At 30.0% G+C, this 72,089-nt stretch overlaps 1 protein-coding gene and 1 long non-coding RNA gene across 3 annotated transcripts; one reads left to right on the top strand and one right to left on the bottom strand.

Annotated features, from left to right (window-relative positions):
• The first annotated feature begins 34,900 nt into the window (after window positions 1-34,900).
• On the top strand, window positions 34,901-37,542 carry LOC111295015 (uncharacterized). Of its 2 annotated transcripts, none has more exons than XM_089742903.1 (7): window positions 34,901-35,130; window positions 35,246-35,624; window positions 35,911-36,492; window positions 36,611-36,667; window positions 36,789-36,938; window positions 37,060-37,186; window positions 37,296-37,542. In XM_089742903.1, the coding sequence occupies exons 1-7, from the start codon at window positions 35,064-35,066 to the stop codon at window positions 37,335-37,337; spliced, it is 1,404 nt and encodes a 467-aa protein (XP_089599029.1). In that variant the 5' UTR covers window positions 34,901-35,063; the 3' UTR covers window positions 37,338-37,542. The 2 variants fall into 2 exon arrangements, with proteins under 2 accessions (XP_089599029.1, XP_022744091.1); XM_022888356.2 differs by having other exon boundaries at window positions 34,919-35,130; window positions 37,053-37,186.
• A 2,004-nt stretch (window positions 37,543-39,546) lies between these two features.
• On the bottom strand, window positions 39,547-40,179 carry LOC111295256 (uncharacterized). The gene is made up of 2 exons (XR_016327244.1): window positions 39,932-40,179; window positions 39,547-39,814 (listed from the first exon to the last, which is right to left on the bottom strand). It is a non-coding gene; the product is annotated as an uncharacterized LOC111295256 (long non-coding RNA).
• Between the last annotated feature and the right edge of the window lie 31,910 nt (window positions 40,180-72,089).

Raw genomic sequence — 72,089 nt, 5'->3', positions numbered from 1 at the left:
TGGCAAATCACACCTAGTTAAAAAAGATTGGTGGTGACTCTATTTGTTAGGTCTAGATATAGATTTATATATCTATATCTTATAACAGAGGGTAAAGCGGGTTTGGGTTGTGTGGAACAAAGGGATGATGTGGGGAATTTCCATACGAGACTGTATGCATCTCATGCTCTTTCTTCTTCATATTTGCTTTCTTCTTTTCAGGCACTTCAATTTTGCCACTCTTGATGGCATTCTCTATCATTTCGCCTAAAATCACTATATCAAAAAAATTTTTTATTGCATTTTCAACCAACTTGTCATAGTAAGTGCTTTTAATGTGTTGATAAGTAGCACCATGATTTCATTTTCAGTTAATGGCAGCTGGACCTGAGCTGCCGTATCCCTTCATTAATGCGCATATTCTTTAATCATTTCCATTATCTTTTTCTCCATGTTTTGTACTGACAACCTGTCGAGGGCTATATCAAGAACATGTTTATACTGGGCAATAAAGGTTTTGGCTAAGTCTTTCCATGAATTGATTCGACTCCAATCTAGTTGTACATACCATTTTACCGTCGATCTAGTCAGACTATCTTGAAAATAATGGATCAAAAGCTTGTCATTCTGAGTATGGCCAGTCATTTTCTGGCAGAATATAGTAAGGTGAGTAGAAGGACATTTTGTTTCATCATATTTCTCAAAGTCTAGGGTTTTAAATTTAGTTGGAATAACTAAATTAGGCACCAAATTAAGCTCATTAGCTTCGATAATCCCATAGACATCATTACCCTCTATTGCTCTGAGCTTTTCTTCAAGCTGATCATACTTGTTTCATATTTTTAAGTTCATAACCAATTTTGACATTTCCTATAACTTTTCTTGTTCAATTGGATCATCAAAATTTGGTACCAGAGTGAGGTCAATAGGAATTGGTCTTGTGTTAGCATTCACATGGATCTGTAGTTAATGGCAGAAGGATAAGGGTGAGATTAGGCATTTGGTGGCTGTACATATATGCCTCGAGGAGCTTGAACATGGGATGGGGTAAATCCTGGAAGATATAATGGTTCTCTTATACCAAATTCTTTTCCTGGTCTCAAAGTGTTAGCAATTCCTTTATCTTTTATTGAACTAGATAGCAGTTGCCTTAATTCAGTCATTTGTGCTTCAATACTTTGTTGTATCTCCATTAACCTTTTTCTTATCTCTTTTTGTGCTTTTTTTAACTTTTTCAATCCTAGTGGCATTTTTCCTTTTCATAATTCGAGTTTGAGAATGGGTGTTATATCTACGTAAGATTGATTGACTTGTGCTCTTTGGTTTCACTATCCTTGAACCTTTGAATTTTATTAACGATGAATTAGGGCATATAATATAGCATTATTATTTTTTTTTCTTAAATTAAAATGCATGCATGAAATGAATGTAATGCAAATTAGGGCATTATTTTGTATCAATTTGAGCAAAAGAAACTTTCATTGACCATAAAAGTCTTTCTACATCACCCAATCATCTTTGCATTAAAACTATAAAAATATTTGACTTGAGCGTATTGCTCCCTAGTCTCACACTAAAAGTTCAATAGTCTCTAACTACAGCCCTGAGTTGATATGATCTCTTGTTCAAATGCTTTTGCTTTTTCTATCATCTTGCCAGCCTTTTGGACTGCCTTGTAAATTTAAGAAGTTAGATGCTCTATGTACTGCTACCTTTCTAAACTCTCTGCTCTCTACATTTTCTCGAGCATCTACTTCCATGTTACAAGTGTGAGCCTAATAATCTTTCCTTTCTTGCCATTTAGTCAAAATTTTGTCTACGCAATTTTGATTATTGACCAACTGAAGTTCCAAGCTCATTAGTTTTTACTCCAAATTTTTTTTCTCATTTTGCAGATCAGAGTTCTTGTTCTGGTCTTTCTTTAATTCGGCCTTCAACTTCTCATTCTCTCTTTGACACTTGGCTACCTTTTCAGAGACTCCCAAAAACTTTTCTTTCCATGTGTGCTACTCCTTGGTGAGTGTAACGATCATTTCCTTATTTTTTTTTTTAGCTTTATTCATCCAATACTCCAACATCTCTTTTGATTCTTTTATATTTATCTTGGGTTCATTTGTGGGTCTACTGTCTAATCTTAATTTTTTATTTTATTGATGAAGGTTTTGCAAATCTTTTTATAATACATTTCGCTCCTTAGTCAGCTTTTGTACTGCATTATCCCTTATCACAAAATCATATCATCTATTATTGTCATCTTCTCTTTCTCTAACTCCTTTCTTTCAATCTCAAACTTTCGTTAGGCGATCTCTAAAGTTGACAATACCGATTTTGAAATAGAAGTGGCCAACTTACTTGAAACATTGACTAGTAAAGGCTTAACTTCATTTACCCTTTTCATTCTCCATGCAAGTTACCCTTCTATAATATTATCTACGTATCTAGCCGGATTCATTCGGTTCACTTGCTTTCATGCCTTGATGACTTCATGTATTTTTTTCATATAACAAGATGCCTTATAATCAAATTTAAGTGAATTGAGTCCATGAGTCATAGGGATGAACTGACGCGAGTCATATTGTCTTTGAACCATTAAAGGTGCATAACTCGTTGCCCTTTATATTCCCAATAAGGGTACCATGACTGATCTCCATAACTATATAAAATGGTCATGGGAAGCATCCATGGTGCCCTTCCATGTTACATCCTCACTAGTAAGTTCTAGAAAGAATGACATCCATTGACCTTTCATCCAATCTCTCTACCACTCCTTAGCGATGAACTCTGTGATGGGAATGAAATGAAGGGAAAATGGTTAGCACGCTATCTTTTCTTTTGCCCAAAAGTGACTTTTAAGCCATATAAAAAGCAGCTAAGCATATCCTATGAATCGTCCTTCACCCTTCCTTCGACAAAAATTAAACGACCTGATAGTTTCTGCTAAAATAGCCAGTGAAGGGTTTATACTTTTATCTAATTACTCAAAAAAATTGATTACTGAGACTTCTATATGTCTTAATACCTTGGGGAATATCATCAACCCATACATAACCAAAGCAAATATATTCAATGCCTGATCGATATCATAATGCTTCTTTATATGCTCAATCAAAAAATTGATAGAATGGCCTTAATTCCATTCTTTTCTTTATTGTGCTTATCTATTTCTTTGACCCCAATTTGTATAATCTTGCCTAACTTCTTCCTATATTCGATAGTCTTCTGTTCTTTCCAATAGATCTTGTCTTGATTAGCAGATTCTATTTGGAGTAGAGAGGAATATTCTTCAATTATATGAGTCAAGTCCTATTGGTTAAATGTGAAACACCGATATGACATATCCCAAAACTATATTGTAGCCTTAACTAGTGCCTTATCAATCCTTACTAGTACGAACAATGCAATATCCCCATATTTCTTTGAAAAAGAGTCTTTTTTTATTCCTTATTGTTGCCATATAGATTTCAACTCGGCTACATCATTTTGACTCAAATCCATGTGTACCAACTGTGGAAGTGTAGACACGTAACTGACTCTTAAGCAATCCCCTTCTTTTTCTTAGGTACTTTTATATTGACTTTTGACTTTTAAATAATTTTTGCTGGGAGCTGATGCTATTGATGGCTTTATGATTGCCTCTTTTACTGTTGATTGATCCAAAACAAATACCCTTCTAGGAAATATGATACCTATATAATACATGCAGCAAAATTAAGAGCAATAAAAGGAAAAAAAAAAGTCAATAAGGATAATAAATAAACAAACAAATAACTAAATAAATAGATAAACAGATAACCAAGCATAACACATAACAAAGTAGATTAATATCCTAGCTTTAGGTGATTTTCTTAAGAAGGAAGGCATGGCTCTATCCTAGGCAAGCTTCCTATGGCTTACAATATGCAGGGTTATGATTTATGCATCTAAATGTTCCCAGACTATTTCTTACATCATTGTCCATCATGGACTAGTGAAGCTCCCCGATCCTCACCCATTACAGGCTACTAATGGAAAGGCTTCAATTTAAGTGAAAGTATTTCGCTAGCAAATGCAGATGTTATCACCTTACGATAGTATAACTACTTTACTTCCTCCTAAAAAGAATAGAGCCTGGGTCTAGAGCTTATGCATAAAAGTGCATATGCAAAAGTGTGCAGAATGACATATTAATCAAAATATCACAAACAAATCATATCATAAATAAATCATAAGCACAAATCATAACAAAATAATAACATATAATTTATTTTCTCAAAATAAAGTAATAACCAACATGCAATTTCTTTTGTCAAAATAAAGTACTAACTAATATGCAAATTATTTTATCAATTAACTTATGTATATATATTTTTTGAAAAATTAAAATAAAGGGAATTAAATTAAATACTAAATAAACCCAATTAAATCCAACAATTATTAATAGCACATAATTAAAATTTTAGCCTAACTTTCAAAAATTTCCTAATAGAGTCGCCAAGCTATCGTAACGTATCGGTTCAGAGACTCGATTGCTAGACGTATGAATTTATATGTTGTGAAAAACACAAAGAATTGCTAGCAATCTTTTTTAGGATGTAATTGGCCATCCAAAACTTCATCTTTTTAATAAACTATAAACGGGTTTAAAACTTTACTAAAAAGACAGTTTTGGTCTATGAAAACAAGATTGGATTCGGGAGTTAGTTTCATGTAGGGAAGGATTAGCACCCCTCACAATGCCCACAAAATTAGTACCAATTAATTATGTACTATTTATAACTTTGGACAAAAAATTGTTTTCTATATGAACTTTAATTATAATTCCCTTTTGTTTATTTGAAAAAAAATCAATTCTAAAAAATGTTATATAGGAATATTATGAAAATCTTTAAATTAAAAAAATACTTTCAAAGTCCTCGACATAAAGGCGGAATTCGAAGGTAATCTTTCCATTTAGGATTTATCATAACATTCTTTTTTAAAAAAACAAAATAACATTCTTTGTAAATGATAATTATTGATAACTCTCCAACATCTAGACAAAGTATCAACAATTACATATATCTTTTTAAAATGTTATTTTAATTTTATTTATTCAAAACTAAAAAATTTTAAGAAAAACTTTTTATGTAGTAAAAAAACAAAATATAATATAATTAATATTTCACATCCATAGCCAAAGCTAAACATACATATGTGCATTATAAATGAAGATATTAATAAATGAAATATGACAATCGAATATCAATATAAGCATCGGGTTTTCAAATATAAAGAAACCACTCGGACTCTTCAATATCTAGCAGAGTTTTGGGTGGGAATTTTATATTTAAAACCCCGTCCTTCGTGTAAAAGAATGAAATATAATATAATTGATATATGACAATCATGATTAAAGCGTACATATAAATACGCATTGTAAATAAGTACATTAATGAATGAAACATATGCAAAAATGACAATCAATTATCTACAATTGAGATTTTAATAGAACTAAAAAATTTTTCTTTTTCTTTTTTTTCTCTCTCCTTTTTAGGACCATGAAAATACGTGAAAGTCTTTAATGAAATAAAATCTCCTGAATACCCCAACGTTTAGGTGGCATTCGAGAGCAGATTACTTCATAAGAATTTTCATGTAAATCCTTATAGATTTTAAATGAATTAGACAATTTAACCAAATTTGAATTTAAATCTTAAGAACTCATGAACCTCTCTAAAAGTCTCCAATATCTAGGCAAACTTTCGGAGCAAGTTTGTTGTATAGTTTCGAAGGAATGAATTTTATATTCTTATATATTACAATCATATATTTCTCATTTTTGTAAAATTATTGTTATCATTATAGCTATTGTTATTAGTATAAGTAAAACATGTTAATTATATATTTAAGTACGAGAAGTTAAATTAAGACCATGAGAATCTAAATAAACAAGAAATCAACAATACATAAATCAAGCTTGCAATCAAATTTAAATAATCACAAATAAATTTCATGGGAATCAATTTTATTGAATATAAATTTCATATATTTATTATATTTTTTATTTACCCTGATTTTCTAATTCAAAGGATTTTCTACACTGATATTCTATTTCTTTCACTATTCATGCCAAGATTAAGAAAATGAATTCCAATATGTTCATCCATGGCCCACACGTTTGGCTTCATGAAAGGCAACACAAAACAATCTAGCACACATAAAAGGCAATCACAAATCAAGAAAAACATGAGTGAATAAAAACAACAAGTCCCACATTTTGACTTCTTCATTCTTGGCATAGTTAGCATACAATAGTGAGCCAAACAAAGCCATATACAGAAGAACAACACCAGCAGAAAATAAAACAAAACTTAAACTTGAACTTGTATATGGCAGCCCTTAAAGGCAACAAACCACTAAAGAAAAATGGACCCTTTTTTCACATTGAATAGCAAGGAGATATGAGCCTACCATTGATGCTTTATGAAGCTCCAACAAACCAAAAATGAAAGCCACCAGCTTCAAACTTTTGGCTATCACATTTTTATGCTTCTTAAGATAGAATAATGGTTCCTTAAGAGCATTTAGTCTTGACCCCTTTCCATCCTATCAGTACACTCAAGTTTCATGCAAGAGAGAAAAGTATAGGAGGTGCTGAAACTTCTTTAAGTGACAAAGGAAATAGTTTCTCAAAACTTAGTGGAAAAACAATAAAATCGTGACTGCCTACGGAACTAGGTAGCATGGTTTGGTCGTAGTTGCTTTCCAAACCTTGTTTTATTTTCCAGCTCCTACTAACTAGAAGCTGATCATGATAGGTGAAAGAACAAGGATTGTAAAAGCTTTATGGTGTAGGGCCGATTGCTATAATTCCCATTAGAGGAGGCAAGTGCATTTAGCTGAACCAGAAAACAAAACCAAAAATAGAGCTCCAACCGAAAACAATGAAATAGAACAAAAAGGCTCGAACAGCTACTACCAAGGTAAAAGGCGAAAGCTATTCAATAGTTCAAGTAAATGATGAAATTTCAACCAAGAAAAGGAAAGCAAAAACAAAGCAAGTAAAGCACCAAACTTTATCAGCCAACACTAAGCATAAGCACACAGAAAAACACATAAAAACATATTGTAAAAAAGATCCTGGCTACTAAAAAAATGGGGTAAAACAAGAATAAGAAAAAAGCCACCATTTGCCCCTTTTCTACATGGGCTGCTCACCTTTTTTGCTTCATTTTTTTTCTTTCCTTTTTTGTTTTTGCTCACCCCCTCTTTTTTTTTTTTTTTCGATTTTTTTACCTCCCCTTCCTCCTCTTTTTATTCGGTCAAAAATTTCTTTTCTCCATCTTCTCCAAGGAGCCACTTTTGATCTTTAGATCAAAAGTCAAGATCCATTCAACATTTCATATTAAAGACCGTAAAGGTTGAGTTTTTATCCCCCTTAAACTCAAGAAAAATACCATTTTGCCCTATAATACAAAGTTTTGGTATTTATGGTCATTTTTTAGAAATCAACGTTCCCATGGTCATTTTTAGGGTTGTAAAATACCAAAAATCATAAAATAATATAAGATTAAGATATAAAAATTTTTGTGAAATTTCGAGCTCGAGAAGGCCAAATTATAAAAATGCCCCTATAAGGGTATTTTGTAATTTCACACTCTCATGAGAACTGCTATAATTCCACATGCATCAAAAATCATAAACTATTACATAATTAAGAGCTAAAAGGTTTTAAAAATATCTAAGCTAGGGAAGGTAAGATTACGAAAATACCCCTTACAAGGGTATTTTGGTAATTTAATATTTTTCGGGGCATAATGGAATTTTCAATATTTTGAAAAATCCCAAATTCAATTTAAAAACACATTTATTTCAATGAGGTTTTGAAATTTTAGAATTGACCCGAGCTTTATTCATTTTGACTGGGTGTTATGTAGTTTGACTTTGTTTGACCAACTTTGACTCAAGTTGACTTTAAATTTTTGAATAGGCAAATTCATGAGGTCATTATAGGTCTTCAATAGTCCTCCTAAATAGCCTTGGCCCCTATTCATGAATAAGCCCAAGATCAATCATTATGAAAAATATTTCAGATAAAATTTATTATCTACAATACTTTACTCTATCCTAAGGGACAGAGCTTAAGTATAGAGCTCATGTTTACAGATGCAAGTGAATGAAATAATATAGAATAATTAGAAATAGATAAACCATTCAAAGAAAAATTCTTAATTGTGACTTATGCTTTGGATAACATAAGTTTACAACCAAACTATCATAATGTATAGATCCGTAGACCTATAGCTAGACCTAACTTAAAGAGTCGTCACTAATCTTTTTTGGTTTAGGTGCGATTAGCCACCTAATTGAATTTATCCCATTTTAAAGAAATACCATAAGCTTGACTTAGGTATCTTTAAAAAGTAGATTCATGTCTATAAAATTAGAACTAGATTCGAGAGTATGGTTATGTGTGAAGAAGGTTATAGTACCCATATCGCCCATCCAAATAATGATACCAGCTTAATTTCATGTTATCCAAAGCCCTAAAAATTTACCATGTAATTTAATATATAAAATTATCCCTAAATTACTCCAATATGTTGGTAATAATTCAAGATCCCTTCACCTCATGAGTATTTAAAGAGACTATTTGTCACGCTTTGAAAATGATCTATCATTGGATTTATTTAATTTTTGTAAAAAAATTTTTCTTGTGATAATTAAAATTTTTTATAAGAATCTTGATATTAAAAATCTTTTATAAATTCTCCAATATATTGGTAAAATTTAGAAAGGATTTCTCACATGAGAATTTACATAGATATTGCTATTTGCAACACTTTTAATGATTATATCATTGGAGATTCAAAATTTAATTTTATGAAAAAACTCTTCATTTCCAAACAAATTCTTCAATATATTGGTAAGATTTTCTGTTACAAATTATCCTCCAATATGTTGGTAGGATTTTGCGAAAATTATTTATTTTCTAAAAATTAATTTTTATATTTAAAAATCATAAGGTTTTTTAATATGTTGATAAAACCTTATTTTGAAAACCAAATTGTCTTCCAATATCTTGGTAAGGCTTTACTGAAAATTATTTTTTTCTCTTGAAATTTTTTTTATAAAAAATTAATAAGGTTCTCCAATATACTGGTTAAACCTTATTTTAAAAATCATATTGCCTTCAAATTTATTAGTAAGGCTTTTTGTTTTATCAAAACAATTTATTAAAAATTTCAGTCTTCCAATACATTGGTAAGATTTTTTTTATTTAAACATTTATTTTAAAAAAAAAATGAAAAAATGAACCCTCTAATATGTTGATAAGATTCTTTTAAAAAAATATTTTTTCCTCTTTTTTTCATTTTCTTAAAAATATTTATAAATAAAAAAAATACATAAATAATAAAATAAATGAAATAAACAAATAAACAAACAAATAAATAAATAAATAGACAATTATGATAAAATACAAAAATAACTATAACTTAAGAAAAAGATAAGTAAAAAGTAAATATCAAAGATTGAACCATAATTGATTCCAAAACACGTGGGCTTTGTAATTGTGCTTACCCACTTTAATTTGCTGGTTATTGGAACTAGTTATGATTTGAGCTTCTTATTGAATTGGACCCTTAAACTGGGCCAATCCCTTTTTACTTTTCCTACTTCTTCACCCCTTTGTCTGTTTTCTTATTTCTCTACAAAATAGCTTATATGTGAAATCCTCGAAAATTTTGTTACCAAAACTTTTTGATGAATGCTTCTTTTTTGTATTTCTTCTCAACTCTTTTTTCCAACATAGAACTCCCAAAAGAAAATCCTAATTATCTAAACCCAAAACACCATAAAAGATTATTAAAAAAACTCTTAATTTTTTTTGCTTTTTTTTTCTAACTCTTTCTCTCTTTGATTTTTTTTATTAATTTGTTTTTCTAATTGATCCTAATGGGGTCTTTTTATAGGCCACTAATCCCAATTACAATAGGAAAAAGAGTTTTATTGGTTTAAATCTCTTAATCAACTTCAACCTTGGATTTTTAATCTAAATCCATCTTTTAAACAAATTCTCCTTTATAATCCCTTTTTAATTAGAACACTTTTAATTCAAGAACCCAATTAAAATTAAACCCTTTTCAAGTTTTAGCAAAACAATTTTTTTTCCTTTTTGTATATTTTTAAATAATAATAACTTTAAACTAAATACAATACCAAAAATAAATAAATAAAATTCAAAGCCTAATCTTAAAATATAAATTAACCCTGAACTAAATGGTGTGTCTACACCAATAACCATATATTATGGCGAGAAGCCAACGTCAGTTATAGACAAACCTATCCTAAAGCCAATGACTTTTAAAGTCCCAAGTCCATTTCCCTATGAGAATAAGAAGGCTATACTGTGGAGGCATGGATGTGAAGTGACAATTCAAGGGCAAGAGGAAATTGTGCCTAAATCGAATGCCACCAACATCATCAGGGTAGGGGACATAACTATAAGTGAAAGATGTAACACTCCAGAGATGCTGGAAAGGGCAAGAAAGGAAAAGACGTTAGTGGTAGAAAAATAGGTTAAACTGAAGCTAACCCTAAAAAAGGATAACCCAAAGCATGTATCTAAAAAGAAGCTTGTGAGTTTCTAAAGTTGGTAAAACATAGTGAATATGTTATGGTGGAGCAATTAAACAAGATGTCAACTAAAATCTCTTTGTTGTAATTGCTATTGAATTTAGAATCACACTGTAAAACCTTATTAAAGGTGTTAAATCAAGCTTATGTGGCATATAATGTGTCTGTAGAGTATGTGAATCATCTAGCAAAAAATTTAGTGGTACTACACTATATAGCTTTTAGTGATGATGAGATCCCAACTGAAGGAAGAAAAAGTACAAAGGCTTTACACATTACTATCAAATGCAAGAGTCACATTATAGCTAAAGTGCTTATTGACAATGGTTCTGTTATAAATGTTATGCCCATGTCCATGTTAGCAAGGTTACCTATTAATATGTCTCATATAAAAAGTAGCCATATGGTTATCCGAACAATTGATAAGGCCAGGTGTGAAGTATTAAGAGATATTGAGATGCCGTTACAAATCAGGCCCTACACTTTTGATGTGAAGTTTTAGCTTATGGATATCTTTTCATGATATAGTTATTTGCTCGACAGGTCTTGGATTCACAAGGTAGGTGTTGTTCCCTTTTTCTTACATAAAAAAGTCAAGTTCAATGTAGAAGGGCAACTTGTGATCGTGGCTAGAAAAAAGGACCTATTAGTGACCCAACCAATAAATGTTCCGTATGTGAAAGCAGTAAAAGAATCATTGGAATGTTCTTATCAATCTTTTAAACCTATCAATATTGTGGGTGAAAGATTTAAGCTATACCGACCAAAGTTTAGTAGAATTGTGATTAGCTAGATCATCAATAAAGGTTGGTATCTAGTAGTTGGATTAGGAAAAAACCTACAAGGAATTAGGGAGCCTCAAACAATAATAGACAATAATGACAAATTAGGCCTAGGATATGAATTCGAAGAATGGGAATTGAAGAGGATATGAGACAATAAAGGTAAAATAATAGCAAGAAATATGCCAGTCGTCGTACCATATCTGTATGAGACTTTTAGGAAGGAGGCTATATGTATTCAGGGATAAAGAAATATGTCAGAAACAAGCTAAGCATGGAAGAAGCTTTTGCCAAGATGTCCATAGAGATGGTAGGAAAAGAATTCCAAAAGGAAATGGTGCTTGTTCATTCATGTCTACCAAACTTTGAACTTATAAATTAGAGCGTCATTAAGATCATGCTATCCTTGATACCCTTTTAATGTAATTACAATTTCTAATTGTTTATACCCAAAAGCATTAGGATCATCTTTTATGTATGGGCCTTTTATTAATTATTATCTAAATAAAAGCATAAAGTTATGCATTTCCATTCATTTCTCCAATTCATTGTTCATTTTTTTTTAGTCAAAGCATTTTGCCAATATTTCCCATTTCATTGCAAGTCCCTAAATGAATATAAGGATAATCATGATAACAATCAAAGATTTAATTTTGAAAATTCAATTAATGCTGATGAACTTAACACTGAAGAAGACTTTAAAAAATATATTTTGCCTTCGATCTAATGAGACTGATTGAATATTAGAATAAATCTATTGAGCCCCATTAAAAACTTCCAAGATGATCAATTTAAGGAATAATGAGAACGAAAAGAAAGTTAAAGTTGGTATGTTGCTTCCATATGTTGATAGACAAATGTTAGAGAATCTGTTTCAAGAATTTTTGGATGTGTTTGCCTAGTCTTTTTAGGATATGCCAAGACTTAACAATAAAATAGTAGAACATGGGCTACCCTTAAAGCCCAAATGTAGGCCTATTCAGCAAAAGTTGAGAATGATAAAGCTTAAAATGCTGTTGAAGATCAAAGAAGAAATAAAGAAATAGTTTAATGTAGGAATTTTGCAAATGGCCAAATATCCTAAGCGGGTGGCTAATATAGTACATGTTCCTAAAAAAGATGGAAAGGTACGAATATGTGTAGATTATCATGATTTGATAAGGACTAGCCTAAAGGATAATTTTCTCTACCTCATATTGATACATTGATGAGTAATACAACTCGACATTCTGTGTTTTCTTTTATGAATGAATTTTTAGGTTATAACCAAATAAAAATGGCACAAAATGACATGAAAAAAATCACTTTTGTAAATATATAGGGTACCTTTTGTTAGAAGGTCATGCCTTTTGGATTAAAAAATACTAAGACAACATATCAAAAGGCTATGGTGACACTTTTCCATGATATGATGCACAAGAAGATCGAGGTGTATACAGATAACATGATCATAAAGTCCCGTGAAAGAGAAGACCATATAGCTAACCTTAGAAAATTATTCGAGAGGTTGAAGAAATTTCAGCTCAAGTTAAATCCATCCAAATGTACATTTTGAGCCTAGTCAGAAAAGTTGCTAGGCTTCATGGTTAGTGAAAAAAGAATCGAAGTTGATCTAAACAAAATAAGGGCCATCCAGAACTTATCTCTTTTAAGTACACCAAAAGAAGTTTGAGGTTTTTTAGGCAGATTGAACTATATTTCTATATTCATTTCCCAACTAACCTCTAAATGTGATCCCATCTTAAAGCTCATTTGAAAAAAAACTCTGGTGAATGGAAGGGGAAAATGTCAAGAAGCTATTGATAGGGTTATGGTGAAATTTTTTCATGACATGATACACAAGGAGATCGAGATGTATGTGGATGACATGATCATAAAGTCTCGTGAAAGAGAAAACCATATAGCTAATCTTAGAAAATTATTCGAGAGGTTAAAGAAATTTCAGCTCAAGTTAAATCCATCCAAATGTACATTTGAAGCCTAGTCAAAAAAGTTGCTAGGCTTCATGGTTAGTGAAAAAAGAATCGAAGTTGACCTAAACAAAATAAGGGCCATTTAGAACTTATCTCTTTTAAGTATGCCAAAAGAAGTTTGAGGGTTTTTAAGTAGATTGAACTATATTTCTATATTCATTTCCCAACTAACCTCCAAATGTGATCCTATCTTTAAGCTCATTTGAAAAAACAACCTTGGTGAATGGACTGAAAAATGTCAAGAAGCTATTGATAAGGTTAAGCAATACCTATCAAACCTTCCAATGCTAGTACCACCTGTTCTAGAGAGACCATTAATTATGTATTTAATTATACATGAGAAGTCGATAAGGTATGTGTTAGGGCAATAAGATAACTCTGGTAGAAAAGAAAAAGCTATCTACTACTTAAGTAAAAAGTTCACAAAATATGAGTTGAAGTATTTATTATTAGAGAAAATATGTTGCACATTTGCTTGGACAGCTAAGAAGCTCAGGTAGTATATGCTTTACCATACCACTTGGCTTATCGCTAAACTGGACCCAATCAAGTACATTTTTGAGATAACATCATTATCAAGAAGGATTGTAAGGTGGCAAGTAATGCTTTCAGAGTATGACATTATGTACGTGAGTCAAAAGGTAATTAAAGGAAGTCCCATCATCGAATTCCTTGTAGAGCATGCCTTTGAAAGCTATGAGCCAATGAAATTCAATTTTTCAAATAAAGAGTTAATGACCGTTTCAAAATTAAAGGATAAAGATAATAAGAAGTCATGGAAAATGTACTTTATGGGGCTATTAATGCCTTGGGACAAAGAATTAGGGCAATTTTGATATCTTCATAGGGACATTATTATCTTATCATAGCAGGGTTAAACTTCAATTACACCAATAATGTGGCTAAATATGAGGCCTTTGTTATAGGTTTACAACCTACTTTGGATAGAAAATTAAAACATTAAAGCTGTTTAGGGATTCAGCATTATTTATCTATCAATTGAAGGGAGAATGAGAAACAAGAGATTCAAAGCTTATCCCATATCATAAATACATTTTGGAATTGCATAAGCAATTCAAAGTAGTCTAATTTAAGCATTTGGCTCATGAAAAAAATCAAATTACAGATGCCCTGGTCACTCTAGTTGCGATGATCTAGATTGATAACAATATTGAGGTTCAACCCATCAAGTTAAATGTCAAAAACATGTCAGTACATTACGCCAACATGAAAGAGGAAAAATATGGAAAGCTTTGGTATCATGATATCTTACAATACTTAAAAAGTCAGTAATATCCAGATCAGGCAACAAAAAATGATAAAAGAGTATTGAAGAGATTAGCTATGAGATTTTTCTTAGATGGAGAGGTTTTTTATAAAAGAAGCAGAGATCAAGTGTTATTGCGATGTATAAATATAGCTGAAGCAAAGAAGATTATCGAAGATGTAAATGATGGAGTGTGTAGAGCATATACAAACGGACACATAATGGCGAGACAGATTATGAGAGTCGGATATTACTAGTTAACAATAAAAGATGATTACATTGATTATGCTCAAAAGAATCATAAATGTCATATTTATGTTGACAAGATACATGCTCCACTAACTACTTTACATAATTTGGCACCATCTTGGCAATTCTCTATATAGGGTATACATGTCATTAGGCTTATTACTCCAAAAGCATCAAATAGGAATAGATTTATTTTTATAATGATTGATTATTTAACTAAATGGGTTGGGGCAACTACTTATGCAAATGTGATGCAATCAGTAGCTGCAAGTTTATCAAGAGAGAGATAATCTACAGATATGGACTCCCTGAGAGGATTATCTCAGATAATGCTAACAATTTAAATGGCAAGATGATACAAGAAATATATGCTCAATTCAAAATTAAACACCATATCAGCCAAAAATGAATGGAGCAATGGAAGTTACAAATAATAATATCAATAAGATTTTAAAGAAAATGACCGAGACGTATAAATATTGGTAAAAGAAATTGCTTTTTACTTTACATACTTATCGAACGACAGTACGCACTTCTAACGAGGTAACTCTATTTTCCTTAGTTTATGGGATAGAGGTTGTATTGTTAGTAGAAATAAAAATCTTGCCTTTGAAGGTCTTATGAGAAGTAAGGCTAGAAAAAGTAGAATGGGTTTAAGAATGTTATGAACAACTAAATTTCATTGAAAAAAAGAGATTGGTAGCCTTATGTCATAGTCAACTATATCAAAAAAAATGATAAATGCTTATGATAAGAAGGTTTGAACTCGTCAATTCCAAGAATAAGAGTTGGTTCTAAAAAGAATTCTTTCAAATTAACATGATAGTAGAAGAAAGTGAACACTAATTTAGGAAGGGTCGTATGTTGTAAAAAAGACTTTTTTAAGAGGAGCATTGATCTCAACGGAGATGAATGGGGATGATCTTTCCAATCCTATAAATTTTAATGTTTTGAAAAAGTACATTGCTTAAAAAGAAGTTCAAATCAAAAACCTGAAAAGGCTATTTGGACTAAATAGAGGTTTATCTGAGTTGAAAACTTGAAAAGATGACTTAAATAAGATGGGTACAGCATTGTTTGAGGATCACGAAGTCTAAAATGAAAACGAGTATGCTTCAAGGAATTCTAAAGTGACGAAGGCATGGTATGATTGAGTTTTTGGAAAGAATTTGAGATTTGTTATCATGATTATTTAAATGTTTATCTTAGAACATTGTTGTCCCAACCAGCAATCCTTGTTTACCTTTACTATACCCAATTGACAAAATTGTCCCAAATTGTCATCATTTGTAACCTACTTTCTTTTCCAAATAAAAATGTTCACTATTTCACTTTCAATTTATGCCTTTTCTTTTTAAATGTTTTACAATAAATAGAAATGATTGATTTGCATCTTATATATCATGAACTTGGGATAATGGTTGGTAATTGACTAATATCATGGAAGATTGTGTATTACTTTGGAAAAGGTGAAAGGTATGCAAGCAAGAGATGAAACTTCCAAAACCTGGTATGAACTTTGATTTTAGAAGACAAATGCCAATTTTGAGAATGGAGTTGATTTTATTCCTATTATTGGAGACTTGAAGGATTTAGACAAAAAAAAGAGTCTTGAGGATTTATGTACCATAATTGATACATTGACATTCATTCCATATAAGAACATCCCAAATCCAGCATAAAGAAAATGAATGCAAAGATTTTGATTGCGATGAAGAAAAAATCACTGAGGTAGGCTGTTCTAAATCTTCAAACCTCACCTCTAGTTAGATAGCTATTTTAAAGTTGTTTAGCCTCTAAATAAAGGAGCCCATCTCCTATTTTAAAGTTATTTAGCCTCCAAATAGGGGAGTTCATTTCATATTTTAAAGTTGTTTGGCCTCTATGCAAAAGGTTCTTGGACCAAACTCAATTGTTGTCTTTGTCTTTGCATCATTCCTATTTCATAAAAAGGTGCAAAGAGAGACAACTGTAGACACTTCTTTTTGTTTGGGCTTGTGCAAGATTTTTAATTGTCTGGATCATCGGACCTTTGAAACCTCTATTAGGCCTTTCAGGTTTTGGATAGGCCTAATTTGGTTGGTAATATGGATTTTTGAACCCAGTAAAGGGCTATATTGCGTTTAAGCTATAAGCCAACTTTTTTGGCTTACTTTGGTGGGCTATAGGCTGACAGCCATTTCATTTTTATTTATTTAATAAAAAATAGACTAAAAATGTAAAAGAATGGCATCAAAAAATTTTGGGAATTTGATTCAATTGAAGTTGATCAAATTGGAAACTCGTTGACTATAATCAAACCGGACTGAGGCGTAAACTAGGAATTGCGTGACAGATTTGATTTCCTGAATCCCTAAATTAATTTTGACATATTTGATTAATAAAGCCTTAAATCAATTCGTGGGATTTGATTGAATGAAATCCCTAAAATCTCAATGAAAATGAGCCTTATAAAGGAACCCTAAATTACATAGAATAGAGGGGGAGAAAGAAAAAAAAATGTTTTTCTAGGGTGGGAAGATTTGTTTTTTGACAAATTTAGGTTTTGTTGGTATAAATTTATTTTTAGATTTGTGTTTTAAGTAGGTCTGATTCTATATGGCTGCTAGTTTTTTTTTTAAAGAAATTAGATTTTTGAAAAATCTAGATTTTAGGTTGAATGTTTGAATTTTCTGGTCGAAGTTTTTAGCCAAATTCTGATGAGTTTTTTAGAAATCGGTGATTAAATCCAGTTTCCGACAATTGAGTCTAGGGATTTTAGAAAGAACCGAAGAGAAAAGAGAGAGGGTCTACGACAGACTAAAGGAAAACTTGAAATTTGGGCTTTTATACCCATAGAAAATGGTGTCCTTTTACATCGCATGACTCGTGGAGATCCATGCATGACCTGCTTCCAAGTTTGACCCATTTCGTTAGTTTTTCTTTTTCTTTCTTCATTTTATTTTTCATTTTCATTTATTTTTAGATTTCTTTTATATTATTATTATTATTATTATTCTTATTATTATTATTATTATTATTATTATTATTATATCTTCAACTATTATTTTACTTATTTTAAGTCAAACAATCTTTTTTTTTACTTTTACAAATTTCATTTTACTTATTTATTTTATAAAAAAAATAATAACCAAAAAAAGTTTCCAAAATAAATTCATAAATCCTATCAAACTATTGGAGAATTTTTCATGAATTTTAGTTTTTTTATGAATTTTACTAAACTATTGGAGAATCTCATAAATCAATTTTCATAAAAAATATTATTGCTAATAAAATATTTTGTTTTGATCCTACCAAACTATTAGAGGATTTACATCTTAAATTAAGTCTTATCAAACTATTAGAGGATTAAATATATTTTCTAAAAATAAATTTATAAGAAAATCTCACCAAACTATTGAGAGATCTGTATCAAAGTAAATCTTACTAAGCTATTGAAAAATTTTACTAATTATTTTCTTGAATAAAAATATATTAATGATACCGACGACGGAATATCTTCAGAGTGAGACACTAGTCTTCATGAATACTCTTGAAGTGAAAAAATTATCTTAAATTGCTACTAAACTATTGGAGTAAATTTAGGATTAGTTTTCAATAATTAAATGATTTGGTAAAATTATAAGAATATTTTAAAGTTTCGATAATTTGAAATCAAACTGGTACCATCCTTTGGATAGGCGCTGTAAGGGTGCTATAACTTTCTTCACATGTAACCATACTCCAAACCTAAAATCTGATTTCGTGGGTTAGAATCTACTATTTAAAGATACCTAAGTCAATTTTGGAACTCCTCTTTAAATAGGATAGATTTTGTCAAGTACATCACACCTAAACAACAAATATTGGTGACGACTCCCGAAGTCTATATTTAGTAGTAGGTCTACAGATCTATATATTATGACAACCCACTACTCTAGACACCATCAAAACTACAAAAACAAGCAAGTCCCCTTTATAAAACCAACCATCTAGCCCTAGGATGGGCAGTAGTCGACCAAGCACTGACCCTATCACCTTCAACCTTCCTTAAAACCAACACCAACAACCAAACCTTCATGGTCGCACCCTATAAACCCATCCCTACACACACCCATTCCCATTTTTTTCCTTTCTACCATTTTCTAGTAGACCCCAACACAAACACGACTTGAGCACCAAGCCCTTTTACCAACCCTAAGCCATAAACATGCCATTTCAACTTGCCATAACCAATAAAAAAAAATCAAAACAAAAAAAAATCATAGTGCTCACTGATCCAGTGAAGAACCTAGCGCTAAGCAAGCCCTACAAAACAAAATAAAAACAAAAGTCAGTTTCTTTTTAAGAAAGAAAAAAAAAAAGAAGTTCAAAAGCCACGAAAGAATGGCGATGGCAATTCAAGCTAGTTGACAATGCTACTTGATGACGACACAAGTTTTTATTTCCTTTGACAATCTGAACTGTTAAAAACAAAGATAAAAGAGGGGTGAACCACATATTAAAATATAAAAGGATTTAAAGGCGTAGGAAGAGTTTTAGGAGGTTTAAAGTTTTTTGGGTTTTAGTTCAGATTTGAAGTTTTTGGTTTATTTTTGAGAAAAAAGAGCCTAGATCTGATAAGAAAGGAAAAATAAGAGCCGCTTAGGTGTTTTTTAAAGGCCAAATGGCATTGGCTGATAGTGGCTAACTATAATGCATGGTGGTAGTAGTGATGGTGTTTTGCCAAAAACTTAATTATGTAGGGGAAGGCTTTGGTTTTTTAAGAAGAAAGAAGCTTTTTTTTTTAAAATGGGGTGAAATGTTTTTTTAAAAAAAGGTTTGATTTATATAGTGTAAAAAAAATAAAAATGACGTCGTTTCAAACTAAAGAGAATCCACTTGTAGATTCAGATCCGACCTAGGGTCCACGTGACCAACTTCTTGACCCATTCCCTTGCTGGTCAATCCAACTGAACCGATTTTGGATTGCTTTGGAACCGCCCAACATTGACCACCATTGAACGACGTTGACTTACTTGTGACCGACAAAAATTGGTATCTTTGATTTTATTATTGTATTTTATTATTTGTTTATTTATTTATTCCATTATTTATTTATTTATTTTTATGTTATTTTTGGTATTTTAACTTATAATTTAGGACATGTTAAAATATAATAATAATAATAATAATAATAATAATAATAATAATAATAATAATAATAATAATAAAATGTAAAATTTATAATAGCAATTGATTATCAATAAATAATGAAGAATAAGATTTAAATTTTTATAATTATAAATTCCATTAAAAAAATTAAAATAAACCTTATAAAATTATAAAATAATAAATTAACTAGATAATAATGATAACAATAATTAAAAAATGAAAAATGATTTCAAAACTTTTGACTTTTTTATTTAAAAAAATAAAAAACAATAATAACAAAAAAATATAATTAAAAAACTAAAAATGTATAAAAAAGTGATAATGAAAATAGAATAATAAAAAAAATGAGATTTTTTTCCTACTTAAATGATGGAAGGAATAAAAATCATCTTTAAAATTTAATAACAAATAACTTCGCCTAAATGTTAAAAAATTATTAAAAACAAATAAGTAATAAATAAAAATAATAAAAATTTTATAAAAAAAATATATGAAAATTTTCAACTAATTTCTGAAAATCATAAAAAAAAAATCAAACTTGCTTAGAAAGTTTGCTTAGATGTCGGGAATTTCTAGAGATATTCATTTAAAAAAAAAAACCTTAAAATCTTAAACCCAAAAACTTGAAACCCTAAAATCCAAAATCCTAAACCTCGAAACCCTAAATCTTAAAATCAAGACCCTAAACCTTGAAACCTTAAATCTTAATATCGAAACCTTAAAATCGAAAAACCTAAAACTCTCATAAAATTAAAACCCTCAAAACCTAAAACCCTAAAATTTCCAAACCATAAACCATCCAAACCCTAAAACCATAAACCCTAAAACTCTAAACTCTAAAAATTGAAACCCTAAATTTTGAAACCTTAAAACCCAAAACCTTAAAATCTCTAAACCCTCAAATGAGGACCTAGATCCTATATATCCATCAAGGCCTTAAATCCAACCCAAACCTTAAAATCAACCTGTAACCTCAAATCATCATCCAAAAATCATTCAAACCTTAAAGCCTCAACCAAAACTTATACCCAAAACCATCCTAGAAACCATCCAAACCTTAAAACCATAAACCTTAAAACTCTAAACTCTAAAAATTGAAACCCTAAATTTTGAAACCTTAAAACCCAAAACCCTAAAATCTCTAAACCCTCAAATGAGGCCCTAGGTCCTATATATCCATCAAGGCCTTAAATCCAACCCAAACCTTAAAATCAACATGTAACCTCAAATCATCATCCAAAAATCATTCAAACCTTAAAGTCTCAACCAAAACTTATACCCAAAACCATCCCAAAAACCACCCTAAACCTTAAAACCATAAACCCTAAAAGTCTAAACTCTAAAAATTGAAACCCTAAATTTTGAAACCTTAAAACCCAAAACCCTAAAATCTCTAAACCCTCAAATAAGGCCCTAGATCCTATATATCCATCAAGGCCTTAAATCCAACCCAAACCCTAAAATCAACATGTAACGTCAAATCATCATCCAAAAATCATTCAAACCTTAAAGCCTCAACCAAAACTTATACCCAAAACCATCCCAGAATTCTAATGATACGTATGAAAATCTCATGTGAAGTAATTTATTCCTAAATACCGCCTAAAAGATGATATATTCAAGAAGTTTTATTTTGTTAAGTTTTCATATGAGTCATTAACTAGCAGTAATAATATAATTAAGAAAAAAATAAAATGAAAACTTAAATATAAATAGTCGCACCTAAACTCTACCTAAAAGTTGGAGGGTCATGGTGCTCTCATTATATTTAAGAACATGATTTCAAAATTGCATTTCATCACCTTGTATAACATCCATTGGCATACATGTAACTATTCATTATTGTTTGTACTCGTTTCGCATGTTCGCACCTTTAATTATCGTACCTTTAATTATACCATTATTAGTTTTTTCGCACAAAAATATATATTTTTTAAATATAGTTTAAAAATGTGGAATTTTAAAATAAAACAAAAATAACATTTCAAAGGAAATAATTCTTGATACTCTGCCTAGATGTTGGAGAGTTACCAATAATCATCTTCTACAAAGAGTGTTGTTATTTTCATTTTAATGAAAGCTATGATAAATCTTAAGTAAAAAAAGTTATTTTAAATTCTGCCTAGATGTTGAAGAATTTTAAAGTAATTCTTTAACTTAAAGATTTTCTTGATATTCCTAAATAATAAACTTTAATAAAATTACTTTTTTAAAAAAATAAAGGAAATTATTATTAAATTTCAAATCAAAACCATTTTATCCAACACCTAAAATAATGCATGATTAATTAGTGCTAATTTATGGGCACTGTAGGGGTGTTAGTCCTTCTCCATACGTAATCGACTTTCAAACCCAATCTTGTTTTTCGTAGATAGATAATTATCTTTTTTATAAACTTTAAATCCGTTTTTATAGTTTTATTAAAAAGATTAATTTTTGAGTGGCCAATCACACCTTAAAAAAGATTGCAGTGACTCCTCTTTGTTTTTTCAATTTTAAAATCTTTACATCTAGTAATCCCAAAATTGTTATGACATACATACATTGTGATGATTGTATTTGTATCGTTGTTAGGGCATGCATTTGTATCATTGTTGGGGCATACATTTGAATTATAGTAGAACATTGGCATTTGTAACATTGAGTGAGAATCTGGATTATGGCATTTGCATCATTTAGAAGGCATTTGCATGACATTTATTGCATACAAAATTTTGACTATGATTGGGAAATATTTTGTTTTTTTACTTTTGAATCCTCAAATGAGGAATATATTTCATAATGAGATTTTTTTTATTCCAAACTTTTAAAGTTATAGAGCTTTCTTTTAAAAGAGCTTTTCAAATGAGATTCTTTAAATTTGGATAAGAAACCCCAAAAATTTTCAATGAAAATCTTTAACTTTCATATTAGAATCCCAAAATTTTTTAATAAGAATCTTTAAACTTCGAAGGTGAATTTCAAAATTTTTCAATGAAAATCTTTAACTTTTGGATATGAGACCTTGAAATTTTTTGAACAAGAATCTTTGAACCTTGAAATCTTTTATGTGAGTCCCTGAATTTTTCAAACATAAAGCTTTAGAGTTTGAACCTCTTGTGAATCTTTGAAGTTCTTGGGAATCTAAATTTTTTACGAATCTTAATTTTTTACAAATCTTTGAATCTCTTGCGAATCTTTAAAGTTCTTGCGAATATGAATTTTTTATGAATCTTTGAATTTCTTACAAACTTGAATTTCTTGCAAACCTAAATCTCTTACGAATCTTTAAAATTTTTTGTAAATTTTTCAATTCTTGTGAACCTAAGATTCTTGAGAATCTGAAACTCTTAAGAATTCTTGCGAATCTAAATTCTTATGAATTTTCATTCTACGAAATATGAAAATCCTTGTGAACTTAGAATCTTTACAAATCTGAATCCTCTGTGAAACTTGAAATCTTGTGAATCTGAGAATTTTTGTGAATCTGAAACCTTTGTAAATATGAAAACTTCTACAAATCTTGAAATTTTTGCAAATCTTGAAATTTTTTTGGCAAAATTTGAAACCTTTACGAATCTTGAAGGTTTGGAATTTTTCAATAAAACCTTGTGAATCTTTGAAATTTTGTGAATCCTTGCTTTTCTAAATTATGAATCATTGGATTTCAAGTTTTCGATTTGTCTAGACCCAAACAAAATATATATCTTTTATCTTTACGCAATTCCTATTTCATAGAAATTGTGCACAGAAATGTAATAATAAATACTTTATTTTGTTTTAATTTTTTTGACTAAAATTTTTTTGAACAAAAAATGAACTGTTGACCATTATTGGGCGTGATTGGGAAGTTTCAGGCACGATAAGAAAGATTTTATTTTATTGTATATTTTGTTTAATATTATTTAATATTATATTATATTATATTATTTTTATTTTTATTATTTATTTTTCAAAAAGGTCAAAAAGTTAAAAAAAAGTAAAAAAAGGTCAAAAAAGGAAAAGGAAAGATTGACCAAATTGGGTGAAAATTTTGGGATTTAGGATTTGATGATTTTGAAGTTTAATTACATAATCAATTTATAACAAGCTCAAAATCAAATCACAGATCATAAAATCTCAATAAGGTCATAATCAATTTGATTTCCAGAATTAAAGGGATTTAATCCCTATAAATGAATAGAAACCACAAACATGCAGGGAGAGTTCATGAAGAGAAACAAATTGTTTAGCAAACAAAAAAAGATCAAAGGCTATGTGTTCTTGAACTGGGTTTCTTTGGAAGAGGAGTTTGAGTTTTTTTTTTCTTTCTATTCTGTGGCTTTTGGAAATTTTGGGAAAGTTTCTTAGTTTTTAATTTTGGAAATCAGTAGAGGATACAAAAAATTAGAGGCTTTGGATTCGTTTTTAGGTTTTCTGGGTTTGGGTTGTTTAATTAGGTTTCTGGGATTATAGAAAGATTTTACAGTTTATTTTTTTATTTGGATTTTGGGTTGATGTTTCTATGTTTGGCTTGAATTTTTGGGATCAAATTTGAAATCTAGGTTTTTTTTTTTATAGGTTTGAGATGAATTTTTGAAGTTTTTAATGGGTTTGCATTCTCTTATTGATTTTCACGGTGATTGGAGAGGGACTAAGGTGGCCATCTTCTAGGTTCATAAGGGTTTCTGAAAAACATGAAGTTTTCAGTGGCCGTTTGAATTTCATGGCTTCGAAAACTTGGTATTTAGCCAGTTCTAAAAGAGGATGAAGATTTGGTTAAATCTTATAGAGAGAGGCCAAAGCATTTTTTCTAGAAAGAGAGAGGATCGGGCCAAGTCTAAGGAAAAATAAAGGATTTTTTACTTATATAGCATAATCAAAACGGCTTCGTTTGGAGTAAGTAAGGACCGGTTAGCTCACATGTGACCCACACACTGATCCGATGAGGATCCGACCCGCAGCACAAGTATTCTTTTTTCTTTTTCATTTATTTTTTTTATTTTTTTATTTTTCTTTTATATATATTATATTTATAATTATATTTTATTATTTTAAATGGTTGATTATATTAATGTGATGAAAATTTTATTTTTGCTTGATGTTTCTATTAGTTTATTTTTAGTTCTTATTTTGGCATAAGTACATTATTATATTTGTATGATATTTTATATTAATTGCATGATTGTTGATTGATTGCATTTTATTGCATGATAATTAATGTTATTGCATTGCATGATATATTAAATTATTATTGCATGTTTGCATGATATTTTTTTTTGTTATTTTAATTTTTTTCTTTTAAATTTAAAAAAAAAAGAGTTTTCAAAAAATGTTTTTCAATATTACCAAACTATTGAAAGATTTGTATTTTAAATTAAATTTTACCAAACTATTGAAATATTTGATACATTTACAAAAATATCTCATCAAATTATTGGGAGATCTACATCAAAATAAAACCTACCAAACTATTAGAGAATTGTACTGATTATTTTTTTGAATAAAATATGTTAATGAATTCAACGACAAAACTTCTTCAAAGTGGGATACTAATTTCTATAAATATTCTTGAGATGATAGAATTATCTTAAATTACTACCAAACTATTAAAGTAATTTTAAGATCAATTTTTAACATTAAATATTTTAGTAAATTACAAAAATGGTTAAAGTTTGGATAATTTAAAATTAAGCTAATACCATCCTTTGATGGGTGCGATGATGGTACTATAATCTTTTTAACGTGTAATTTTACTCATAAACTTAAAATCTGATTTCGTAGATAAAATTTTATTATTTAAATATATATAAGTCAATATTGAGACTTTTTTTTAAATGAGACAGATTTTATCTACAACCAATCATATCTTAATAAAAAAAATTAGTGACAACTCCTTAAATCTATATTTAATGATAGGTTTATAGATTTATACGTTATAACAGTATATATATTGATGTTTAAAAATGTTTTTAATAAAAGAAGAGAAAAAAAAATATATATATATATGTACTTAAAAGTTTATGAATGATGTAGCAATATTGATCTTATGTTTCGTTTACTTAAAAATAATACAAATATTTTTGTGATAACTTCAAAACGAAGGAGAGTTTACGTTTATTTTTTCGGATTAATTTTAATCTCTTTGGAATTATGCTATAGACCTTATAACATTCAGCGAGCAGTGAGAGCAGCGTTTTCAAGTGGGCCTTGAATTCTCAATAAGAAATTAGATTTTTAAAAACAAAAGAAAAAAAAAACATGGGTAATAAAACTCAAATTTATCTCAATTAATAGATTTAATGGGCGGAGACTGGCGAGTCAAATAAACTTTGGGACCCCAAACAAAAAACAAATCAAATTGTTTTTATTTTTAAAAAATTATTTACAAAAATGAAATGGGAAAACAAATAAACGTGAGGAGTCAGAGCTGTAAGATGGAAAAACAGAGGCGTCATAATTACACGCTCAAAATTGTTGTCATTTAGGCGGCATTCAAAGTACCTTAGCATAGTGTTTCTCTGTCTTTCTGCATGCCTTTTTAGCTTTTCAATTTTAAAGCCAAATTTATAGGTAAATAGTGTCTGAAAATAGAGGGTTCTTCATTCATGTCCATTTCTTTCTTCTTTTTCTTTTTAAAATCTTTTCTTTGTAAATACATTTATGTTCCTATTTTGCACTAGTGATCAAAGTCTCGGAGAAAGGTAAATAAAGGTCGAAGTTTTGAGTACTAAATTATTCAACAAGGTTTACTTACTAAAATGATAGTTTCGAAAGGAGAAGAAAAAGATTTACTTTCTTTGTTTTTTATTAAATAAAAAAGTTACTTTCTTTAATATCCAAAGATGGTAACAATAAAAGTTAACCAGTCAAAAAAATATAGTGAGTGTTAAAACTAAAAACCTCATTAATTTTTAATAAAAATGATTAAACAAAACCAGCCCGATAGGGAGTGAAACCAATTGGGAGAAAGAAAAAAGATATTTTATATGCATGTAAATCTAGGAATACAAAACAAAAGAAAAAAAAAGTAATGGATATCTGAAAAGAAAATGAGCTGTTAAATTTAGCTTTTTTTTTTTTTAAATACTAACTTTGGGCCTAATGTTATAACTTATGAAGAAATAAAAACAAAGCTTTAATAATCACTCAGTGGATATCAGTTATATGGGCTACCACCAAGGGTGATCCAGTATTCTAATGCAAATGCACACCCATTGGCCAATTACACAGATGGAGCATTTTAAGCCTCAAGCTTTCCATGACTGTTAAATATTACCCATTGCCAAATGCAAATGCCCAAATTTTTTATTCCATTTTGGATCAACTCGGTATAATAATAATCTTCTGTGACTTCTTTTCCAAGTTGGCCTACAAAAAAAAAAAACGTGTTTTCCATGGAAGAAGTTGTTATGATGATTACCAAGTAGAAGTTGCACCAAGATATATTAGTGACTGGATCGTTTTGAGGTGAACAATAAAACTTCTTACAGCAGATTCTTGTTTGACATGCACAAACAAATGTCGTATGGAAAGCTTAGCTTCTTAACTCCCAGCAGATGATGAAAAAAAAAAAAGAATATTTAGTAGTAGCTATCTCCTTCACTTTGTGAATTAATTGGAGACAAAGCAAAAGCACAAATTAATGTTTGAAAAGTATGAATCATTGGAAGAATACAAACAATAATAATTTTCAAAGATACCCCATGCTCGCTGGGATTTTCCCTCAAAGAAAGCTCAGCCAAATCGACAGGTTTAAGCAATACATTTCGATTGATAGTGGCAGATTGCCTTATTAGAGGCAATGCCCACTCAACAATTCCAGGAGGTTTGAAGTCTCTATCATAAGCTTTCCTTCCACTTAATATATCTCTAGTAGAACAATTCCGAAATTATAAGCATCATTCTCCATTATGAAGTCCACTTAAATCCTTGTCCGTAGCACTTAAGATTCAGAAATCTGCTATCCTTCACCCCCACCCCCACCCCCCCCCCCCCCCCCGCGGAATTCAGAGTCCAAAAGAATATTTGAAGTCTTCACATCTCGATGAACAATTGGTGGAGTGACTTCATTATGAAGGTGCTCTAGTCCTCCTGTCCTTAATCTCAGGTCCCAACCTAAAGGCAAGACGTCCCCATAAAGATGGCCATGACATGTTCCATAAACCAGAAATCTTTCTCCCATTTCAGCACAATAACCCAATAAGTTCACAATATTGCTATGCTTTACATTGCATAGTATTTCTAACAGTTCTGCAGCATTAGCACGCTTGACTGCTACTTGCCTACAATCATGAAGAACAGAACAGCTTCGATGACAAAACCAAACCTTCCTCAGCCAAGCTCACTGAATTCTTTAAATCCATGAGTAGCATCTTTCAATTCTGAAAGCCGATACACTTAGGTCTCTCCAACATATGTAATTAAAGATGGAGGCAGTAGTGGATTTGGATCAGGATCAGCCTACACTACTAGTTTGCCTATGCAAAAACTGCACTGAATTATTCCAAGATTACATTAAAATTATAACTTTGTCTGATGATAACTTCATATCTTCCAATGATTTCCTACTTTGAAGGGATCAGGATTTTCTTTATGCATTGCCTGATTTTGGTCTCATCATCATTGATTTGCTCGGTTATGTCTCACTTTATCATAGAAAAGGTAGTAATCATCCAAAAACTCAGCAAAAATAAATTAAGGGAGCGTTTGGTTCACGGAATCGTAGATTTTGAAAGAAAGTCTGATCCTAAGAAAAATGTGATATCCGGTATTTATTTCCATTTTTAAGGCATTCCGTTTTCAGATTAACTCATTTGATTGCGGGGGAATCCACATATTAAATCATAAATAATTACTATAATCTCCTTAGAATAATAACTATAATATTTGATTTTTATGAGGGGATTATTGAAGGTATTTTTTACTAAAAATGCTTTTAATAACCCAATTAACATTTTTTTTTAAGAATTATTTAATACGTCTTTGGCCAAACACACCTTTAATAATCCCCTATCATTTTTTTACTTGGGGATTATTCAAAGCATTTTTGTCCAAAAAATGCCTTGAACAATCCTTAAAAAAAAAAACTCGAGAATTATTTAAGGTGTTTTTGACAAAAAAAAATTGCCTTAAATACTCCTCTAAGTAAAATAATTGAAGGTGATTTTGGCCAAAAATGCTTTCAATAATCCAAAAAAAGAATTATACAAAGTTGAGATTATTCAAAATATTTTTGGATAAAAATGCTTTGAATAATCCCCTAGTAAAAAAATTGAAGGGATTATTGAAGGCATTTTTAGCTAAAAACGCTTTGAATATTCCCCGTCAATTTTTATTAATGGATTATTCAATGTGTTTTTAGTCATAAACGCTATGAATATTCCTTTAAAAAAAATTGAATAGGATTATTCAAGATGTTTCTGACCATAAACGCCTTTAATAATCCACTTTCTTTTTTTATTTGGATTATTCAATGCGTTTTTGGCTAGAAAACACCTTGAATAATCCTATACAACAAATTGAATGGGTTATTGAAGGCATTTCTAGCCAAAAATGCATTCAATAATCCCTTTAAATTTTTTTACTAAGGGATTATTCAATACGTTTTTTCACAGCAAACGTCTTAAATAATCCATAACAAAAAATTTAATTGGATTATTGAAAGAGTTTTTTTTTGCTAAAACACCTTTAGTGATAACTTTTAAAATTTATTCTTGAACTTTGGAAACCTAAACTGCTAATACAGAACAATAAACCTAAATCTTCATTGCAACTAACCCTTAAACCATCAACCCATTTAGTTTGCCTTTTGAGTACAATGATTTTATAAAAGTATTTTTATATGGCAACGTTGTCAGTTATAAATTCGGATGTGTAGTGTAATATTGAAATATCACAATGAATTTGATTCATACAATGTCTAAGTGCGATATAAATAAAAGGATGTTTAACATGCAAAGCAGTGATTTGCATATTTACAACATTTCATTTCCTGCCTTAATTAAAGAAAAAGGTTTCCAAAATTATAAAATGAATCTAAAAACAACATGTAGTGCGATCCACATGTGTTCAAGAGGAGAAAAGTCAAACGATGGGCGATATGCATTACATTCGTTTAATTGTTTCCTAATATAATTACTTCTAAATACAGTCGACATCGTAAAGAAAAACTTAATTTTATGATTTTTTTTTCATCATATACTCACCAATGGTGAGTACTTTATCAGGCGTGAATTCGTTGAGTTGCATAATTTCATTAACAAGTGCCTTTCTTCTATCTATATGCTCGACTTTTGTCTTAAAGTAAACTAAAATGTCCTCTACAACATTGACAGCCCTCTCATATGAAGCACCAATATTGGCAATCTGATGTACCAACCTATCAATTGCTCCATTATCGCTCTTACCACTCTTTTTTACCTGACAACATCGTCCTAGCATTGTTCGAAGCAATAGATACATTATCATCTCCATTGTCTCTTCTTTCCTCATTTCCTTTGACATTGATATCAAATTCAAGAGAGAAGTATCCTCATTAGCATTTAATGATTCAACTACATCGACTACTATTTAAGCTCATTGATCGGTTGCTCTATCAAATTCGAATATCACTTTAAAATCATCAAAAAATGGGAAAGGTTTGTTCTATAATCCTCTAGCTTATGGGTGTGACTGGAAAATTTCAAACAAAGATGAATCAAATAAAAGCCATTGAAAACAACATAAAAAAATATAGATATGCCATAATATCATCTAAAAAGTTACCCGAACCCACTCATCAAATACTTCTTTCTCAGTTGACATTTTTCTTGATCATTCCATCTAAATCTATTAGAATTTTTCATATCACAAATTGTATGATATTGTCTTTTAAGCAACTTAATCCTGGATTCGATGTGGGGGTGGCTTTAAGTTATAAAGTAAGAATGACTTGCTCCAGCATTCATTCAATATAACCTAGATATCCGATGTGAAACGTCTCATTATTTGCTCTCCATCTAGGATCATCAACCAAAGCATGTAGGCATTGAACCAAAAGCAAATCCTCCTCTCTAATCCATGAGTGGTTACCAAAACCAGAAGTATCCAATCATCTTCTGGATACGCATCGAATGGGCTACAATGGATTGTCACGAAATGAAGACATTTTAATTTCTAATCACATGATTAGACATTTTGAAACAATATCAATATCATAAATCAAAAACAATCATGAGAATGAAATAGAAGAATACACATAGAAAAAAAGCAATGCCTTCTCCAAATTGTAATATTCATTAGACAATATCAACCATATGGTACATAAAATAAAAACCATTTGGGCAAACAAATAATAAAATACAAAACATATCTATAAAGTTATTATCATCGGGATCATAGCCAATGAGTGAACATATCATTAACCAGATTATCTCTAAATTGAATCCAATAATTAGATGGCTCAACATGTGTAATCAAATGTTGATGATCAGATGACTGTAACCTTTCTTTTGTTTTAAGCAAATGACATAATTTTGTAAAAACTCTCTTATCTATTCTAATATGATCTACACACTATATATTGCTCTCAAAGACCATTGCATTTAAGTTTAACTCTCTAATACATAGGTTATCATAAGATGTTCTATTATAAGTTTAACTCTCTTAGCATACGGTGGATGGAATCCCCCTACATCATCAAATAAAATATAAATCACAAACAAAATATTGGAAGATTGGAAGGCGTTAAATTAATTTAACCATAAAACATATATATTGGAAACGCCTTTAATCCAAGGCTAAACGACATCTAAAAAAGGAAAAATAAGTTCATTGGAAGGCAATATGAATTACACACTATCAATAAAAAAAGTATACATAACGTTTTGCGTAAAAGTCGATGATGAACTTAATAGGACGAAGATTATATGATGGATGAAAAAGCTGAAATTTTTTCAAAAAAAAGGTAAATGCTATGAGCTAAGATCTGTTGACATATAAATTTCAATTGTATTTGCAATTGAAACATGAAAAAGACATATTTGATAGTTAGATTCTCTTCTACTTCACGATTAGACGTTAGAACATTCATATTGTCATAACACGATCATCGAGAGGGAAAACAAAATTTTAATATAAGAATATTGAAGGCGATTGTAGGAAGAAATGCCTCAATTGATAACCAATGAAGGTATTTTTCCATACAAATGCTTTAATCATTTATTTATAGACGTATCTGAAGAAAGATTATGTCATAACACAATAATTTATGAACAAAAAAAAAGAATAATTTTTAAATAATGATTATTTGTAAGGCGTTTCTGACTAGAAATACCTTAAATAGCCTCTATTCAATTTTTATTAGGGATTATTTTGCTAGAAAAAAATACTTTGAAGAATCCTCAATATAAAAATGAAAGGGATTATTCAAGACATTTTTAGAAAAAAAAAATGTATTGAGTAATCACTTCATAAAATTTTGTAAGGTGATTATTGAAGGCGTTTTTGGTCAGAAACGCCTTCAATAACCTCATTAAAAAAATTTTTTTGGATTATTCAAGACATTTTTTACCAAAAATGCCTTGAGTAATCACCTCATTAAATTTTATGAGGGAATTATTGAAAGTATTTTTGGCCAGAAACAATTTTAATAACTCTATTAAAAATTTTTTTTGAGACTATTCAAAACGTTTTTGGCAAAAAATGCCTTAAGTAATCACCTTATAAAAATTTATGAGGGGATTATTAAAGGTATTTTTTGCCAGAAATGCCATTATTCAAGATATTTTTGGCCAAAAATACCTTGAGTAATCACCTTATAAAAATTTATAAGGGGATTATTAAAGGCATTTTTAGCTAGAAACGCTTTTAATAACTTCATTAAAAATTTTTTTAGGGCTATTCAAGTCATTTTTGACAAAAAATACCTTCAATAACTCCATTAAAAAATTTTTATAGATTATTCAATGTGTTTTTGGCTAGAAACGCCTTTAATAACCCCATTAAATTTTTTTTTTCAAGATTATTCAAGGTGTTTTTGATTAAAACGTGTTGAGTAATCACTTCATAAAATTTTACGAGGGATTATTAAAGGCATTTTGGCTAGAAACATCTTCAATAACCTCATTTAAAAAAAATTTTGGATTATTCAAGGCATTTTTGACCAAAAACACATTGAGCAATCACCTCATAAAAATTTATAAGTGGATTATTAAAGGCGTTTTTTTAATCAAAAATGCTTTGAATAACCTTTATTAAATTTTTTGTAAGAGATTATTCAAGGCACTTTTGGGCAAAAACACCTTGAATAATCTCTTACAAAAAATTTAATAGAAGTTAGTTAAACGTTTATGGCCAAAGATGCCTTGAACAATCACCTCATAAAAATTTATGATTTATGAGGTGATTGTTCAAGACATCTTTGCCCAGAAATGCTTTAAATAATCGGATTCAATTTTTTGTAAGGGATTATTGAAGGTATTTTCAAGGTTAAATGTCATATATATACCAAATTTTTTACCAGCATAAACCTAGAACTGATTTGTATTCATTTCCATACATGCTTTTCAAAATGGTAATGACTATCTTAGGCCTTTTTTATTCAGGTCAAATTTGAAAATAACGTTACTTCCCTCCCCATAATCTTATAATACCACAGGAATATATGGATTTTTTATTCCAAGACTTTAGGTACTATTGAAAATATGTCAGATTTCCTCGGAATCAGATGATTTTTAACCAAACATTGGAATCAAATACCCAACAGTAAGATTATAAAGAAAAATGTGTAGATTCTCCCAAACCAAATACCCCTAAAACTAATTGCCTTCAAATAATTGCAAGAATGTCAAAACGAGTACTATCCATTTCTATCATCCCAAATTTGAACTTGTAATTGTATTTCACTCTGAAATATTTTGACAAAGACATCAATTTTACTTGCTTGAGTAAAGCTAGAAAAATTGTAGTAACAATTTAATAAAAAAAAAGTTGTTCTTTGATCCGTACCTAGTAGGAAAATTTTGCACAAGTTAAACTGACATATATTCATAAATGTATAACTTTGAAAGTGATTTTATCTGATTAGCGTAAGATGCATGGAATTAATTAGGATATAGTCAATGGAGACATAAGGCCATAATTTGGTGACGATTAATGAAGGAAACCCACAAATTGTTGTTCTTTGTTTCACTTTTGGGTTGAAATTAATAATCCGATTATCCTTGCATGTGCAGCTTCCTTGGCCTAGTTAGTCACATGAGATTCGAGGTATAGAGATTTTTATTTTTTATTTTTTATTTTTTATTTTCTTTGAGTTTCATGCAGTTGTCAATTGCTTAAAAAATAATAGCAATAAATTGTGGGTTTGAAGAAGTAAGGTGCCAAAGGAGATTGAAATACTTGTGTCTAAAGGACTGGATCATGAGCTTATTCCCTCTTACCAAGAGTTAAAAATGTATTTTTATTAGGCAAACTTTGGAATTTATTCTTAATTAAAAGTACATGATACTCTCTTCTAAAGTTTTGGATGTAAATCCTATGTATAAATAGAGAAATTGAATATTGAATAAACTAAGGTTATCTAATTTTTTTATATTGAAAAAAATGAGAAATTTAAATTCAATTCTTTAAATATGAGAAACATTCATCAATCAATTATTAAATCAAATACTTAGACAACTAAATAGGTTTACATGACTTCCATTTTTATAACCTAATATATATAAAGGAAAAAAAAAAAAAAAGCCTAACTCAAATATCCTTTAATTCTCCAAAGTAGCTGTATTGGTTTCCAAAATTAAGCAAATAATCACTATCAAAATCAGATCCAACCACAATGACTAATCTTTCACATATAGCAAACCAAAACCATGCATGAACCAACTCTTAAAAAATATTAAAGCCGTTTGCTTGCATTGCTCGTTACCCTCCTAAAAACTAAAATCAAGATCCATAGAAAACCTAACAAGCAAAAAAGAACAATATGGTATAATAAAGAATAAGAAAAAAAAAGGTAGCAAATCATCTTTCATTTTCAGTACCTTCATCTTAAAGTTGCCTAAAGTCCTCAAACACTTCAGAAAATAATGAAACTCAACAAATAATCCAGAATCCATTCTCTTCACCAAAACACTACTCTCTCAAATGGAGATCTCAACCTTACTCTCTTTTTCCCTTATTCTCTCCCTCTCGTTCACCTCCAGAATCCAAGGTATATATGTTGAACTTATTGCATTTATTTTTTGGTACATTTGAGGGAAACTTTAACTTCTTTTCTTTTTTAATGAAAGTTACAATTGTTAATTTTTTTTTCCCTTCTTTGTTAGGTTTTGAGCCATCTCCGGCACCAAGGTTTGTTTCTTCTTTGGCACCAGGGTCACCTTCTTACTATTCTCAGGCGCCAGATTCTGGTGGAACTCCGGCGCCTGCTGCAAATGATGTTTCTCCGCCGTCACCAACATTGTCATTCCCTCCTTCATTGGCGCCTGTTCCTGTGACGGCGGAGAAGGTTGGAGAAGTGGCTGTGGCTCCAGCACCAGAGATGGAGGGAAGTGAGAGTTTTAAAGGGATTGGTCCAAGCAGTATTCAAGAGGCAGAAGAGTCTGGAGTGCAGATGGTGAGGTGGTGTACTTTGAGGCAGAACAATGAGGATTGTCAGTTGCTTGTCATTGCTTTGAACCAATCTAATGAATACACGTGGAAGTGGTAATTATTTATTTTCTAACCAATACTACTTAACAATTTGGGCATTGACAAATTAACGACATACGTTAATTTTATAGAATACAAGCATGTATGAATGCTATTATTTCAATTTATAGTTGGAATGATTTTCAATGACTAGAAGATAAATCCAATTTAGATTTGGATGTTTATACTTAGTTGTGTTTGGATGCTATATCCTTTGGTACATTTGAGAAAGGTCAATTATGATTAGCAAATTCCCTTATTAAAATGCTCCTTTGTGCTTCATATTGCTTTCTTTTTTTAGTGTCCAAAAAGATACAGCTCAAGAATGTTTGGAGTCGATAAAAAAAGGGGAAGCAGATTTGATAAACTTGGAAGCAGGGATGGCTTATGTTGCATTCATAAACTACTCAATGAAAGCTATTGCAAATGAAGTTTACTGTGATCATGCTAAAAGCTATCAAGCTGTTGCAGTTGTCAACAGAAAAGCTTGCAAGGAAAACAAGGGAATCAGTTTAATGGATTTTGAGGGTCACAAATCTTGCCATGGTGGTTACTCCACAGCTGCTGGTTGGAACTATCCCATCAACCATATCAAAGAATCACTTGATTCTCAAAAGATGAATGAACGCGAAATCGCAGCAGGTTTTTTCTCTAAGATTTGTGCTCCTTCTGAGTTTGAAGGATCAGGAATTTGCAGTGGATGTGGGAATGAAAATGGTTCCTGCCATTTGAATAGCCCTTATTTCGGAGATCCTGGAGCCTTCAGGTGTTTGGTAGAGGAACTTGGTGATATTGCATTTATGAAAGCAGATACAGTTTTGTTATATTCTATGGAGGGGCCTCATAATCAATCCTGGTCAAGCAAATCAGTTAGGGACTTCATGTAGGTATATTCTGCTTGAATTTCAATTATGTTTAATTTGGATTCACTTTTTTCCTCTAATTTTTCTCCTGGGAATACTTGGTTACTTAATGTTGAAATGTTTCTTTCTGAAATTGAGGTACCTTTGTCCTGAAGGAGGTTGCAGAGAAATCAATGATTACCCTGGTTCTTGTTCGTGAGTCTTTTAATACCAATTTAATCCTCTTAAACATTTTTCTGCATAAACTTGTTATCCTGAAGCTGAAGATTCATTTGCTGAAGTTGCTATTTCCTGCACTTTCAATACTACTGATCAGATTTGGAGCTGTTCCTGCAAATGTGATAATGGCAAGCAATTCTCTCCCAAATAGAAAGAGATTGTTCATTTTGCAAACATTGACCAATGCTACCTTGTTGGAAGCTCTTCATGCAGGAAAATATGGTGCCAGTCCTTTACTTAGTCCAAGGTAATATAGCATCCAACCAGGACTTGAAATTTTTCATCCAGAATTTCATCCTATTTATGTTACAGAAACTTTCCATTGTAATCTGAAGAAAATTTAAGCTTTTTATTTTTTCAGTACACAGCAGATTGCTGTGGTCAAGAAGCTTACAAGGTCTTACCTTGGGATGTCAGCATCAATTTCACAAAGCACACAACAATTATATACCCCAATCAACCAAACTGCTCCATCTACTGCAAGTCCAGTCTCAGGTACACACTTTTGTTTCAAAATTTTGTTTTCAATTTGTGGGAAAATTAATGAGATAGATTTATCTGTTTTAAACATGAATTTTTATTTTAATGTTTTTGCCTTTGACAGATATGGGTTCTCAATCATGTTCGTGTGGTCAGAATTCCCTAGTCGTCACACTCTTTTCTGTCCTAACAATGCTTTGGTTACTGGTATTTACACCCATATAGAGCAGGGGCCTTTTTCATTTACTGTATCAATAGAAGTTTAGGCTAGCAACTTGTGCTTTTTTGGTACTTGAATAAGAAATGCTAGAAAAGTACTTCATCAGAACAATATGCAATACATTAGACACACTAGAGGTCCCCTGTTTGAACCCGGGCTCAGACATATTTCCAATTTTCTTGCTAACATTATAATGTAATCTTCCCAGCAATCACATTTAATTGGAATCATGACATGAGAAGCATCAAAGTAACCTATGTAGCATGAATGCTTATTAGGTATTACATTTACATAATTTCAAATATAAATTCATCTATTTATTTATAATCACAATTCATATGAAGTCAATGACATCAAATTACTTGATTTTAGGAGTATCTCAAGTGAAAGAGGAGAAACTTTTGACAGAATATGGAGCTTTAACTAGGGGTGTAAACGAGTCGAGCCGAGTCGAATAGTGAGAAGCTCGAGCTCGAGCTCGACTCACAATTCGGAGTTCGATATTCGGTTCGAGCTCGATCGAGTTTTATTTTTTAAGCTTGAGCTCGATTCGTGATCGAATTCGAACTACTCGAACTCCCTCGATTAAGCTCGATTAATATGTAAAAATAAACTCGATTCGTATACTTGACAAGAGTTCGATTATTCATGCTCGAATTCGAACTCGAACTCGGACTCGAAATATTTTATTAATTAAAATAATAAAAATATATTTAAATATAAAAGCTCGATTAAGCTTGTGAGCTACTCGAGTCAGATATAAGAATACTCGAATTCGGCTCGATCGATAAGTCGAGCTACTCGAGCTCGAGCTCGACTCGACAATAATCGAATCGAATTTGAATTTTTTTCGAATCGAATCCGAATAACTTACGAGTACTAATGTATCATTTACACTTCTAGCTTTAACAATACATTAAAGAACCGAATCACATGATTGTTGGACTAATACTGAAATTTGGCAATTCCATAGAATTTTGTGTTCACACAAGCCTTTTGTATATTTAATGTACTATATATTCCCAACTAGATATATATATATATATATATATATCTGTTTTTTTTTTTCTTATTTAAAATTCAGATTTCTTCTAAAAGAAAAGGAAAGGTAGTAACTCCAAATTATTTCCTGCCTTTTGTATATTTAATGTACTATATATTCCCAACTATATATATATATATATCTGTTTTTTTTTTTCTTATTTAAAATTCAGATTTCTTCTAAAAGAAAAGGAAAGGTAGTAACTCCAAATTATTTCCTGCCTTGTATTCATAAGTCAAAGCTCAAGATAGGCATGTATCGTTCAAAAAAGGAAAATAATAGTATCTCTATTTACTACCCAAAACTTGCTATGGTCAGAACCACCAAATTAACTCTTTAAATGCCATAGTCTTGGTCACTCAAAATCATTAAACTTTCCAATTTATTCCCAGAAATTCAAAGGAAAGGCAAAGGTTTTGTCTGATAGAGAAAGATATTGATGGAGTTGAGGGGTAAAAGAATGGTGCCAATGGCCATTGTTTTAGCTTTGTTAATCTTGGCATTCATGGCCACAGCACCAGAACCAGCACAAGCTGTAAAAGTTGTGATTCAATGTTCCCAGCCTGATTGTCAGAACACATGCAAAGCTGCTTATGGAAGCAGGCTGATTAGATCTGCATGCGAGGATGACCCAACACCTTTTGGGGGAACCATTTGTGTTTGCTATCACACCCCACCAGCTTCAACATTGCCTTGAATTTTCTTTATCATGATGATAACTGCTTAACCATTTTCAGGTTTACAAAAAAGAAATAAAAATCTTAATTTATGTTCTTATTGTCTTTGTGCTGAATCTTTATATTCTTGTCAGTTATTATTTTTCGTACATCATTTCTTAGTACTTTGTTTGCTTTTTTTGTTTTTGTTTTTTTTTTTTTTTTATAAATTTATTTGCATCTTGTTGCCTCGTTTGGGTGGGTGTTACACAACAAGATCATTACTAATTAAAGTTATCAATTAAATTAAACGTAAAATGCATGTTATTGATTTGAGCCCTTGGAGCATACCCTCCTTTTAAAATATGATACGTTTAGAATTTTCAAAGCAGAAAGAGAGGCCAAAACTTTCACAATATTTAACGTGTTTTAAACAAAAAATCAGAGAAAAAGGAGCTTGTAAAAAGGCTAATTACAAATACCAAAGTCATGAAGTTCTGATTCATTACATATGATTACAAGGAAGTTTTACACAATGGGTGAATGCACATTATATTAAATATTCGATCATCATCATCAAGGCAAAATTGATCTGGGAATGATGATATCTCCAATGTTGTGCCATGGATCATCTAAGTGAGTTGCCAAGTTCTCCAAGGGTCCAGTGCGAGGGCAAGCTGATTGTTGAACACAGAATCCTACTAACGCCAACTATGCCAGACGACCTGTAACAACAAAAATCAATCATAAATTATCAAGCTAGAAAACCCCAACTTTGATTGCTTCAAATCAACTTGCGACGCAACAAAAATGGGAAATGGAAAAGAGTGTGAAGGGTTTACCGTTCTTGATTCTACGATCTTGAATGAATTGAATTTTTTGGGGTCCTTAGATTATCCCAAGGGATCGAAAGCACCACCCGGGTACTTCTTCTCGGTATCCTTCTCCATGCTGCGTTGGTGCTCAACGAAGGCGATGGCTAGGAATTCAACGACCAAGATGGTTGGGAGAGTACCCCATGGAACAGGGTTGCCTAAGTAAGTGGGTTGTCCACCAAGAATTGCAGCCCATTCTTGAGCCTTTACCCAGTTTCCATGAAGAGGTTTCGTCGTCAGATTCACTTAATTTTGCTTCCAGAAATAAATACCTATAAATCAGGTTTATAGTCAAAAAATATCTTTCAATTTGTTGGTAAGACTTTCTATTGAAAATTATCCTCCAATTGGTTGGTAGGATTTTATGTAAAAAGACAGGAAATATCATTTTATTATTTTATTATTTTTTAAAATTTATTTTTTAGGAAATTATAAAGCTTTCTAATATGTTGGTAAAACCTTATTTTGAAAACAAAATAATGGTCCTCTAATCTACTAGTAAGGTTTTTCATTTTTATTTTTTTGAAATAAAAAAAAAATGTTATAATGTTTTCCAATATATTAGTAAAATCCTATTTAAAAAAAATGATTGCCTTCTAATATGTTGGTATGGGTTTTATTTAAATATGTTTTTATAAAAATATATTTAAAAAATAATAGATAATCAAATAAATACATAAAATAGTTAAATAAATTAAAATAAAATAAAATAATACCTAAAGTCGGCTTGGTTAAGTGGCTGGACTACATGGCTTACTAGAATAAATCCTCACAATTTAAGATTTTACAAAGAATTCCCAAAAAAAAAAAAACTACTATAAAAAATCGTATCTTTTTTCTGAATGATTTTCCTTTCCATTTTTTTAAGAGTTTTCGTTTAATTTTTTTCTCCCCTGTCTATGTGTGGTTTCTGTTCATTTATAGGGATTGAATCTTTTTAATTCTAGAAAATAAATTGACATGATCTGGGATGTGATTTTATTTTAATATTTGATAAATTGTATGATTTTATTTAATTTGGAATGATTGCATGAATTAAACACAAAGATTCATCCATAATCAACTCTAAGATCAAATCCTCAATTCCCTCTTTTTTGATTTCCTTTCCTTTTTTTGACTTTTTCTAAAAAAATAAAATTAAAATTAAATCCAATTAAAATTGAAAAATTACTGTTAGGCCTAAATTTTCATAATCAGGCCCGACCTACTATCAAATGTTCTTTGTTTTTAATGCTAGATAAACTCTTAAATAGAATGGGGTGTCTACGAAAATGTGTATTTGAATCCAAGGTACACAATCACAAACTAATTTGTGGTTATAATTTAGGAAAATTTAAATCAAATTAATTAAATTATATAATATTTGAAAATGAGTTACTAGCTAAAGAATTAAATAAAAAAAATGATCTTGCAATCCTTCTTTCTTCTGAACTATTCTGCCTTTGATTTCCATAAGTTTAACTTAAAAGCCAAAAGTATTTTTGGGCCCATGAACTCATAATGATATATCGACTATCACATTCTTTATAGTTGACATGAGATATGACAAAGACCTATCCTAGTTTCATAACATTGATTCCTTTGGAAATGCTTAGCATCATGCTTTCCCTTTTTGACTCTCACTGACCCCAGGTAAATTAAAAAAAAAAAAAAGGTTTTTTGTTTTCTGTTACTGCTTTATATCTTTAAGTGGCTGATTGTCATATTAACCTTGTTGAAGGTTCTCGGTAACATATGGGCTATAGCTCTCAAATATCATTTCTGCATGCCAAACACCTGTCCTAGTTTGGTATGAGATATGACAAGCACCTATCCTAGCTTCATATTGATTCCTTTGGAAATACTTAGAATCATGCTTTCCCTTTTTGACTCTCCATGCTTGTGTTTTTACATGATTCCTCTCACTGACCACAGGTAAATTAAAAAAAAAGGTTTTTTTGTTTTCTCTTACTGCCTTATATCTTTAAGTGGTTGATTGTTATATTAACCTTGTTGAAGGACGTTCTTGGTAAAATATGGGCTGTGGCTCCCAAATATCATTTCAACATGCCACTGTATTACACAATTGTCCTACGTTCTCTTGCTTCCTTGGAAGGTAAGTTATTGTGTTCCAAATTTCTTAGTTTTGATTTATTTATTTATTTATTTGGTGGGAACTTTGATGCTGGTTGTACTTATTCATGGTTGTAAATTGTAATCTCAAGCCTCAGCATCGCGTGTTGCATGAAGACCTTCAAAGGTGGTGCAAAGAATGGAAAGTTTGAGAAGAAGCTATGTGTTAAAAATGATTCAGAAGTATGTTTTGATAACATTTTAACTTGAAATTTTACGTGAGAAAAAGAATACCGTTACCTTACTACTCTTTCTTTCTTTTCCTTTGCATATTCTATTTGTAAATATATCAATAAGGGGGAAAGGAAAAGAAAGATAGAGTTGTAGATTCAGAAATCTAGGTCAATCTGTATGAAGGGTAGAAAGTGAAATGAACTTCATTATTTAATGAACATAAGCAGCATACATTTGAGTTCCAAGAAATACTATTGAGCACGGAAAAGATAGAAGGTTTCTTGTCCTTCTATGGTCTAAGGAAATGTATGCATTTGGAGCAAGCCATGCCCGCTCTTTATCATGTGCTCTTAGGACAGGCATTTAATGAAACTTTCTTTTTTATTCTAATAGCTTTTGATGTAGCATTTAGTTGGTGTTCGCATTTATGCTCTAATTCTGATACTTTCTGCAGAAAGAATTTGCAGTGGGTGGTAGCTTCGCGTTGTGAAACTTCCCTAGCCAATTTACATTAGTAGGAGTAATGGTGTATTTGACGTTGCGTATCTGTTGCTGGGGCTTTTACCATCTAAAGATGGTATGGTGCTTAGAAGACTTATAATGACCGCAGTGACTGCCGTTCAACTTGATTCTCATTTTCTTTCCAAATTACCTCTTGAACATAAAGAATACTAGTACTTTTTGGTTTTTCTGGCAGTAAATTAAGTTTGAGTTGGGGAGATGGAATGCTGTGCTTCCAATTTGGATGTTGATGGGATGGTTGATGGTAACCTAGTTGGCCCTGAAATGCACACCTATTGAAAAAAAAAAAAAATCTGAGGGGCATTAGAATTTCGTCAATGTCATCTTACCTGATACTATTGACTTGGAAGCTGCAATTTTTTAGTACATTTATTAGGGAAGTTGGGATTGGATGGATTTGGGCTAGATCTCTCGCATGGTTACCGATTCCTAGATGCAATGATATTCACCATTGGCTTTAACAAATTCTTTCTCAAATATGCATTTTTTATTTTAAACTCATTTTGCTTTTGGTGAGCAGGATGGAGCTTAATTAGTCCGAGCTGTGGTTTCGAAAGAAGCAAAAGTCTTTCGGTTCGAACTGTGCAAAATCATTGCTGATACCCTACACCAATGGATGTTTGAAGCTCTTGGGCAAGGTGTGCCAGTAGCTGGCCAGTATGGTTACCAGCTAAGGCTTACTGGTGGTCCTCGGAATAGGGAGCTAGGCAAATTTTCTACTCCCACCTGCGACTGAAGGTGATCTTCTTTAAGATCCTGGAAGATGGAACCGAGGCTAAAGGCTCACGAAATTTTAGATTTTAAGAGAAAAAATGATCTTTAGGAAAATTCTTTATAAGAGTTGATTTTTCATGGCATTAGAATGTTAGATTCTTATGTTTGGTTGGAGAAAATTCAGATTACTTAACAAAATATTTTTACTATAATGTCTTACACTATATAACAAACATAACGATTTTGTTAAATATAAATACAGTGTTTGACCAAAATAATATATAAAGTTAAATATTGACAAAAACAAAGAAAACAATCTTTAATAAAAACTATGTTTATAAATATAAGAACATGTTCGTTGATATAAAGATAATAAAAAGTTCATGAAAAATGTCATCGTTATATTTAAAAAATACCACAAAAATAATTCACAAATATCGCATTTCAGATCTTAGAAATAATTATGTTTTGTTTATAAAAAACGTCATTGTATTAAAAACATACCACCAAATTGCTTTCAAATCTTAAATTTTATGACGTTTTGTTTATGAAAAATGCCGTTGTATTAAAAAATTTCATAAGAAAATAATTCACAAATATTACGTTTCAAATCCTAGAAATGATGATGTTTTGTTCGTTTAAAACATTGTTGTTGTATTAAAAAAACTACCATGAAAAAATTCACAATATTGCGTTTCAAATCCTAAAAGCTATGATATTTTATTCATGAAAAACATTATTATTGTATAAAAAAATATCACAAAAAAATAACTCACAAATACTGTGTTACAAATCGTAGAAATGATGATGTTTTGTTCATGAAACGTTGTATTAAAAAATTTATCACAAAAAATAATCCAAAAATATTGCATTTGAAATTCTAGAAACTGCAACGTTTTGTTCATGAAAAATGTTATATAAAAAAATTCCACAAAACAATAATTCACAAATATTGCATTTCAAATCCTAAAAATGATGATGTTTTGTTTATAAAAATATCGTCTTTGTATTAAAAAAATACCATAAATACTACATTTCAAGTCCTGAAAACTACGATGTTTTGTTCATGAAAAAAGTCATCGTTATATTAAAAAAAATTCACAAAAAAATAATCCACAATTATCATGTTTTAAATCCTAGAAACACAGTCCTCAAGTGGGAAATTATTAAAACATCATATTTGACATTGAAAAAAAATAGTACTCAAATATTACATTTAGCTTCCAAGAAACACAACATTTGTGGTTTATGTATAAAATTCAACAGAACCATTAAAACAACAAAAATTTGATTTTTGGTACTACACAGGATAAACCTTAAACCCCAAAACCCTTGGCCTCTAATCCTTGCTATTAGGTTTTTAGGTGAGATGGTGATCCAAGAGAGAGGTGAATTGGATTTTTCCAAATTTTTTTCAAACAATGATTTCAATATAGTTGAATGGAAATTAAAAAAATAAGCACTTTTGATAAAAATATAATGCAAATAATAATAATTAATGAACCTAAAATCAAACATAAACAACAATAAATTGTAAGGAGATATGGATAAAGAAATCAAACACAATGATTTATAGAGGTTCGGTCATTCTCCACAAGGCACCTACGTCCTCTCTTTTTGGTTGTCAATACCAAGGCTTCAATCCACTATACAACCTATCTTTTTCTTTCTAAAGCTTAAGATAGAAACCTCTATCCTTTGTAGTATTTTATCCAATCTCACTACAAAGCTCTCAAAAAGATACCTTACCTCTTGTTTTCTTCCACCCTTGTATATCAAAGGTAATTTTGCAAACAATAGAATAACCTCTCTAAGGCTAAGTGTTTGCTAAGTTTAAGTACAAGAAAATGATGAATGAACAACAAATAAAAATTGGATACAATAAATTCAAAGATATAGACTTTGAAGCTCTAAAAACTCTTGATTTTTTTGAGAGAATGAAAATATGGCTTGTTGGCTCTTGCTCTCTTGATTCATCAATGCTCTTAATGTGTTGGAGTGTCCAATTTATAGAGAAATTGAAGAAATAGGTGTTAGGGAAGCTTGGGAAGTGAAAGTAGCCGTTGAATGCATGAAAAAAATAGCTGTTGGTGTGATTCCGCCCTAACCCAATCGATCCCTTCCTTGGGAGGATTGATTGGTTCAAGTTTTATACCATTTCATGCTTAAAAAACATGACCCGATCGATCCCTTCCATGAGGGGATCAATCCTGTCAATGGTTGGGTAGTTGTCTCTTGTTTCGCACTCTACTCACTAATTTGATCATATCTTGAGTTATATAAATCCGAATCACAAAACATTTGAAGATTTAGAAACTAGACTTAAAGGGCTTTCTATCCATGTAAAATTAATCACCTAATTCATTGAGTAGGAATTATAGTGAATTTTCAAAGTTACCCTTTATGCAGTTTTTCTAACAACTGCAAAGTGTCTAGTAAAAATTCAAAATCTTTTCTTAGAAAATTTGGATTTTAATTTTGTTTATCTATTAGAAAGTAAACTCAAAGAGCTTTCTAACCATTTAAAATTCAAATATTAAAACTTTGTGAATTAATACAGAAAAATAAAATAAGTTCAATGTTGAAAAACTTTGTTCTTGTAAAATAGCTTTCTTAAGTTAATCTTTTTCTCAAAACCAATATTATCAAAATTGTATTAAGTTCAAAATAAATAAATTCACTTTAAAAACAACAATTGGACTTTCATTTAAGCTCAAATAAATAATCTTTAAAGATAGATTTGGTTTAAGAAATATGAAACCAAGAAAGGTTTGTTTAAACTTTGAAAATCATATTATTTATTTAGTACCAAAATATAAAATTTAAGAACATGTACTAAATAAATATTTTTCAAAATTTTGATATAGTTTATTTATCTTTTATGTTTTATCATTTCAAAATAAGGATCAATTCAAGGCTAACACTTGCCATTTTCTAGCTGCCATCGCTACCATCACCACCGTCGTTCTCTTCACCGTCGATTGAGGTAAAAATATCCTTTTTTTAACTTTTTTGCTTTCATAGTTGATGTCTTGTGTTGTTGCATTTTTTGCATTTATACTTTTGTGAACGCTATGATCTTTTTTTTTGTGTTAATGTGATTTTTTTGCCTTGTGAATTTTTATTCTCTTGTGATTTTTTATACCTTGTGAATTTTTATGCTCTTGTGAACAATGCCGAATAATGCCTATTGATTTTTTATGCTAATGTGATTTTTTTTCCTTGTGAGTTTGTATTCTCTTATGATTATTTATGCCTTGTGAATTTTTATGCTTTTGTGAACAATGCCTTTGTGATTTTTTGTGCTAATGTGATTTTTTTTGCCTTGTTAATTTGTATTCTCTTGTGATTTTTTTATGCTCTTATGAACAATGCCGAACAAAACCTTGTGACTTTTTAGGCTGATGTGATTTTATTTGTCTAGTGAATTTTTATTATCTTGTGATTTTTATGCCTTGTGAATTCATATTGCTCTTGTGAACAATATCTAACAATGCCTTGCGAATTCATATTGCTCTTGTGAACAATGTCTGACAATGCCTTTGTGATTTTTTATGCTAATGTAAACTTTGATCATGTGCTGAACACTGTTGATTCTTGGACATTCAATAAATAGACAATATTGAAGAAATAAAATACAATATAAAAATTTTTAATAATAATTGGTTAATTAAATTAGAGAAAATGGTTTAGAAATTAGAAATGGAAGATAGGCTTATTTTCTTTTGTACACTTATGCTATGCTTTTTTCTAGTGTGTATAGTATCAATTTCTTTAATTAAATAATAAAAAATATATTGTTTGACAAGATTATCTCATATCATATTTTTTTGTACAGATTAGTTGATATTATGGCTTCTGAAGAACACACGTATACCTTTATCGAATAGGAAGAAGAACATTTAGTTGATATATCATTTTTGAAAAAAAAATAAAGTAGGGAACGTTCTAAGTTGCTAAAAGCAACTGGGAAAAAAAATAAATGTTGAGTTAAATGTGGATAGGTAGCTTGTGTTAAGTGATGCATTAAAGATGTCTAGCCATATTATATGTCTCATCCAATAGACAATATCCATTAACTACAACAATTGGATGAATGTTTTAGCATATTCAAAGGACCATATATAAGATTCAGTTGTGGTAAGTTATAATAATCAAATTGAAACTTATTGATCGTTTATGTCTATTGTTTATGAAATGCATTTACACTTCGTTGTTCATATGTTTTAATTTATTCTTTATAAGAACGCTTTGATGTCCCAACTTAGTATAAGAAAATTATATATGTTACAATCTGCTAATCAAAAATTCAAAAACTTTAAAAGCATATTGACAACAAAATATATTTTACCTTATGTTGATAATGCTAAACTGTTGGCTCATCCCCTAGTCATATATTTAGATGTTAGAAGTGATGAAGAGTGGACAAAATTTGTTTCAACTCGTCTATCAGATGAATTCAACATATGCATAGCAATTTTCTTTTGTTTTTATAATACATTATTGAAGTATAGATGTTTATTCATTTATTATTTTTTTTTATAGAAAATAAAAGAAGCCTAACAAAAAATATGGGCCTAAAAATAGCACGACCATCGAAGATCATGTAAAGGGTATACAAATATCTAGCATGAACTTATAAGTATTTTTTATCAATTATTATACACATGGTTTAAGATTTTGAAATTCATTTACTTTAAAGTTACATATTTTCATATGGTTTCAAGAAACATCCAGCTCAAGTAACAAAATATCAAGATGGAATGTTTAAAAAAAAGCATATTTGTCAAAATCTAAAAAGTATAAGGATGAAGCAACTGAACAAATGGCTAAGAAGATTGTAAGTTTATATTGTATTTATATCTCATTTGCTACTTCGTTATTTATGCATGTTAATATATTGTATTTATTTACATTTGCATGTTGTGCTTTAGGACGACATTGCTATGAGATTCACATTTGGTGAAATTCAAACTTTTGATGGCAAAGATGTGATGACCTTAGCTTTCGGTTCAAAAGATAGACCTTACCGTGTTAGGGTGGTTAGGAGCTTTGTTTTTTCAACAAATTATTTCAAAACTCAGCCTAAACCCCACACCTCCAAAACTACTTAATATTTATCCATAATAAAGTAGTAAAATAAATGAATTGTTGAATTGGAGGCACAATTGGTAGCAATACAAACTAGCACGATAGGTTAGTCATTTATTGACACTATGGGAAATGAATTCATGGATGAAGCTTTTGACCAACCTTATTTTCTTGTAATACACATTCTAAACTTTTGTCATTCGATTATTTGATTTATGTGATTTGATTTTATATAAAAATAGCTTATTTTTGTATGTAATAAGTTTATTAGCCTAAGATGATCCTAAATTCACCTATGGAATTTGGTATGCATGCACTATCAAATGTGTTAGCATTTACTAGGTGGATAGGTCATACACATCAATCTCGAAGATAGACTATTTGATTATCCATCGATGACCTAGATTAGGTAGGAAGAGATTCTTAGATTTTGTGAGATGATGGTGATTTCAGTTACTGAAATATTGGTGTATATGTGATTAGCTTATATATTCATTTAAATATATAATGAATATATTTTCATATATTGTGTATAACAGTATAATAATTATTTTTTTATCATACAGCCTCATTTACATACATTAAAAGAGAGGCAAGTAATTGGTACCTATAGATTCATTGACCCAAATTGTATTAGTAGTGGTGTTGGCTCTGTACATGCTCATGCAAATGCTTTGGTATCTACAATGAAAAAATAGTTCCAATACTTTCTGGCACCTTATAATTCTACATATGTGTTCATTTTATACTTTGTTAATTACTTGACTATATTTGATATATGGATTTTATAATTGTTACAAGCATTGTATTCTAATATTAGAATTGATACTATGATTTGTAGGGGTCATTGTAGCTAGTTGTCATTGAGTATGTAACATTTATAGTTTAATTTTTCAATTTAGGAAAAGAAGAGTCAAAGTAATCACTCAAGCTTGTCAATAAAATAAACAGATATTCATCTTTGTTATATATTTATGTCTGCAGGTTTCTTTGTATTGTTTCAGAGGATTGACTATTTATGATAAAAAGCAAAGATTAAAGTGGGTTACATTTTCAGCAAGTTTATTTTTATTATTTTCTTTAATTGTTTAGAGTTTGTACGAACTTTAACTACCCAATAATGATTTGTAGGTTCCTCGTCAACCAGGAATGACAAAATGTGGGTATTATGTCTTCCGTTTCATGAAAAAGATAAATATTAACGATCATATGAGAGCACCAGATAAGCTTAGCATAATTTTAAACTACAAATATCTATTTCTGTTTACCATAATTATGAATGCAAATTGATTGACATTTATTCAATTTTTTTTTTTGTAATGGGCTTAAAAGGATCAATTCACACAAAAGGAAATTAATGAAATCCGTCATGAATGGTGTGACTACGTATCTAGATTTGCACATTGAAAATTGAGGACACTAAGTCATTTTCATATTTTCGTTTATATAAATTTGTAAATTGATGTATAGAACTCCAATTCATTGTACTTCATATGATTCCATTTTTTTTCAATAATACAATTCAAAATTGTTTAATTTATACAAGTGGCGCATTGTATCATATATACAAGTCTAAATTGTATCATTTACACAAGTCCAAATTTGTTCTATTTATACAAATCAACAAATTTTCATTTATAATTTATGTAAGTTTAATTACAAAATGCCAATGTAATTATAATGTTGAAACAATTCAAAGCATTATTAATGTAATTATAATATACATACAATACAAAGCATTATGAATGTAATTACAAAATGCCAATGTAATTATAATTACGAAATTGATATAATCCATTACAATCTATAATTATAATATTAAAGCTGCCAACTTTATCTATAATTGAAACTATGTAACTTAACAATACAAAACATTATGATTGTTGTTAAGAATATAAATCATCTACATGTGTCTTGGAGGAGAAAAGTCAAATGATAATCGATAGGCATTATATTTATGCAATTGCTTTCATATGTAATTATTTCTAAATTCATATGGTAGTGTAAAGAAGAAATCAACTTTGTGAGTATCCCTCGAGATATACTCACTATAGATACCTATTTTGTCCGAGGAATCGAATATTGTGCTAAAACAAATCCGAATTGATTCTCGGTTTCACTCGAATCTAGTCAAATATTTTAATTAAATTTAGCTGATTATTTTATACTGGATCATTTTACTATTATTATTATTATTATTATTATTATTATTATTATTATTATTATTATTATTATTATTATTATTATTATTATTTTGCCTTCTCTTTATTTTCTTTATTATTCTAACATCTCTTTGATTTTCCTCTTCTTTTTTCCTAAAGTCTTCAATGCATTAAATGCACCAAGTTTCATCCTCTTTTACCAGACTTTGTAGTAGAAATTTCAAAACCCTAGCCACTTGACACTTACCTAACTTGGCAGCATGACATCTAGTGACCAAAAGTCATCGGATAAGTCTTCAAAGCTTTCCAATAAAATCCCAAAAGAACTTCATAAATAGAGCTAGCTCATGAAAGAACACGAGGAACCTAGGAGAACACTACCAAAAAAAAAAAAAACAACAAAGACAAAACCCAAGAGAACATTGCCATAAAAAGATACAAAGAGCAATTTTTTGGGGGGTTTTTGGGTTATAGCCATTCACACACATAAGCACAAACAAAAAAAAAATCACAGTCTTTTTTTAATAAAGGAACCAACAGCAAAAAAAACAATCTAGAAAAAAAATCGAGAATGAAATTCTTGATCTAAGCTATTTAGGATTTTTTTTTTTTGAAAAAAGTAATTTTAAAAAAAAGTGTTTATGAGATAAAAAGGATCATTTTGAATTTTTTTTGGAATTTTTCAAAAAATCTTTTGGGTTAATGAAATTTGGAAAAACTTGAAAATTTCAACAATTAGTTGAATTTTTCGACCACTAGAAACTAGAAAAAAGACAAAATTTTGGAATTTGTTGAATTTTTTAATACCGTTGAAGATTCCAATCATCTGTGTATGGCAGCAACTAGCCTGAATCTAGAATTCACGGCTGCCAATGATGGGGCTATTTGTTATTGAAAGAAAGAGGCAAGGAGAAAATAAAAACAAAAACAAAAAATGACCTTTTTATAGGCTATCGAAACGATATTATTTTGAGGCATCTAGCCCATTAAGTGACCTGCCAGATCTGTGCGTTGACCCACGCCTAACCCAATTCGTTTAGTTAGTTTTTTTCTTTCTATTTTAATTTCATTTTTTATTTGATTTGATTTTTGTTATTTGTTTAAGATTTTTTACAATTTATGATTTATGATATTTATATATTTTTTACTAAAATAAATAATTATCAACAATAATAAAAATTGTAAAACAATAAAAAAATAAATACTAATATTAAGGATAAACAAAATAATAATAACAATAATATTAAGGATTCCCTAATTTTTCAAGTAAAAATATTTCTTAACATTCGTCTGGGATAATTAAAGAAATTATTTTTGCTAAAAAAAATACTAATATATTTTTATAAATCTTTTAAAACGTAATTTTTCAAAAAAAATAAAAAAGAGTTCAATTTTTTTTAATTAATGCAAGTAAAAAATATTTTTAGATTTTGCAAATAAGTTAGGATAATTTAAAATTTTTTGAATAAAAATTTGTTTCAATAAAAAAGGCATTGAATAATAAAAATAAAAGTATTTTTTAAAATTAATCTCTTCATTATTATGAAAATTATATTTTTGGATTTCACCAAAGAGTTGTGATAATTCAAAAAAATTTATTTTTACAAAATAAAGATTTATTTAAATAATAAAAAAGATGAAAATAACTAATAGAAAATAATAACAAAAAATCATAATAAAAATTAATTAAATATTTAATTAAATCTTTTAAGTAAGAATTTTAAGAAAAATTGGGAGAATATCATTTTTCTTAATTATCATCAATAAAAATGATTTTATTTAGGATCTCGTCAAAACGTTAAGATGATCCTAAAATCTATTTAAATTTTTTAAGATTTTGTCGAAAAGTCGAGATAATTTTAAAATTAGTTTAATAAAAATTTGGGATTTCACCAAAGAGTCGGGATAATCTTAAAATTAGTTTTAATAATTAAACAAAATATCTTATTATGAAATTTCAAAAATTTTGTGAATGGTTAATTCTTTTGAATTTTTTTCGAATAAAGATATTTTTTTGAATTCCACCAAAGCATTGGAGAATTTATAGAATGCAATAATAATAATAATAATAATAATAATAATAATAATAATAATAATTTCACAAGACAAAATATTTTTTTAAAAATAAATTTGAGGAAATTAATTTTAAATATAAAAAAAAATCATATCATCAAAATTAAAAGATAATACATGTTTAATTGGTACCATTCTTCGAAAGAACAATGTGATGGTGCTAATACTTTCTTCACTCATAATTGTACTCCCAAACTCAATCTTGATTTTCGCAGACCAAAATATCTTTTAGTAAATCTCAATTAATTTTGAGATTTTTATTAAAAGATTATATTTTGGGTGATCAATCATATCCCTATAAAAAATATTAGTGGTAACTCTAAAAATTTTCATCAAGTTTAGTGATCAAGTCCCTTCGAATGAAAAATCATTATGACAACTAGGTGACTCCATTTGGGATATTAGAGAATTAAGCCAAAAATTAAGCATGTGTCATCCAAACTTTAATTTTATGGTCTTTTTTATATTTAATTTTAATTCCTTATATCTTTTTAGTATAAAGTTAAAAATAATTTTAAAAAAAGCAAAAATTTGATGGTTTCATTTAGTTTTGTTATGTTATTTTTCTTGTTTTACATTGTTACTAATTATATTGTTGATTTTATTTCAATTAATAATTGTTAGGTTCCTTTACACACATATACCCTTACATTCATGCATGAGCTCTATATCCGAGCTCCTAAATCTATCTCTTTTTAGGAAGTTGTAAAGTATCTATGCTTTTGTAAGGTTATAATGCTTTCACTTAGGTTAGCGAAATACTTTCACTCAAGTCGAACCTTTTCGTTAGTAGCCCATTATTGGTGAGGATCAGGGACCTTACTACTCCAAAGTGGATAACAGTAAGGATTAATTTAAGAACCTTTTTGGCCTTGTTAAATACCAAACTCTGCATTTAGTGAACCTTAAGAAACCAATCTTAGATAAATCCATACCATTTTTTGTAGATTATACCCTAAATTAGGTCACATAAAGGAATATTTCTTTTAATTCGATTACTAACCCTAATTTGTTTTGTTTTCTTTTTGTTTCATGATCATGCATCATCATAAACATTTGCATATGGATTTACTTTTCAATGTGTTAATATCAATCAAAAGATTTTTTATTTTGCTTTGGAAATACCATCATGATATTCTCAACTTTAAAGCTTACCATGTATAAAGATGTTAATGACTCGATAAGTCCATTATTAGAAACCCAAAGCATAATGGGAAACTATTTGAAAGAATCTAAAGAAGAAACTTTGCCTGAAGAAATCAAATTAGAGCTTTAACAAAACGACATCTCTAAATTAGTCAAGATCTAGCATCGTGTACCCTAGAAAATGGCTTTTGAGGAAAAATATGGTCATATTGCTTCGCTCCTTAAGGTGCCAGTGGAAAACCAGTTGATAAGAGTTCTAGTTCAGTTTTTGGACCTTGCTTATAAATGTTTCATATTCAATAAGATAGATATACTACATTACTATGGTTGCATCTTTCTAATCCAAATAAAATCTATTAGCAAGGTCAAAAACTTGGATCTCAAAAGAAACTTACCTATATGATGGAGGTTCCTATTCATAATGTGAACTCATATATCCAAACAAAAGGTAAAAATGATTGCATTTCATGGGAAATCTTATACGATTATATCATCAAACACTTAGAAGATGAATGAGGCATGAGAATGATAGCTTTGGCAATCTATAGCTTGATCATTTTTCCAAAAGTCCTAGGGCACATTGAGTTATCGGTAATTGACTTCCTCAAGTAGGTGGACAACAAAATCAATAATGTTCCTTCTATATCGGCAAAAACTTTTAGATTATTGAATCATTGTTGAAGAAAATGAGGATGTTTCATAGGATGTGCACAGCTACTCTATATTTGGGTAAAAAGTTATCTTCAGCATCATGTAGGTAAATTTTATCCTACTTATAGTAATAAAAGTAGGCCAATTGAAGAATTCTGTAATGTTGAGTGGCTAGAATCAAATTCCTAGGAAGAATGGGTATCGATTTTGTAAAATCTCACCAGTGTTCAAGTTATATAGAGAGCTCCATGGATGCCACGAGAAGCCATGTTGTATAAGTGTGGTGGCAAACCATGGGTTCCACTCTTAGGATCATGTGGAGGTGTAAGCTATGCTCTAGCAATGGTTTGTCACCAATTGGGGTCAAAGCAATTCATTTCGATGACTTATAGGCTTTAGGAAATAAAAATCTCTTTTAAAGAACCAGGGTTTTTTAGAAAGGTGAAAAATATTATCAAAGAACGAAAGCAGACCTAAAGAATAGATTGTGAAGGGTATATAAACAAAGTCATACTTTAATATCTGAAATGAAAGAAGCAACGCATCAAAAGAAAAATTGTTCCAAAAGAAAAAAGACCATGATTACGCCTATTTTGAAAAAGTCCCTGAAGACATGAAAATTATGAAGTACAAATTTGAAAAAGAGAAAGAAATATATGAGAGCTTGAAAAGAAGAGGCTTAGCATGAGATTAATGAGTGAAAAGATAAGACTGAGGAAAGTAAAGCAAAATTTTGAAGGCTTGAAAGAGAATAAAAAGAGATTTCCAAAAACTAGCATAAGTCCATCATTTCGATGACCACTAAGCTTAAAACATTCATAACAAATACAAAATAACTTAAATCTAATATGTTGATTAAAGAAAAAGAGCTTAGCCAATCTATGGTAGAAAAGAAGATACTGTAAGGTCTTATGGATGACCTAAAACAACAAATACATTATCAATATAAAGCATTCAAGTCTTGAGAGAAGAACAGGATCAATTTGAACTTAGAGCCAAATATACCTAATACTGGAAGGAAGAATGCTTGCTGAAGGAATCTCAAGCCACTTGCCTAGTATAACAAATAAAAAAAGTTAGCTTCAAAGTAAGAGATATGGCCTAAGAAGCTAAACAAGTAAAAGAAGAAGTCTACCCAATATAGCATAGCCAACATTTAGTTAATATTCTAAATAATGCTTACGAATAACATAAACATGTATGGTGCTTCTTTTGAAAATTTTAATATTGTAATATTATGGTTTGAATCTAAAGAGTCTTAAATAAGATAGTGTGGCAAACTCAAGGTTGAAATATTACAAATTGCATAATGTGACGTTATGATATAGTGGTTCAAGTTTAGACTTAAAATCTTTTGCAAATATTGGATACATAACAAACATATCTTTTGCATTTATGTATTCATGCATTATGCGTGTGTTTCATCCAATGTTAAATTTTGCATCATGACTAAAAGAAAAAGGCCTCAAAATGATAAATCTCAAAGAGTTTCCCTTAACTCGATCAAGTGTAAATATAGTTAAACCATCATTACAACACATGCTCGCAAGTCAGAATCATAAGAAATGAGTGAGCATCTAGAATGGAAAGGACGAAAAAAGCTTAGTTTAAGATACAGAAGCATATGATTAAATCTCAACAGGAGTTAATAGAGCGAATGACTAGGTCTTAAAAAGAGACTCTAAAAGAAATGGTTACAATGATGGACATGGTAAGAAAAATGACTAAAGCTAAAAAGGTAGCTGAAGAAGTGACCATTGAGAAAGAGCCCCAACTTTAAAAAAAATACTAATGATAGGAAAGATCTAGTGTATCCACCAGGGTTCACTCTACCTTATACTCAAACCTCTCATCAAGTGCATCCACAAATGACATAGCTTGAAAGGCAACCATATGCTCAGTTTTATTTACCTCCATTTATGATTTAACCATGGAGTCAAGGATAAATTAGTCTAAACATTAAAGCAAGTCATGTTGAGCCTATTGTAAACACCTTAATTGGTCTAAGCCCAAGCCTATTGGGTTTGGCCCAATAAGGCTTAAGTTATCAAGCCCAATTGACTTTTTTTATTTTTTAGTTTTATTTTTGGGCTGATTATTCATCTTCGATTTTTTTTATTTATCTATTTATTTATTTTTATTTTATTAGATTTATCATTAGTTTTTTTAGGTGATAAAAAAATAAATAAATAATGTGTGCAAATTTTACCGTGAATGGATGGTGGTAGAGTTGAAGTTGGTTTCAACTTCTATAAGATAAATCTGATGTTTTCGTGGTAATACAAAAGTCTTGTTAATAGTGGATTCTTGGTTAATCAGGGACGTTTCTGCCAGGCCCTATAAAATCACATGAACACAGAACAAAAAAAGAGGAGAAATAGAAAATAAAATTTGGAGAAAGATTATAATAGAAGATTTTTTTGTTTGAAAAAAATTTGTAGATTTTCTTTCTGGAAAATTTTTGAAAAAATTTCAGATTTTGACAAAATTTTCAACAAAAGTTGAATTTTCCAATTTTCGATGAAGCATTCAATCAAAAATTTGGGTTTGTAGAGAGAAGGGGAGAGAAAAGAAAAAAGGAGAGAGAGATGGAAAAGGAATTTTGAAGGAAAAGCTGAGATTTGGGCTTATATACCAGTGAAAATGAGGTCGTTTTGGAGCATAATAAACCCTAAGATCTGCGCATTTTCTAGTGAGCGATCCGACCCACACGTCAATCTGTTTCTTTGACCTACATATGATCCTTACCTTCCAGTCGAGCCGAGCCACACGCTGAGTCTCCAAGCCGTCTTTTGATCCTAAAGTCAAGCTGTGCGAAGCCACAGAAGCCAAGCCGTTTTTATATTTTTTGGTATGTTTTATTTTATTTAATGTTTTATTTATTTGTTCGTTAATTTTTAGGGGTATTTTTGCATGATTTAATTTAATAAAAATAAAAAATAAAAAAATTTGAGAATAAATGTTAATTATCCAATGATGAAATTTATAGAAATTTCAAATGGTAAATTTCTATAAAATTCTTAGTTGAGAAATTTTGTCTAAATTTGTCCCAAATGGTGAAATAATTTAGATAAAGTTTCAATAACAATAATTAATATCTTATTTTCAAACAAAAATAATAAAATAATAAAAGTTTTAGAATTAAATAAAAATTACCCAAAGATGATATTCTTAAAAATTTTAAATGGTAAATTTTTAAAAAATCTCTAGGTGAGAAATTTTGTCTAAATTTGTCCCAAATGGTAGAATAATTTAGATAAAATTTCAATAAAAGTAAATGTATTATTTTTCAAATAAAAATTTTGATTCAAAATATTTGATAATTATCCAAGGATGAGATTCTTAGAAATTTCAAATGGCAAATTTATGAGAAATCTCTAGGTGAGAAATTTTCTTTAAATTTGTCCCAAATGATGAAAGAATTTAAATGAAATTTCAATAAAACATAATTTTCATATTATTTTCTTTCTGAAAAAAGAAAAAAAAAGAAAAAATTTCTAAGTAGGCCAAATGGTGAAAAATTTAGAAATTCCAAAAGAGAAAATATTTGTAATTTGGCCCAAATGGTGAAATAATTAGATATATTTTCAATATAAAAAATTCAAAAATAAAAAATAAATAAATAGTTTTTCCGACGATAGAGCTTTTTTAAGGAAATAAATGAGATCCTTAAATACTCTTGAGCTGAGGGAATATTTTTTAGAATTCTACCAGATTGATAGAAGAATCTTAAGAATTATTTTCAATATTTCGACATAAAAATTTGAAACCATTAGAATCAAGACCTTAGGATAAATTTAAAATAATATGGTACTATCCTATGGATGGACTGGTTAGTTGACTCAAACCTATTCTTTTAAGGACCCTTAGTCAAGTTTAGAAACTCCTTGAAATGATAAATTCATTAGATGGCCAATCACACCTAGTTAAAAATGATTGGTGCCAACTCCATCCATTTGTTAAATCTAGCTATAGATTTTTGGATCTATATGTTATGACAGTTTGGCAACTCCATTGGGGACGCTATAGAGAGTCAGGCCATAACATGTTGAATTTATTCTATTATTTGGTCTAATGGTGTTAAATTATAATGATTTGTGTTTACTAACATTTTTTTTCTTTTTTGTCTTTTATTTTTGGGACATGAAACTGATATATTCCTTCACACACACTATCACATGTATTTGCATTACATGACCTCTATACTCAAACTTCATTCTTCTTAAGAGGGAGTAAAGTACATGTGCTCTCATGAAATGATAATCTCCGCAATGGCTATTGAAATACTCTCACTCAAATTGAATCATTTTTGTTTGTAGCTTGTGATGGGTGAGGATTGGAATGCCTTACTAGTCTGTGATGGATAATGATGTAAGGAACAATTTAGAGCCTTTAATGGTCAAAATCACCTAAACTTGCATATAATCTACACTTAAGAGGCCAACCCCTAAGATAAAGCTCTTCCTACCTAATGATAGATATACTTTAAAGTTAGAACACAAAAAAGAATGATTTATGATCTAACCATTTTGTTTATCTAACTTTATGCATTTGCATTATCATGTCATGCATCATTGTCATATATAACATTGTACATCTGTATCATTTTCATTTCATTGCCCATGAAAATGTACATTTCATTCATCCATCAACATACCAAAAGCATAGCATAGCATTTCTGATTATAATTGTGGTACTCAAGGTTCAAGGATAGCTCCATAAAGCAACCACACTTACTAATACAATACAAGAGCTTGAGCCAAACAAATAGAATAAGAAAATTTTAATTGCCTTGAGAGGATAGAGAAAGCTCAAGAAAAGCTGAAAGGAGAGTTGAGTAAGATTTTAGATGCCTTAAACAAGTTAAATAAAGGAAAAAAATATAGAAAAAAGTACTAGCCAATAGGATCATCCATCACAAGATGTGACTGACCTTTTGTACCCTCTTGGTTTTAGATCGCATAAGGCCTAGTCTACTTAGGATGCACAATCATAGCAGTTTACATACCTAGTAGGGTATACATACCCTAGAATGCCATCAACTTCAAATCTAGGGCAATACACCAGAGTTATGTAAATCATGTCTTTACTGAGAAGGTAGTAGAACCAATACCAATCCCCAACTTAGATGATCTAAAAAAGAAAAAAAATTGAGGCCTAAGGGGAAGAAAACTGTAGAGCCTCAAAGGTTGAACAAAAAATAGACTTGTTAGAGGAAAAGTTGCAGGCCCTAAAAGAGATTGATTTTTATAGTTTCGTAGATGCTGCTGGGCTCTATTTAGTCCCAAATGTGGTTATTCCTCTAATGTTCAAGGTGTCAAAGTTTGAGAAGTATGATGGTACAGAGTGTCCAAAGACCCATATTACCATGTACTATCAAAAAATGACAGCCTAAGCTAATAATAAGAAGTTGTTGATACACATGTCCAAGGTAGCCTTATGGGCTCTACTACTAGGTAGTATGTCTAACTGGATAGGACCCGTATTCGATTTTGGAGTGATATGACCCATGACTTTATTAGTCAGTATCAACATATCATAAACTTAGCCCCTGATCACTTTTTTTTGTAGAATATGGAGAAAAAGGCGATTGAATCATTTAAAGAGTATGTCTAGAGGTGGAGGGATGTAGCTTTTTAAGTGTAACCCCCTTTAATTGAGAAAGAAACCATTGTATTATTCATCAGCACTTTGAAATCTCCCTATTATGAAAAAATGATAGGGAATGCAATAAAAAATTTTATCGATATAGTGATCTCAGACGAAATCATTAAGAATGCCATTAAAAATAGCAAGTTGAAAAAAGGAAAAACTAAGAAAGTACCAAAAAAAAAAGAGACTGAAGCTCAAGCTGTGAGGCTTTGATAGACAGTTTAGGGGATATCAACCCTATCCATCATAAGGTTATTCCCCATACTATCTTACTGTGAATAATACCTCATCCTATCTATACCAACCAGCATCATAACCATCTTACTCATCTATATACCAACCTATTTTTAGCCCTCAAGCTTCCATATATAGCCTTAACATTCAACCTCTTGCAAGACCCCAAATTCATCCTACTAACCTAATAAGTGATTCATGAGAGCTATAAACTACATGAGAAAAATCCATATTTGATCCAATCTCCATGACGAATACGGAGTTATACCGAGAGCTCTATAACAACCACTTGATTACCCCAGTCATTTGAAGCCGTTCAAGCCACTCTATCCCAAGTGGTATGATCCAACAACCCACTGTGACTACCACTATGAAATTGTCGATCATTCCATAGAAAATTGCATTACTTTAAAGCATAAGGCGCAAAGGTTGATCAATGATGAAATGATAAGTTTTGATCAAAGAGGAGCAACAACACCTAATGTTAGTAGCAATCCATTTCCTAATCACAATGTCAATGCTCTAAGTGAGAATCAAGAACATGTTGATCCAAAAAAACCTGAAAAGCTGCAATGAATCAGAAAGCCAAATGTTAAGAAAAATCTTTCACTTGATCGCATAGGGGCATAAATTTTGAGACAAAAAAGATGTTAAGGCTAGTTGGAAGCTGCTTGTCATTTTAATTTTTCTTTCATAGTAACGTTAGGATTTTTTTTATGCAATAAGATTTCATTTGTTATCATTTTAATAAAAGACAAGTTGATGCATTTCATTACATTCTCTCTTTCATTTAACCGTTGTTCCATGCTTTGTTACCTTTCATACTTTTCATTCCCATTCTCAAATTTTTGATGGTAAATATTTAGACAATGATAACAATAATTCTAGGATTTAATTTTGAGAACTCATTCACATTGTTCTGAGGAGTTTATTTGAGAAAAAAAAGTCAGCTACTAACAGATGTGGAATGGGTATGTCTTGAAGATGTGCAAAGATCCATGAGCTTGTTTTTGTTCAATAGATGATTTTCAAGAAAGTATTCACATTTGAGAGAAAAAATGGTCACCTTTTTTTTACCATTTGAAAAACCATTCATTACTACTCCTTTTAAGCCTATTACGATTTTTTTTCTAAAGAACCCTGACCAAGAATCACCTTTCACACTTAATGGTACTTTTTTGAAAAAAAAAATAAGGCCAAAGATCACAAAAAGTCACAAAAGATAGAAAATAATGAAAAAAGTAAAAAAAAAAAAAGAGAAAAGAAAAAAAAAGCCATACATGATTTAGGGCAAAGTAATGAGAATCTTTTTGTGAAAAATGAGATGAAAAAAAGAAAAAATAATGAAATGAAATGGAATGGGGCAAAATGCCAAGTTGTATCAAATGATAAGAAATGATCTTTTAGTTTTGAACCCTTTAAACACATATTTTGAGCCTATTTTATCCATTTCTTTCATGACCCCTCATCATGACCTATATTACAACCTTTAAAAGTCTATTTGGATCAAATGTGAATGTTCGATTTGAATGATCATATGTTGAGCTAAGGCATGCTTGTGATGGAACAATGAAACGTGCTACGTTGTTCTAGAGATTGATTTGTGAAAGATATTGCTAATGGATGAAAAAAAGAGAAAAAGAGAAAAAAAGAGAAAAAAAGAAAAAAAAAGAAAAAGTGGAAAAAAGAGAAAAAGAGAAATGAAAAAGAAAAAGAGAAAAAATATATGAAAAGGAGAGAAAAGGAAAACTCAAATTGAAAACTCGAAAGGACGATTTTGGTGGAAAAATTTTTAAGCTGAGAGTTGGATAAATAGTTCACATAGAGGAAGGTCAAAGACATCTAAAGATCTCTCAAAGCTGGGGCAAAGTTCAATGAGCTCAAAATGATTTTGACAATCAATGGAATAAGATTTTGAAAAAAAATCTTGGATTAATGTTCAGAATTGTTTAAATATTCATTGTTTGGATATACCATTCATCCCAATGACATGCATCTAACATGTTTCTTTCCCCATTTATTTTTATACCAAACTTGTTCCTCATTGATTACTTTTCTCTTAATTCACCTCGTGCTCTCTTATTGTTGCATCCCCAAAATAAATTGAAAAAATGTATGATTGCATTGTATTTATCATGATTTAAAATGATAATAAATGAATGAATGAATATGTGCTTAAAAGATTCTTACATTGCTTTGAAAAGAATTCCAAGATGATAAGGGGTAAAAAAATAGGTAGAAACTTGAAAAGATTATTTAAAAGGACACATGGTATGACCAAGTAATAAATGTGGTGATGGATCAATCAACATAATTTGTGAGAGGTGATCAAATGATGAGGATCAATGAATGAAATTCATTTTGGAATGGCTAGTGTTGAGATGCCTATCAATGGTGATCAAATGATGAACATAATGTAGATCAGAAGAAAAATTCATTCTGGAATGGTTAGTGCTGAAAAACCTATGAGTGATGATCAATTGATGATCATAATGTGGATTAATTGATAGAATTTACTCTGAAATTGCTAAAGTTGAAAAGCCTGTGAGTTATGATTAAATGATATGAGGCAATGGATAAAATTTACTTAAAAATTGCTAATGCTAAAAAGCTTGTGAATTGCAATCAAGTATCAATTGATGAAATTGTTATAAACGGTTAGTGTTGAAAAGTTGAAAAAGAAATATGAGAGATGGTAGAGTCTTGAGAACCATATTACCACATTAGAATTTCATGACATTGACATCTGCATTACATGCATTGCATTTTCATTGTTGTTTGGAGAATATTTAAAATTGGAAAATCAAATTTCAGTGAATTCTTACAAAGCTGAAAGGTTCTTGTGAATCTGAACCTTTGATTTTCGAACTCAAATTGTGAATCTTTGAGCTCCCATACAAATTTCATCAGACCTGATTTATGACTCCTTTGAACATGATTGTCGAAGAGCCTTTTATTTTCCAAAGTTGTTGTGCCTCTGTTTAGAGGAGCCTTTTTATTTCCCAAAAGTTGTTGTGCCTTTGTTTAAAGACGTCTTTTATTTTTCAAAAGTCGTTGAGCTTCTGTTTAGAGGAGCTTTATTTACTTTTTCAAAAAAATAAAAATAAAAACAAAAACAAGGGAAGTGTCGAGTTGAGTCTTGATTAAGTGTCTATGTCTTTGCACAATCTCGATTTCACAGAAAATGTGCAAAGATGGGCAGCTGTAGACAACCCTAATTTGTTTGGGCCTTAGCCATTGGGCTTGGCCCAATTGGGCCCAATTTATCAAACCTAATTGGTCATTTTTTTTTCTTTTATTTTTAGGCTAATTATTCATCTTCGATTTTTTGATTTACTTTTTTTATTTTATTAGATTTATCATTAGTTTTTTTAGGTGATAAAAATAAATAAAAAATGTATGTAAATTCTGTCGTGAATGGATGGTGGTAGAGTTGAAGTTGGTTTCAACTTTTATAAGATAAATCTGATGTTTTTGTGGTAATACAAAAGTCTTGTTAATAGTAGATTCTTGGTTAATTAGGGACACTTCTGCAAGGTCTTATAAAATCACATGAACACTGAACAAAAAAAGAGGAGAAACAGAAAAGAAAATTCAAAGAAAGATCAAAATAGAAGATTTTTTTTGTTTGAAAAAATTTTGAAGATTTTCTTTCTGGAAAATTTAAGGAAAAATTCTAGATTCTGACAAAATTTTCGACAAAACTTGAATTTTCTGGCAACATTTTCTAGTTTTCGGTGGATTTTTTCAGTTTTTCATAAAGTATTCAACCAAAAATTTGGGTTTGTAGAGAGAAAGGAAGAGATAAAAAAACAAGGAGAGAGAGAAGGGAAAAGGAATTCTAAAGGAAAAGCTGAGATTTGGGCTTATATACCTACTGAAAATGACGTTGTTTTGGAGCTTAATAAGCCCTAGGATCCACGCGTTCTCTAGTGGACGACCCGACCCGTACGTCAACCCATTTCTTTAACTCGCATACCATCCGAGCCTTCCAACCAAGCCGAGTTGCACGCCAAATCTCCAAGCCATTTTTCTGATCCCGAAACTGAGCCGCACCAAGTCGTAGAAGCCAAGCCATTTCTTTTTTTTTGGTTTTTTTTATTTTATTTAGTGTTTTATTTATGTGTTTGTTTAATTTTAGGGGTATTTTTGCATGATTTAATTTAATAAAAATAAAAAATAAAAAACTTTAAGAATAAATGTTAATTATCCAATGATGAAATTTATAAAAATTTCAAATGGTAAATTTCTATAATATTCTTAGATGAAAATTTTTTTCTAAATTTTTATCAAATGATGGAATAATTTAGATAAATTTTTAATAACAATAATTAATATTTTATTTCCAAACAAAAAAAATAATAAATAATAAAAATTTTGGAATTAAATACAAATTACCCAATGATAAAATTCTTAAAAATTTCAAACGATAAATTTTTAAGAAATCTATAGGTGAGAAATTTTATCTAAATTTATCTTAAATGGTGAAATAATTTAACTAAAATTTCAATAAAAATAACTATATTCTTTTCCAAATAAAAATTTTGCTTAAAAATATTTGATAATTATCAAAGGATGAGATTCTTAGAAATTTCAAATAGCAAATTTTTAAGAAATCTCTAGGTGAAATTTTTCTTTAAATTTGTCCCAAATGGTGGAAGAATTTAAATGAAAATTTCAATAAAAAAATAATTGTCATATTATTTTCCTTCTGAAAAAAAAAAGAAAAAAAAATAATTTCTAAATAGGCTCAAATGGTGGAATAATTAGATATATTTGTAATATAAAAAATTCAAAAATAAAAAATAAATAAACTTTTTTTTTCTGATGACGAAGCCTTTTTAAGGAAACAAATGGGATCTTTTAATACTCTTGAGGTGAGAGAATATTTTTTAGAATTCCACCAAATTGATGGAAGAATCTTAAGAATTGTTTTCAATATTTCAACATAAAAATTTGAAACTATCAGAATCAAGACCTTAGGATAAATTTAAAATAATATGGTACCATTTTTTGGATAGGTATGTTGGGGTGCTATAACCTTGCCCACATGTAATCGAACTCCCGAACCCTATTCTGGTTAATATACACAAACCTACTCTTTTAAAGACCCTTAGTCAAGCTTAAGAGCTTCTTAAAGTGATAGATTCATTAGGTGGCCAATCACACCTAGTTAAAAAAGATTGGTAGTGACTCCATCCATTTATTAAGTATAGCTATAGATTGTTCAATAGATGATCTTTAAAGAAAGCATTCACATTTGAGATGAAAAATGGCCATCTTTTTTTTACCATTTGAAAAACCATTCATTGCTACCCCTTGAGTCTATTATGATTTTTTTTTCTAACGAGCCCTGACCAAAGATTATCCTCCACACTAGGGGATAATTTTTGAAAAAAAAAGCAAAATAAAAGAAAAAGAGAGAAAAAAAATTATGAATGCCACACATGATTTGGGGTAAAGTAATGAGAGTCTTTTTGTGAGAAATGTGAATGAAAAAGGAAAAAATAGTGAAATAATGTGGAGCAAAATGTCTAGTTGCATCAAATGATGAGAAATGATCATTTGGTTTGGAACCCTTTAAACACATGTTTTAAGCATATTTTATCTATTTCTTGCATAACCCCTCACCATGGCCTACGTTACAACCTTTAAAAGTCCATTTAGATCAAGTGTGAGTGCTTGAATTATATGATCATGTGTTGGGCTAAGGCATGCTTGTATGGAACAATGGAATCATGCTACATTGTTCTAAAGATTGATGTGTGAGAAATGTCAATAATGGATGAAAGATGGAAAATAAATAAATAAAGAAAAGAAATAAATAGAAAAGATGAAAATGAGAGAAAAAGAAGACTCAAATTGAAAACCCAAAAGGACAATTTGGGTAGAAAAATCATTGAGTTGAGAGTTGAATAAATAGTTCACATGGAGAAAAGGTAAAGACATCTGAAGATCTCTCAAAACTGGGGCAAAGTTCACTAAGCTCAAAATGACTTCAAAAGTCAATGGAATGAGTTTTTGAAAAAATCCTGGATTAATGTTCATAATTGTTTGAATATTCATTGTTTGGATATTGTACTCCATTTGTTCAATACCATTCTTAAGGACATGCTTTGAATTTGTTCTTTTGCCCAATTATTTTTGTACCAGATCCACTTCTAATTGATTACCTTTCCCCCAATTCAACTTATGCTCTTTTATTCTCACATCCCTAGATTGAATCAAGGAAATGCATGATTGCATTGTATTTGTCATGATTTGAAATGATAATGAATGAATGATAATGAGCATTAAAAATTCTTGCATTCATTTAAAAAAAATCCAAGATGATAGGGGGCAAAAGAAAATGAAACACTAACACATTTATGGTGATGGATTAGTTGACATAATTAGTGAAATGAGGTCAAATGATGAAAATGATATGGGGCAATGGATGGAACTTGTTTTAGAATGGCTAGTGCTGAGAAGCCCGTGAATGGTGATCAAGTTATGAACATAATGTGGATCAATTGATAGAATTTATTTTGAAATGGCTGAAAAGCTTATGAATTGTGGTAAAAATAGTATGGGGCAATGGATGAAATTTGTTCTAAAATTGCTTGTGCTAAAAAACCTGTGAATTATGACCAAGTATCAATTGATGAAACTTGTTCTAAATGGTTAGTGTTGAAAAGTTGAAAAAGAAAGATGAAAGATGCTAGAGTCTTAAGAACCATATTACTACAATTAATTAGAATTTCATGACATGGATATCCACATTACATGCATTACATTTGCATTGTTGTCTAGAGAATATTTGAAACTTTGGTTTGGCTATGCATTTGCATTAAGCAGTAAACATTTGAATCATGGTTGAGAATATGGCATTGTGAGAATCTAGAATGTTGCATTTGCATCATTAAGAAAGCATTTGCATCATTGATCATCCATTACAAGAAAATTTTGACTTTAGTAAAAGTTTGAAAGTCATTTGAGAAAGAAATTTTGAATCTTTGGATGAAGTCTTTTAAGATAAAATTGTGAATCCTCAAATGAGAACCTTTGAGTCTTAAATGAGAATCTTTGAAAATCTTTGAGTTTTCAAGTGAAAATTTTCAAATTTCAAATAAGAACCTTTGAGGTGTGAAATTCTAAAATTTGTCTGTAGACACCTAATTGGCTTTCACACCTAATGAAAACCTTTGAGGTGTGAAATCAGGCCAAATTAGATTTTATTATTTTTATTTTATTTTATTTTATTTTATTTTTAGGCTAATTATTCATCTTTGATTTTTTTTTATTTATCTGTTTTTTATTTTTATTTTATTATATTTATCATTAGTTTTTTTAGGTGATAAAATAAATAAATAAAAAATATGTGCAAATTCTTTTGTGAATGGATAGTTCCAGAGTTGAAGTTCATTTCAACTTCTGTACGATAAATCTGATGTTTTTGTGGTAATACAAAAGTCTTGTTAATAGTAGATTCCTAATTCATTAGGGACACTTCTGCTAGGCTCTATAAAATCACACGAACATAGAACAAAAAAAGAGGACAAACAGAAAAAAAAAATTCAAAGAAAGATCAGAATAGAAGATTTTTTTGTTTGAAAAAGTTTTGAAGATTTTCTTTTTGGAAAATTTTTGGAAAAATTCCATATAACATTTTCAGCAAAACTTGAATTTTTTGACAACATTTTCCAATTTTCGATGGATTTTCCCAATTTTTGATGAAGCATTCAATTAGAAATTTAGGTTTGTAGAGCGAAGGGAAGAGAAAAAAATAAAGAGAGAGAAAGAGAAAGGGGAAGAAGAATTCTAAAGGAAAAGCTGAGATTTGGGCTTATATATCCAGTGAAAACGACGTCGTTTTAGAGCTTAATAAACCCCAAGATCCAAGCATTTTTTAGTGGGTGACCTGACCCAAGCATGAACCCGTTTCTTCAACCCGCATACCATCCAAGCCTTCCAGCCAAGCTGAGCCACACGTCGAGTCTCCAAGCCGTCTTCTGATCCTAAAATCGAGCCACGTAAGCCGCATAAGTCGAGTCGTTACTATTTTTTTGGTATTTTTTATTTTATTTAGTGTTTTATTTATGTGTTTGTTTATTTTTAAGGGTATTTTTGCATGATTTAATTTAATAAAAATAAAAAATAAAAAATTTTAAGAAAAAATGTTAATTATCCAATGATGGAATTTATAGAAATTTCAAATGATAAATTTCTATAAAATTCTTAGGTGAGAAATTTGTCTAAATTTGTCCCAAATTGTGGAATAATTTAGATAAAGTTTTAATAACAATAATTAATATTTTATTTTCAAACAAAAAAATAAATATAATAAAATAATAAAAATTTTGCAATTAAATACAAATTACCCAAGGATGAGATTCTTAAAAATTTCAAATGGTAAATTTCTAAGAAATCTCTACGTGAGAAATTTTATCTAAATTTATCCTAAATAGTAGAATAATTTAGATAAAATTTTAATAAAAGTAATTGTATTCTTTCCAAATAAAAATTTTGATTGAAAATATTTGATAATTATCCAAGGATGAGATTCTTAAAATTTTCAAATGGCAAATTTCTAAGAAATCTGTAGGTGAGAAATTTTCTTTAAATTTGTCCCAAATGGTGGAGAATTTAAATGAAATTTCAATAAAAAATAATTGTCATATTATTTTCTTTTAAAAAAAAAGAAAAAAATTTTAAATATGCCTAAATGGTGGAAAATTTAGAAATTTAACAAAAATAAATAAATAAATAGAATTTCTAAATAGGCCCAAATGGTAGAAAATTTAGAAATTTCAAAAAAGAAAATATTTTTAATTTGGCCCAAATTGTGGAATAATTAGATATATTTTCAATATAAAAAATTTAAAAATAAAAAATAAATAAACCTTTTTTCCAACGATAGAGCCTCTTCAAGGAAACAAATGAGATCTTTGAATACTCTTGAGGTGAGAAAATATTTTTTAGAATTCTACTAGATTGATGCAAGAATCTTAAAAATTGTTTCCAATATTTCAACATAAAAATTTGAAATCATTAGAATTAAGACCGTAGGATAAATTTAAAATAATATAGTACTATCATTTGGATGGGCATGTGGGGGTGCTATAACCTTCCTCATATGTAACCGAACTCTCAAACCATGTTTTGGTTAGTAGACTCGAAACTATTCTTTTAAGGATCCTTAGTCAAGCTTAAGAGCTCCTTAAAAGGATAAATTCATTAGGTGACCAACCACACCTAGTTAAAAAGATTGGTGGTAACTCTATCCATTTGTTAAGTCTAGCTATAGATTTTCGGATCTATATGTTATGATAATTTTGCAACTCCACTGGGGACGCTATAGAGAGTCATTTTATAACATGTTGAATTTATCTTATTTTTTGGTCTAACGGTTTTAAATAATGATTCGTGTTTATTAACATTTTTTTCTTTTTTGTCTTTCATTTTTAGGGCATGAAACCTATATGTTCCTTCACACATACTATTACATGCATTTACATTACATGAGCTCTATACCCAACCTTCGTCCTTCTTAGGCAGGAGTAAAGTACCTACGCTCTCATGAGATGATAATCTTCGTAATGGCTAGCAAAATACTCCCACTCAAATTGAATCCTTTTCGTTTGTAGCTTGTGATGGGTAAGGATTGGAATGCCTTACTAGTATGTGATGGACGATGATGTAAGAAATAATTTAGGAACCTTTAGTGGTCAAAATCACCTAAACCTACATATAATCTACACTTAAGAGGCCAACCCTAAGATAAAGCCCTTCCTACCTAGTGATAGATATACCTCAAAGTTAGGACACAAGAAGGAACGATTTGTGATCTAACTATTTTGTTTATCTGACTTTGTGCATTTGCATTATCATATCATGCATCATTGTCATATGTAACATTGTACATCTGCACCATTTTCATTTCATTGTCCATGAAAATGTACATGTCATTCATCCATCAATATACCAAAAGCATAGCATAGCATTTCTGATCATAATTATGGTGCTCAAGGTTCAAGGATAGCTCCACCAAGCAACCTCACTCACCAATACAATACAAGAGCTTGAGCTAGACAAATGGAACAAGAAAATTCTAATCATCTTGAGAGGATAGAGAAAGCTCAAGAGAAGTTGGAAAGGGAATTGAGTAAGATTTTGGATGCCTTAAACAAGTTGAATAAAGGAAAAGGTATAGAAAAAAGTACTAGCCAACAGGATCATCTATCATAAAAGGTGACTGACCCTTTGTACCCTATTAGTTTTGGGTCGCATCAAGCCCAGTCTACTCAAGATGCATAACCACAGCAGTTTACATACTCAATAAAGTATACATACCTTAGAATGCCATCAGCTTCAAATCTAGGGTAGTAACAGAGTTTTGTAAATCCTACCTTTATTGAGAAAGTCATAGAACCAGTACCAATCCCCAACTTAGATTATCCAAAAGAGAAAGAAGAACAGAGGCCTAAGGGGAAGAAGACTGTAAAAGCCTTAAAAGCTGAATAGAAGATAAACTTATTAGAGGAAAGACTACAGGCCATAGAGAGCAATGGTTTTTATGGTTTCGTAGATATTACTGGGCTCTATTTAGTCCTAAATGTGGTTATTCCTCTAAAGTTCAAGTTGCTAGAGTTTGAAAAGTATGATGGTACAAAGTGTCCAAAGACCTATATTATCATGTACTGTTGGAAGATGGCAGCCCATAGTAATAATGAAAAGTTGTTAATACATGTATTCCAAGATAGCCTTACAGGCTCTACTGCTAGGTGGTATATCCAACTGGATAAGACCCATATTCAATCCTAGAGTGATATGGCCCATGACTTCATTAGTCAGTATCGACATATCATAGACTTAGCCCCTAATCGCTTTTCTTTGTAGAATATGGAGAAAAAGGCAATTGAATCATTTAAAGAGTATTTCTAAAGGTGAAAAGATATAGCTTCTCAAGTGTAACCCTCTTTAACTAAGAAAGCAACCACTGTATTGTTTGTCAACACTTTAAAATCTCTCTATTATGAAAAGATGATAGGGAATGCAACAAAAAATTTCGCTGATATGGTGATCTCAGGCAAAATAATTGAGAATGCCATTAAAAATGGCAAGTTGAAAGGAGGAGAAATAGAAAAGAAAATTAAAAAAAAGATCATAATAGAAGATTTTTTTGTTTGAAAAAAATTTGAAGATTTTTTTTCTAGAAAATTTTTGGAAAAATTCTAGATTCTAGTTTAATTTTTGGCAAAACTTGAATTTTTTCGACACCGTTTTTTAGTTTTTGATGAATTTTTCCAAATTTTGATAAAGCATTCAATTGGAAATCTAGTTTTGTAGAGAGAAGGGGAGAGAAAAGAAACAAGGAAATAAATAGGGGAAGAGGAATTTTGAAAGAAAAACTAAGATTCGGGCTTATATACATAGTGAAAACAATGTCGTTTTGGAGCTTAATAAACCCCAAGATCCACGCGTTCTCTAACGGGTGACCCAATTCGTGCGTCAACTCATTTCTTCGACCCGCATACCATCTGAGCCTTTTAGCCAAGCCAAGCCGCATGCCAAGTCTCCAAGCCATCTTTTGATCCTAAAGTCGAGCTACGCCA

This window comes from Durio zibethinus, chromosome 14 (assembly GCF_047325235.1).
Source record: "Durio zibethinus cultivar Kanyao isolate XHJ-2024 chromosome 14, ASM4732523v1, whole genome shotgun sequence".
Classification (NCBI taxonomy): domain Eukaryota; kingdom Viridiplantae; phylum Streptophyta; class Magnoliopsida; order Malvales; family Malvaceae; genus Durio; species Durio zibethinus.
The sequence above is the reverse complement of the archived record's forward strand: the minus strand, read 5'-3'. Positions and strand labels throughout refer to the sequence as shown.

Bases quoted from the DNA above. Each gene is read 5' to 3' on its own strand.
- LOC111295015 (XM_022888356.2), top strand. From the start codon at position 35,064: ATGGAGATCTCAACCTTACTCTCTTTTTCCCTTATTCTCTCCCTCTCG. The intron at 36,939-37,052 runs GTAATATAGCAT...TTATTTTTTCAG, and splicing joins AGTCCTTTACTTAGTCCAAG to TACACAGCAGATTGCTGTGG. The intron at 37,187-37,295 runs GTACACACTTTT...TGCCTTTGACAG, and splicing joins TACTGCAAGTCCAGTCTCAG to ATATGGGTTCTCAATCATGT.